Below are 71716 nucleotides of genomic sequence, written 5' to 3'. Positions count from 1 at the left end.
TGCATCTCATCTCCTACACTGAAGTCAGCAGCCTGGAGTCCTTTCTGGTGGTGATGTTGTTCTGGTCCAGTGGGATTGGGTTCTAGTGGTGCTGCATGCAGACCAACCGGGCAATGTGGCTTTGTCCTGGAGAAGTATAGTTGTCCTGTATAGTGGCTAATGATGGGTACCCCTGCCCTGGTGGCAGAGATGACTTGTGTTTGTGAATCTTTTCTTTTTTCTTTTTCTTTTTCTTTTTTTTTTTTTTTTTGGTTTTTCAAGACAGGGTTTCGCTGTAGCTTTGGAGTCTGTCCTGGAGCTAGCTCTTGTAGATCAGACTGACCCCGCACTCACAGAGATTCGCCTGCCTCTGCCTCCTGAGTGCTGGGATTAAAGGCACGCACCACTACCACCCAGCTTTGTGAATCTTTTCTCTGTTAGTGCGGAAGCCATGCTGATTATTGCTTTAGATTGCTTTATAGCCTTTTCCTCCCAATGATAAATGCACTGGAAACATGATTTTAATGGCTCTGGAATAGTCCATGGCACAGCTGCATGGCCCTTCATTCATCCAGGGCCTTTAGCTAGATGGCTGGACAGCTGGGCAGCGACAGGTTAGAAAGGTTGGAGGCCACTTCTGGTTGCTCACCTCCTAGTGTGCTCACCTTAGAGAGACACTGGACATACCCCCATTCCACAATCATGTGCCAGAGACCATGCCTCCTTCTACCCCATGGGAACACTCAGGAAACCCCTTTCTCTAAGTCATTGCATCTAGGCATGACGACACATGCCTGGAAACCCAGCACTTGGGAGTCTGAAGCAGAATTATCATGAGTTTGAGACCAACCTGGGCCATACAGTGAGTTAAAGCTAGCTTAATCTACAGGGTAGGATATTCCCATCTTAAAAAAAAATAGCCACAGAAAATTGAGGGGCAAACTCAGGGTCTTATTTGGCTTTGTATTTTCTTGCTCAAGTCTTGTGAACTTGGGGATGTACTTTGGTTTTTGGGTAAGTGCCACTGGTCACTGTAAGAGCTAGGGAGACTGTGTATGCATTGTCTCCTCCCAGGCTGCTTTGCAGAGAGAGGTGACATCCAGGGATAGGCCACTGCAATGTGACCCTGCCCTGAACTCCACCTGATGCCTTGTTCCCTGGGCTACAACAGTGTGAGGTGTCCAGAGCCAGGCCTGGCCTTCAAGAACTTTGACAATACACCCAGTTATCCTAGAGTATTGGGGAAGACCTGAGAAAAAAACAACAGTATTTTCAGTGGCATCCTGGACTCCTTCCTTGAGGGGCCCCTAGCTTCCCCTCTGCCTAACTCTGAGTTACTTTGTATGAAACAGTGACCCTCACTTTACAATAAGGGTCCTGGGGACTCAGCGAGTGAGAGTGGAACTTTTCATTTTTTCTACTTTGTAGAGCTGCACATTTGTTTAAAGAAAAGGCGGAAATGGCGGGCACACCGGGACTGGCACAAGCCAGAAGCTTTAAAATTCCTATTGCACTTCTCTAGGCCCTGAATTTCTTACTGGCTGAATTCTTCAGGGAGGTACAGTCTTGCTAGTATCTAGCTTTGTTTCCCTCCCCAAATCCCACCTTGTTAGTTCAGGACACAAGCCTTATCTAATGTAAGTCCTGGGACTCAAGAGTCCCCCCTTTTTGATCTGTGGACTCAGTCCCATAGCCGACTGCTTGTGATTTTTCTTTTCTTCCTTTCCCTTTCCTTCCCTTCTCTTCCCCTCTTTCCCTCCCTCCCTCCCTTCCTTCCCTTTTCCTCTCCCTTCCCCTTCCCTCCTCTCCCCTCCCCTTCCCTCTCCTCCTCTCCCTTTCTTTTTTGAGAGGGTCTGACTGTGTAGCCCTGGCTGTCCTGGAAATCACAATGTAGACCAGATCTATGTGATTAAAGGTGTGTGCCACCATACCCGACTGGCTGACTTTTCAACCCTAGGATGAACTGAGAATGTCTAGATAGGCAGGCTCCAGCTTCAGGCAGGGGTGGGGGGTGGGGGCCTAGTGCCTTCTGCTCATCTGTGCTTCTCTGGTGAGCTCTAAGTGCATCTCACCCTGAAAATGGGCTATAGATTCCTTCCTTACAGTCTACAGCCATGGGGCCACTTTACTGACAGCTTTGCTCTCTGCATCTCTCAGTTGGGGTGCCTGAGCAAATGGGAGGGGAGTGGGGTGTATATGATATAAATACATTGTTTATACGTATGGAATTGTCAAAGAGGAAATAAAAGATTCTGTTTAAAAAGGAAGTCTGCTTTTGTTGACTCCACATGGGAAGGAAGCCTCCTCACCCTTTCTGAGGAGTGGATGGGGGATGGGGTGGGGATAATGGTGGAGAGAGCAGGAGGAAGGGAGGAAGAGGGAACTGGAATTGGTATTTAAAATGAGAAAGATTGTTAAAAATAAATAAATACATTTTGAAAAAGAATAGTTTTAAAAAAGAAAATCTTCAAAATGTGTCTCTTATTGCTTGGGGTTTGCAGCCCATTTGGTCTAGTTCTGGGCCTAGCTGGATCCCTCCAGCATTCTTTCTGCTGTTTGGTGCAGCCATCTGGTTCCCCTGAGTAGCCAGGATGGTAAGGCCTCACACGGTAGCCCACACAGATGCTTTACAGGCTTCTTGTAAATTCAGTAACAGCCTTGGCTGATATGGATTCCCCTCTGTATGCTGTGAATATCATTGGTTAATAAAGAAGCTGTTTTGGGCCTGTGGTAGGGTAGAGCAGAGCTAGGTAGGGGAGGGGGAGAAACTAAACTGAATGCTGGGAGAAAGAGGGTGGAGTTAAGGGAAGCCATGTAGCCACCACCAGAGAAAGACACACTGGAACCTTACCGGTAAGCCACAGACACATGGCGGTACACAGAGATGAATAGAAATGTGTTAACCAAAGATATAAGAGCTAGCTAGCAATGCTTCAGTGATTGGCTAAGCAGTGATATAAATAATATAGTTTCTGTGTGATTATTTCGTGGTCTGGCACCGTGAAATGCTCCAGAGTTGTTTTTCCTTCCCCAGAGACACACTGCTTCTCCAAAGAGCTCTGGTTCCTCTTCTAGAATGACAATCTGGCTCCAACAGATGGCTAGAAACTAGAAAACATATGTACACATGTATTTGTGCACATAGCACGCACACACACACACACACACACACACACACACACTTCTATCATCTGGCCATCTATTTTTCAAGTATTTACTTCTAAATGCTTGAAATTTTGGTTTCAGAGAACTCCATTTTGCAGTTGTTGCTGACTTATGTGTATGGCTAGGACTTTACAAGTCGCCAGCCTCCCTGCCATGTGGCATCCTAGAAGCAGTGTTGAGTGATAGAAAGAGAGGAATTTTATTTGTTTTTTGACTTCTTTTGTAGTCTCTCTAGCTATGAGAGGAAGTTTCTTTTTGAAACTACCTGAATCGGTTCTGCTAAACCCCACAGAGGCCCCTCCTCACCTAAGTCTCAGCAACCCCACGACTTTCATTTTGTTTCCCAGAACCTGGGAGTAGAAGCTGCTTCCTTCTGCTCATCTTGGGCAGTCCTTTTATTCATTGGCTCCCTTTGGTGAGATTTTCTTTCATTGACTGGAAAGCACTGGGCTCAGGGTGGGGCCAAGGTACCAATGTTGGAGATGCCAGGGAACAGATGAGGAGAGAGAAACTCAGTGTGTGCATACATTTGTGTGCGGCGTGGTGACTTGTGGAATGCCAGTGAAACAGCATGGGGGGGAACCTACAGTACTAATTGTGGCGTTAGAGTAGGAGGAGAGCTGCAGCCAGTGGCCATCCACCTTAAAAATCAGGAAAGACAGACAATATCAAGTTACTCCAAAGTAGCAGAAAAGGGTAAATCCTTGTAAACTGCCAAAACAAAACAGAAAAAAAAATCTGTGAAACCCAAATCAAATCCCTTAAACAGGTTAACAAAACCGATAAGCCACTAGTCAGATGGCTAGGAGGAGGGAGAAGACAGACTTGATGATATCACTACAGACTACAGTCATGGAGAGACCCTAAAGGAATAACATGGCAATGAATTTAGCAGCTTAGATGGAATGGAAGAGTTCTGGGAACACACAATGTATCAAAGTGCGCACAATATATCAATGAACCAGAATAAAGCTAGAGTCCAAAGAAATTTAGTTGTGGTTAAAGCAAAGCAAAGCAAAGCAAAATAAGACAACCAAAACCTCTCTCACAAGGAGAACTCCTGGCTCAGATGGTGCCATTGAGAAATTCTACTTGGGGAAGACACCAAACAAAAGTCAAAAACTTGAAAAGAAAGAAACCCTTCCAGTTCTTTTTCTGAGGCCAGTATTACCCCAATTCAAGTGGCACACAAACACGTTATAAAAAGAAAAAAATGAGCCAGGTGGTGGTGTGTGCCTTTAATCCTAGCACTAGGGAGGCAGAGGCAGGCAGATCTCTGAGTTTGAGGCCAGTCTGGTCTACAGAGTGAGTTCCAGGATAGCTATGGCTATACAGAAAAACCCTGTCTCAAACAACAAGAAGAAGAGAAAGAAGAAATGGAACTGAATGAGAGATGGCTCAAAGATAGAGTGCTTTGTGCCCTTGCAGAGGACCAGAGTTCTGTTCCTAGTACCCTCATAAGGCAGCTCCCAACTGCTTGTAACTCTAGTTCCAAGGGATCTAAACCCTCTTCTGGCCTTCATGGGTGTTGCAAGCATGTAATGCACATACAGACAAAGGGGCACACACACATATAAAAGTAAATAAAATGCAAAAGAATTAAGGTGAAAAAGCTGGACCAATCTTCCCTCATGAGCACAGAGGCAAAAATTCTAAATGTTGACAAATTAAATCCAGTATTGTCAAAAATATGAAAGGGGAGGGAGAGAGCAGTCAGTATATACTGCACAGGTATAAAATGGTCTAAAATCAAGTTCAATTAATTAAATAAATTTAAAAATGTAATCAGATATAGTTTTTTCAAGAGGGTAGAATGGCTTAATGCTTGAAACCAGTGTGATTCCACAAATGTCAGGCCAGAGCTACACAACCATCTCAGTAAAGACATTCTTGAAGAAATCCAATGCATGTTCCTGGTAAAAAGAATGCATGAGCTAAAAATAGGAGAGAACTTCCTTATTTGGGGAAAGGCTATCAGCAAGGCCAGTGCTGCTGTCACATTAGAAGACTGAGTGGTTTCTCTGAAATCGGGGGCAAGGCCGGGATATCGTCTTTCCTCGCCTATCACCAGCACTGTGCAGGAAATCACAGCCAGTGCACCCACAAGTAACTGATTGGAGAGGATCCGAAGCCATCACAGTCACAGATGACATGATCATCCGTCTCGGACATCGGAAGTTTGGAAAAAGCCACTATAATGAATAGGTGACGTCACCATGGTTGTAGGAATCCTAAGATCAATACAGAAACACTGATTCTTGAAGATGGGCAAAGAACTTGAACAAACATTCCCACATTGAATTGTCTGAGAAGTGTGTGAAGATTTAACGCCCATGACCAAGAAGTGCAGGAAATAGTCCCTGTGCCATCTGCCATCAGAAGAATACAAATAAGAACCCCACCAAGGGCTGGGGAGATGAGAAGAGCGCAAGCTCGAGAATCTGCGCTTGGATCCCCAGCACCCAGGTCAAAGCCAGATGTGGTGGTGTGTGCCTGTAACCCTGGCACTGGGAGAGCAGAGAGGGGAAGATACCACCAGCTCGCTGCCCAACCAGCCTAGATGAAACGGTGAGCTCCAGTCTCAGTGAGAGAGACTGTTTCAAAAAAAATTATGTGGAGACAGTCAATGTTGACCTCTTGCTTCTGTATGTGCATGCATGTGTGCATACCTGCATACATGTACACACATGTGTATGTCAGACTCAAATTTAAAAAAAAATAATGAACCCTGTACATTGTACATTACAGTGTACATGCCCACTGTAAAAAGAAAGAAAGAAAGAAAGAAAGAAAGAAAGAAAGAAAGAAAGAAAGAAAGAAAGAAAGAAAGAAAGAAATCAGGGACTGGGGCGATGGCTCAGCCATTAAGAGCGCGCACTGGCTGATCCTACTGAGGACCCAGGTTCATTTCCCAGCACCCACATGATGGCTCATAACCACAGATGTCTCTAGTGACAGGGAATCTAGCACCCTTCTCTGGCCTCTGTCATATACACACAGAGACATACAGGCACACAGAGATAAAAACAAGCAAGCAAACCCACTGAAAATCAGCAAGCGTTGGCAAAAATGTTAATAAATGGAAACTTCCAAGCAGTGGTGGTACACACTTTAGTACTAGCCCTTGGGAAGCCGTGTCACTGTGACTGGGTTAGTAAAGAGCCGGATGGCCAATAGCTAGGCAGGGGGAGGTTAGCAGGACTTCTGGGGGCAGGGAGAACTTGGAGAGGAAGAAAGGCAAAGTCACCAGCCAGACATGGAGGAAGCAGGATGGACAGAACAGAGTAGTGGTAACAGAGCCACGTGAAAGAATGTAATTAATATTATGGGTTATGTTGCATTAAAAATTATGGGTTATGTTAAGTTATAAAAGCTAGTTAGAAACAAGCCTAAGGTAAGGCCGAGCATTCACAATTAATAATAAGTCCCCATGTCGTTATGTGTGAGTTGACAGCATAAAGGAAAGTCTGACTATAGAGTTTCTATAAATAGCCCTGAGTATTCTGGAATCACTCTGTAGACCAGGCTGGTCTCAAACACAAAGATCTGTTTGTCTCTGGCTTCTGAGTGTTGGGATTAAGGGCATGCACCACCACCTCCCAGCAAGATATTTTACTTTTATTTTTGTTTATGTGTATGTGTTTATCTGTTAGGGTGTGTACATATGTGAGTGCTCAGAGAGACCAGAAGAGAGTGTACATCCCCTAGAACTGGAATTATGGGTGGTTGTGAGTCACCTGCTGTGGGTCTGGGAACCCAACTCAGATCCTAAGCAAAAACAGAGCATGCTCTTACTACTGAGCTGTTTCTCCAGAGTAGAATTCAGTTCTTCTCAAGACAGAAGGAGTTCTCAAGGTGCATAGTGGTGACATCCCACAGCATGGTAAGGATATTCAATACCACTGAGCTGTGCATTTAAAAAGAGCTAAGATGGGAAATGCTAGGTTACATGTTTTCTGTGTCGATAAAAATTGACTGTCTCTAGAGATTATCATCAAGCAATCTGATACCGGAATAAAAAATGCGCATCACAAAATTATCAAAAATATGAAATACTGAGGGAAAAATCTGGCAAGGTGTAAGACCAGCACATTGAGAATTACAAAGTATTGCTGAGAGAACCCAAGACCTAAATAGAAACCCATGTAGAGTCACAGGCTAGAAGACTCATCTTTCTGGGTGCTGATTCTTCCAAACTGATCTATGTGTTCAGTGTAATCTCAACCAAAATCCCTTCTGACTCTGTGTGTGTGTGTGTGTGTGTGTGTGTCTGCCTATCTATCTGTCTGTCTGTCTGTCTTTCTATCTGGCTAGCTATACATCCTACTCATTCTTCTATCCATCTATTATTTATTCATTCATTCATTCAGCCATCCACCCACCAATCATCCATTTCTTCATACACCAGTCCACTCATCCACACTTTATACCCCTTGCTCCAATCCAGAAGCAAAAGCTATTGGGTACATGAAACATTAATCTAATTAATCTTTTTCTAATCTAATTAATCTTTTTCATTAAAAAATCAGTAGTCAAATACGTGATAAAAACCTGAAAGATCAGAGAATGGGAGGCAACTGCCAGTTGATTTCTACCTTGTCCATTCCTTTGTCCAAAAGGGTCAAGATCCTCTCTCAGCCCCACCTTACTGCTTCCTGTCTCCTCTCTCTGCAGTCCTCCAAACCTCTATGGTCAACTAGTGGCTAGCTCTGCCCTTCCACTCCAAGTAAGCTTTATTTGTCAGAAAACAAGTCCCCTTTTTGTCTAAATAAAAAGTGAAGGTTTGAATTAACATAATAAATCTATATACAATAAGTAAAATAACTATATACAAATATATACAGGCAAGAAGTACATTAACAGTGTCTAATCCATTTGCATCTGACAAATTCAGAGAAAATACTCCATTGTCTATTCTATCTTGATGAGTCCGAAGTGTTGTACTAATTCACTTTTCTCTCTTATTTTGAATTTTGTATACAGTGTTCTGCCTGCATGTGTGCCTACAGGCCAGAAGAGGAGTCCAGATCTCATTCTAGATGGTTGTGAGCCACCTTGTAGTTGCTGAGAATTGAACTCAGGACCTCTAGAAGAGCAGCCAGTGCTCTTAACCTCTAAACCATCTCTCCAACCATCTAATTTACTTTCTATTCTAACTTTTACTACCAACCCAAAACTATCTTTTTATGTCTCTCAACCTTATACATTTTACACCTCTTTTATGAGTTTTTTTCCCCTGAATTTGGTAACAAGAAAAACTGTAACTATCTAGTCTTCAACTTCATCAGAGACCTGAGAAGGATATAAAATGACCTGAGTAAACCGAAGTACAGAACAAACAACTCCAAAATTAACAAATTACAGAAACAGTTGACTGCCTGGACAGTCACTCAAGGTTCCTCTGTAATGTTGGGCATCCATCTTTGGCTTACAGGCCTAGAGTATGTAACAGACTTGTCTGTGAGGCAGGATTTGTGAAGAACTGCCCTGCCTTGTCTTGACAATGTTTGGCAGTCACTCTTCTTTGTGTCTCTCTTGTCCAATTTGGATAGTATACTGTCAGCAGTTGAGGTAAGGACACTTTCTTGCCCAGTGGCTTACTTTTGCCACAAAGAAAATAAACTTCATGCTGAGTTTCTTTGATGCCTATCATCTTCTCTGAAGTAGATTGTTGCTGCCATGAGCAGACATGTCTCATTGTCATAAAAAAAACGTTGTTAATAAAGCATCTTAAATGCCATATTCTGCAGATCTCTGAAGTGTTTAAAGACTACCTATCTAAAAAATATATATCTGTTTGACCTTGAAAACATACCTAACATGACTACAAATTTAATTGTAATAGGTAACTAACTACTGACTTGCATTTTTTATTATCCTAAATCATTTGTAATAATAACTTTCAAGGACTAGAAATTTATATTACATTGTTAAATGAGCTGTATAGAACAGTAGTTTGATTAAGAGTAGAAACATATATATAGTATGTTCTAACCAAAATAACCTTAAATTTGTATCAATGTACAAAAATATCTTAAACAAGAGTAGAAACACATATAAAGTATAACCAAAATAACCTCAAATTTGTATCAATATACAAAATCCATACCAATGTAAAATATTTAAGACTAGTCATTGCTCTTTTGGCTTAAAAGTAGATTAATAATCTACCCTTTTATTCTATCTTTTCTACATTCCTCCCTTTTCTTTTCAGAACAAGATCCCTGAAGCTAATCTCCTTTGTTCAGTGTTTTTACTCACCATTACCAACAACAACTTGTAACCAACCCTCCAAATGATGACAAACATCCATAACCCACTGAGTGACCAAAACCCACCCACCCCACCTCTTGGGAATGTGGGCATCATGTTCTTATGCTCTATAGGGAACCCTGAAAAGAATTGGGATAACTGTCAAGACCTGGGAGAGCTAACCATATCATTTGTTGTCTAATATCTGTATAATGGGAAAATACAGGGCTTGTCTCAAGTCCTAGCTAGAGTAATCTGTGAGGCTGAATCATCTCAGTCAGCCACCTTGAAATTGCCCTGAGCAGTTTGTAGTCCAAAGTTGATCTTCGGGTGGTGTTTGCCAGTTTAGTGGCATTAGCATAGTCCCAGTGGAATTGCCATTGTAGGGCCCCATCCTCGTTATGGAGACTTTAAAGGTCACTGTGAGGTATGGCCATGGTTCTTTGCAGAAAGCTTAAACATTTTAAATGTTATATGCAGCAGATCTTGAAGATGTTAAAGGACCATAATTTGTTATGTCCATTCAGACTATACAAACATTCAAAGCTGCTGTATGGCAGAGAGTCAAGGTGCGTTCATCATATAGAAACTGTCTTTGTGCATCAGCATAATCACCCTCTCCAAGAAACTGATGTTGGGAAATTTCAATACCTCTAGCCCTGATTCATTGTCCAATGGTCTCAGCCCGTCTTTCTACCAGGTCCTCCACTGTAATTAAGGACCAGGTTTCAATGCTGCTGAAACTAACTAAGTCTTTCCAGTCTTGGACAATTCTGTTACTAGTTTACCATGAATTTTCACATCTGCCACACAAAAGGTGAATGCATACCATATGAGACTTTCATTTCCTTAAGTCTCCTGAAATCTAACATTTCCACAGGCATTCAGTCAGCTTTAACATACCTGTCATTTGGCAGTTGGTCCTGTATGGTAACTGGGTAAATTAAAGTTTTTTTTTTTGATAAATTTGGGCTGTTCCTCTCTAAATTTATAATATAATGGTGAGGTTGGTTCTCTTTAAATTCCTCTTTGTCCCAGTATCTCTATTATCTGTTTTAGTAAGTTTTTCTAAGACTTGTAACTAACAGGAAAATGGCTTTTTTTTTTTTTTTTTAGTGACATTTCCTAATGCCTGTATCTTGGCACTCATAGCAACCAACTTTTTTAGGGATAAAACAAGAATCACCAAACTGATAGTTTATAATTGACATTATGTAAATCCCAGCTAAGTTAATTACCCCCTCATTTAATTGTTCCATTTTTAAACCATCCATTGTGGAATCATACAAAGACCTAATTCCTTCCATCATAACAGTGTTTTCCATTTTTTTTTAATGTGGGAAAAAAACTCTCTCCTTTTCTAAAAACTAATTCTCCCCTTTAAGAATTCCAAGCTGTCTCCCCAAATCTGCTGACGACGACGGTGAAGTGTGAGGCTGGCTGTCGCTGTGCAGCATGTCTGGGCGGAAAGCACAGATGGTGCACAGCTTGGCTGAGGACAGCTGCCGCTGATCGCATGTCAGCAGCCCAAGGAGGGGGTCCAGGGAAAGTCCACGGCTCATGGGGAAAAGGAGCCAAAGAGCCAGTCGGAATGTATGCAAGAAGCATGCGTGACCGGCAGGAAGTGAAAGCATAGAGCTGCCTGAAGGCAGAGCTGGCTGGTGGTGAGCTCTGGGGGCATTTGGAGCACAGGAACCTGTGGGGTTTCGGGGCTTGTGAAGATTTCTGTGGAGAGGCTGCAATAGGAAAATCCCAGGCTCGCTCAGAGGACTGGGGGTGGGGGTGGGAGGGGAGCCAGCAGCATCATGACTCCAGCAGGTGCGGCTCCTGCATGCAGCTCTGGCTGGTGCTGGTAGCTGCAAAGCCATGGGTAAGTGGCTATTTTGTGGATTTGTGCTCCAAAAGTTGGATGCCAGATGAAGTGTTAATCTAATCAATCTTTATCAATAAAAAAATCGGCAGTCAAATATGTGGTAAGAACCCGAAAGATCAGAGAACCGGAAGCAGCTGCCCTTGGCTTCCTACCTCTTCCATTCCTCCCTCTGAAGGGGCCAAGATCCTCTCTCAGTTCCACCTTGCCGCTTCCTGTCTCCTCTCTCTACAGTCCTCCAAACCTCTGCAGTCAACTGGTGGCTAGCTCTGCCCTCTGACTCCAAGAAAGTTTTATTTGTCAGAACACAAACAAAATGTTACACAAAAGGTGCGCATGTTGTGAGGGTGGCCCATGAGAGCCACACATGGATTGCCCTCCTTGAGATACTGTCAACAGAAATGGTCATGCAGTATGACCAGTGTGGTTAGGACAGAGGTCTCTACAAGTGCGAGAATTGAGCCAAGTTTTGAGGGGAGAAGAGAGGCATTGCTCCAGAATGGCTGAACCCTTGAAAGGTAATGACCTGCCTGATAGATGGGGGTTAAGCGGGGCAGTGCCCTCCAGTAACCTGTCCTGTATAAACTTGTCCAGTGGAGCCTGCTGACTTGACCAGGCCTTCTATTGCTTCCTCTCTCAGCCTTCACAGCCTGTGCTGAACTGACTTCCTTCCAGGGGACTTATGTGGCCAGGTTTGTCTGCTCCCAGTGTTCTTAAGCCTTTGCAGGTGAAGGTGGGGGACCCATTTTCTGTATTGGAACTTGCCTTTCATGTTTCAGGGGAGGCCCTGCAGAGATGCCTGTGTGACAGATGCTTGACTGTCTAGGCCTAGGCCCAGGACTTACTGCTTTGTCACTGTGTGACTGGGGCTGGGGTTTCCTTTAGGAATCCAGAAGGGCTGAGAACTATGGCTGCTCTGGGAGTACTCTCTGTCTGCTGACTTTGGTGAGATACAAGCTTCCCACTTCAGTTTATTGCTGCTGTCTGGGACTTGGTAGCTTGGTGCTGGATGATTGGCCAGGATGGCAAGGGTAGTGATCAGCATGGCTGTTAAGCCAGCCTTGTCTCCTATGTCTAGAGAGGCTCTGTTGTAGCAACTGAGACACAAAGTCCTCAGTAATTTGGGTTCTGTTTCTGGAACAGGTATTAGCAATCAAATCGACTACAGTGTATCATGGGGAATGGCCGGAGACCACTCACGTGGCTGAGACAGTAAAGGTCAGTGAGGTCACATTGAGGTCAAAATGGAGTAGAGAAAGGGAGAACTGTCTGGGATAGGGAACTCAGAAAGCTGCAGTCTGGATGGATGCATGGCTGCCTCCCACCCTGAGAGAGAAGGGTTGTGCAAGATGTATCAGTCAGGGTTCCCCAAGGAAACTGAAGCAGCAGGGGGTGTGGAAGCAAACACAGAGGGTGTGTAAGTGCGCACATATAGACAAATGTTACTTTAAGGAATTGGCTCATGAAATGGCGGGGCTGTGTCTTAGTTAGGGTTTCTATTGCTTCGCCGAAACACCATGACCGAAAAGCAAGTGGAGGAAGAAAGGGTTTATTAGGTCTACACTTCAGCATTGCTGTTCATCGCTGAAGGAAGTCAGGACAGGAACGTAAGCAGTACCGGATCCTGGAGGCAGGAGCTGATGTAGAGTTCATGGAGGGGAGATGCTTACCGGCTGGCTGGCTTGCCCTGGCTTGCTCAGCCTGCTTTCTTATAGCATCCAGAACCAACAGTCTAGGTATGGCACCACCCACCATGGGCTGGGCCTCCCAACTGAGAAAATGCCTTCCAGCTGAATTTCATGGAGACAGTTCCTCAACTGAGGATCCCTCCTCTCTAATGACTTTAGCTTGTGTCAAGTTCAACACATAAAACCAGCTAACAGGCTACAAGTTTGAAACCTGCAGACAAATGGGAGACCCAAAGCAGATCTGCAGGTAGACTCCTCTCTGTCTTGCGGACTGCAGTCTCTTTTTTTGAGAAATCTCATCACCCACTCCAGGGAGGACCTTCTACCAGCATCTGAACCTTCTTGGCAACATCAAGGCTAATGTCTGACCAAACACTGGACAGTGAGCCTCAGCCATGCTGATAGACAGCAGAAACCATCGCAGGAGATCACTGAGAAGGGGAGTGGGGGCTTGGATGGTCCCCATTTGGGGGTGGACTCCCTCTTCTCCCTTTCCCCCATCCCCCTCACCATTCTCCTCCTGCAGTCCCTCCTCCCCTCCCTTCCCCTCCAGCTTCCGGATGAGTCAGTGTGTAGACAGAGTAGAACATTCACGTTAGGAGCTGTGACGTCTTTGCTGCCTCCTCCCTGCAGTCAAGGCTGTAAATTCTGTGCAATTCCCAGGAACAGTGTCTTGTCCAGGTAAACACTGCAGGGTGTGGGGCTGGCAGAAGAAAGTCTAGGATGCCTGGGACCCTGTGCATTGTTGGTTTCAGTTCTGGTCTAACTAAAGGACTGGAAAGGCAGGCTGGCCAGCAGGACCCACCTGTGACTGGGTGGGGTGGTCATCCTCACCTCCGACACCACATCCTTGTCACAGACAATGACACTGCCCAGCAACTTCCTCTAACTTAAGGATTGGGAAGGCAGCCTGCCCAGCAGGGCCCACCTGTGACTGGGTGGGGCGGTCATTCTCACCTTGGTCACCACATCCTTGTCGTAGACAATGACACTGTCCAGCAACTTCCTCAAAGTATCGACGTCTTCTCTCCTTCATCACAGTCTTTCATGCCCTGTGGAAAAGCTACAAGGAGGTGGGGTAGGGGCCTCTGAGGCCAAGAGTGGGAAAGTGAGCTTCAAGGCCCATGGCAGCTGTCCATTAAGACCTCAGCACAGAGTAGGGGTCGGTCAGGTGTTTGTCACACTCAGTGTGGTCTGAGGATCTGTCTCGGTGTGTGTTGGCCTCTGTGTGGCCACTCAGTGCTTTCCAGTTCATGCCTGTCTTGTTGCAGAATCTTGGCCCCCTACCTAGGCCGTCCTGGTCCTCAGAGAGAGATTGGGGTTCAACCTGAAGATCCCAAAAGCAAACCAGCCAAGCCACTGGCCACCTCAATCTCAGTTTGAAATGGTGATCTTGCTTCCAGGAATCTCAGAATGAGACTGTGTCTGAGGGCTGTCTCCTCCTGTTTTATAATCCTGAGATTAATGGCATGCACCGCTAGAATTAAAGGAATGCACCACCCAGTTTCCATGGCAACTAATGTGGCTACTGGGATTAAAGGTGTGTGTTAATACTGCCTGGTCTGTAAGGCTGACCAGTGGGGCTGTTTTACTATCTGATCTTCAGGCAAGCTTTATTAAAATACAAATGAAATGCCCCTATAATCCTTACTACCAGAGTTGGTAACAGGTAATGAAGCCATTTGAACTTGACAGAAACCTCACTGCCATTTGCCCTTACATCAGTTCCCTAAACTACTAGGGTTATGGCTTGACTGCTGGGCCCAGTCATGTGCTGGGCTGTCAAAGCTCACATCAGTCACTTGAGATTCTGCATTGGACCAAGAGATCTGTTAACGTCAGGTCACTCAGCTTGGGGTCATCACCGCTGCTCCATCCAATGGGAACATGGTGTTGACCTTTCTCTACCCAGGATGATTCCAGTTTCTCCACCCAGGGAGGACCTACTTCCTCCATCCAGGGAGGACTTCTTCCATGCCGAGAGGACCCAGATTCTCAGAGTGCAGCTAGATGTCTGTGCTGGGCATCATGAGTCTGGTCACGATTCCTCTGACTCCCTCCATAGCAGAGAGAGCATGGCATGGAAAAGCACAAGTTCTAGGGGGCCTGGTCCATCCTTGGGTTTCCCCAGGGCATGGTGCCAGCTTGAGGGGCCCACAGAGGGAAGTCAAACAATGGATTCCTTGGCCCAGCTGGCTCTAGTTCCATAATCCCTATGTTTTGGGCTTAGGCTATACTCAGGTTCTCCCACGTGCCTGAGCTATAGTGGGGAGGACAGAACAGAGCTAGAGCGATGGGCGCAGCAAGATGGGAAGAGTGGCTTCACCCGTGACTTCCACCAGACCAGTGCTCTGGCTGGTGGTCGTTATCTTTGATGTCTTTGTAGAGGGACCCTTTCCGGACTCCAGCTGGGATGGCGTGGAGGTCCCAGAGGCCTAAGTGGGTGGCGTTGTGGACCAGGTGCTATTACTAGCAGTTTCTCTAGCCCGGGGTGTGGCTTTTGTGCAGTAGCCTAGGAAAGGAGATGCCATTGTCATTTAGGGAATCTGTGACCACTGATACCTATTTTTCCTCACTCACCTCTGGAACTTGGGGACTGAACTGGAGCCGGGGGTAACTTGTGACCAGATTCACTGTGTGTACTCTAGCCAAAGTCAGGGCCTAGCCTTGTTTTCAGGAAGAGGAAAATATGGAGGGGAGGGGCTTCACTAGGTCTCAGTTTGTGCTCCAGCTACAGCATGGGAGGCTACCTGTGCCTCTTCAGCTTGGTGTGGACCTTGGGAACCGGTGTCTCCCATAGGCTCGTGTTGGCTGCATCCTGATTTCCAGAGGCATCGCTAGACATTGGCGAGACAGCTGCAGCTTTGGGTTAAACTCAGGGGACTGAGGATCACCAGGGTCACTGCTACTTTGGAGGCAGGATCACATTCTTGGAGTAACAGCTGTGGCTAGGAAACAAGACTGGGCTTCCTGGGCTTCCCCAGCCCCCATGTCCTTAGGAGAAGTATTAGCCTCAGGAGACTCTGCAAGGACAGGACCTGCTGGGGTGGGGGCTGCTAACCTCTCTGCTCAGACCCCATTCTCACAAAGTGGCCACTTCAGGCTACTTCCTCTTGCACCAGGGGACATGATTCCAATAAGAGTTGTTGCCTGGGCTGAGGGCTGCCCAAGTTCTAATTACATTTAATTCCAGAGACTGGCAGAGCCTGGGAAAACAAGGGGATTAGAGAGCCGACTTAGCTAGACTCTGGAGAGTGCAGTAGGTTCCATGGAGACAGGCCCCTCCACCCCCGGGCCCCCCACTGCTCCTTGCCTTCTGGGGTTGGATCACGAACTGGAGTCAGACACCCCCCTCCGGAGTCTCGATTCCTGCCACACTTGTCTCCCCCAGGGGACACGAACTGAGGAGCCTCAGCAGTCCTGGTTGTCTCAGCCCATAGGACTCCTGGAGAAATAGAATGGAGACGTTGGCAGACACCTGGAAGCTCCTTATTCTACCTGGGCTGTGTTGGAGGTTGCTGGGCCAGCACTGGGGGCACTTAAAGGGGTATGGCAGAGCTCATGGGATGTAATTCCAGCAGGGACCTCCTGCCTCTTCAAACCTGAGATTGGTCTGGCTTGTAACTTAAAGGGATGGAGTTCACCTGGGGTGTGTGCTGGCATTGGGATAATTGAGGCTGCGACATCCTGAGGAAGGCCAAGTTTACCCAGGGAGTCATATAAAGATAAACTCAGATAACCTGAATCAATATTTCCTCACTGGGACCCATGGAGCCCCCACAGCTGTTTTCCTGATAACTCGGCAAATGCCCCACCCACCCTTTGCACCTCCCTTGTCCTCCCGCCCTCAGATGCCTGCTAGGCATATAAGTCCTGGACCCCTGCCCTGGGATGCTCTCCTGTGCCACCCTCCTGAGCCTCCATGGGGCTGCCACTAGCTCGCCTGGTGGCTGTGTGCCTAGTCCTGGCCTTAGCCAGGGGCTTGGAGCTCCAGAAAGGTAAGGGGCTGCATGATCTGGGCAAGGGAATGGGCAGGGCACCCTGAGGGTGGGGAGGCTGGGAAGCCCAAAGCAGTTAGTAAGGGGTGCCTGGAATAAGAGGGGGTCCCCAGTCGGAGCCATTCCAGTTGGCCTGGGGTCTTAGGTCTCTCCAAGGCTGAGGGTCCTACACCAGGAGGATGAGAAGCTGAATTCCCCGAGTGACCATCATCCGTGGGAGTGGGGAAGCTTTGGATGTCTAGGAGAAGCCAAGTTTAGGACAGTTTCAGATAAAAGGGACTTTCGGCAAGACAGTGCCTCTGGGGAATGGACTGAGTGTCCACATGGAAAGCTTCCGTCCCATCAGGGCAAAGCTGTGGGTGGGGGATGTCCCAGTGGGGACTCCTGAAGACTGAGGGACCCAGTCCAACCTCCTGCTGGGTGAGGAGTAGATGGAGCAGGGCTAAATAGAGCATCAGTGGAGGGGACTGGGCAGTAGGTGTGCAGAGTGACCAGATTGCCCAAAGGCTCCTTTGTGTTTATTCCCTGCTTGTGCCCCACACGCTTGTGCCCCACACTCTTGCGCCCCACATGCTTGCGCCCCACACGTTTGCGCCCCACACACTTGCGCTCCTCACTAGGTAGGACCTTGTCTTAGAGTCCTGCAGAAGGGTGACCAATAGTTAGCAGAGACTGCTTATGTAGGGGTACCATCTTATCCAGAAACTCTGATCTGGAGCCCCAGATGGGTACCCCTGGGGGGACCTCTGGGGTTAACTTGGAGAATGGGCTCAGGGAAGTCCTCCTCAGACCTGGGTGTCTCACCTTGTGTCCTCACGGTTCTCCCAGAAGCCATATCCCGAAACCATGTCTGCAGCACCTGGGGCAACTTCCACTACAAAACCTTTGACGGCGATGTCTTCCGATTCCCTGGCCTCTGTGATTACAACTTTGCCTCTGACTGCCGAGACTCCTACAAGGAATTTGCTGTGCACCTGAAGTGGGGCTTGGGCCAGGCTGGGGGTCACCCCCAGATAGAGTTCATCATCATTACCATTAAGGACGACACCATCTACCTCACCCACAAGCTGGCTGTGGTGAACGGGGCCATGTGAGTGGGATTAGTCTCCTCTGTCCTATGTCCTCAGAGCAAGCTCGTCCCTGAACTTTGTATAAACTAGCCAGTCTCCAGGACACCCTCTTCTGCTCTGGCACATGGCTAATAGGGATGCTTTGAGGTTTGAGCTAGGCTGTGGATTCACTCACCAAACACTGATGAGTCCCCTCTGTAGACTGGGGGTCTTAGGTAATCTGTGAGTCCCTTTCAGACTTCCCCTGGGGGCCATGCGGAAGGGAGCCTGTCCCCCAGGCTAAAGTTGCAGAAGCCCAGAAGGGAGAGGCTGCTCTACCAGCCCTATTGTTCCCTGGCTTTGTCTCAGTAACAATGAGGTCCTCTTAAATGCATTCCTGTCTTGCAGGTCCACCTCCCTGGGGATTTTCTCTTTTCCCACTCCAAGCCTTTCTGTGTCTTGCATGGACGCTCTGCCAGTGTTCCCTTTACTTTGCCTTGTCTGCTGGACCATGTTGTCATATGTGGGTTGTATGGCAGAGGTTCCTAGGGATAGAGGCTCAGGGGTTGGGGCGTGGCAGTTCCAGGCCAGCTCAGAAGGGGAATGGGGTCCTGGAATAAGAACAACTCTGGGTAAAGGTCTGGGCAGGGGTTGAGAGTTCCACCCTGCCAGATTTGGTGAGAAAAATACCTCTGAACCAAGGGTCTGAGAGAGTTGGGGGCTCAGTCCCCAACATATCCCAGACCCACTGCCTTTGGGGCTTCTGAGAAGGGCCTCTGTCCTGGACTCTGAGAGGGTATGGAAAGGAAAATAGGCAAAAGTGCCTGACCATGCCCCAAGGAAATCACCTAGGACAAGGGCTCTCTTGGCCATTGCTGAGACCTCTGCCCGGCTCTGGCCTCCTCCTGGAACTTGGCTAGGTCTGTTTGTGCTCCAGATGAGAACATACTGACCAAGTAAGGAGGCAGGCTGGGCTGTCTTCATCCCAGATAATGTCCTCAGCGCCATGTGGTCAGCAGAACCCTCGGGAGGATCAGTGGGTGGGTTCTGGGATGGTGGGATGGTGAGTAACCCCACAGTGGTCCCCACAGGGTCAGCACCCCACACTACAGCTCTGGGCTCCTCATTGAGAAGAATGATGCCTACACCAAGGTCTACTCCCGTGCTGGTCTCTCCCTCATGTGGAACCGTGAAGATGCACTCATGGTGGGCACCAGCATCCTGGGCTCTGAGGTGGCAGGGCTCCTCTTTCTGGCCAGAGGCCTAGTGGCTCCATAGAAGGGCAGGATTGGGGGACCCATGCCTCACAATTGGAGTAGGATCCTATGTGGTGGAGCAGGCTGCTGGAGACAGTGGTTGGTACTAGAGTCTCCATTGGTCTGGCCTGGGAGGGGCCCTCTGTGCTATAGGTGCAGTGACTGGTCTCTGTCTCTCAGAGACTGCATTTTGGTACCCCAACCTGAAGGACCCTTCCTGGTGGCTGATCCCTGCCCTCCTCCTGACCTGCCCTGTTGGAGAAGCTGCTTAGACCTAGGGACTCTGGAAGCTGTGCTGGGCCCTGAGGTCTGCTCACCTGCCCTGCCTTCCATTTCAACAGCTAGAACTAGACAGCCGGTTCCAGAACCACACCTGTGGTCTCTGCGGGGACTTCAATGGCATGCAGACCTATTATGAGTTCCTCAAAGAAGGTGAGTGCTAAACTGGGCTTGTTGAGAGGAAGACAGGGGTGAGGCTGCAGGCTCCCGGCTCCCAAGGAGCTAACCACCTGCATCCGTAGGCATACACTACAGTGCCATTGAATTTGGGAACATGCAGAAGATCAACAAGCCTGAGGATGAATGCGAGGACCCCGAGGTGGTGCAAGAGCCAGAGTCTTGCTCTGAGCATGTGAGTCGCTGTTGGGAATCCCCAGGCTCTTAGGAAGCCTATACCTGCTGGCCTATGTTGGGGCTCCCTATGCTCTAAGGGGAGGGGAGGAGGGGTATGAAGCTGTCCACGTTCGTGTCCTTCTCTTCAGCGAGCCGAGTGTGAGAGGCTGCTGACCTCCACAGCCTTCGAGGACTGCCAGGCCCGGGTGCCCGTGGAGTTGTATGTGCGCGCCTGCATGCAGGACCGTTGCGCGTGTCCTCAGGATGGTGCCTGCGAGTGCAACACCCTTGCTGAGTTCTCCCGCCAGTGCTCCCACGCAGGGGGCCGACCTGAGAACTGGAGGACTGCCTCACTCTGCCGTAAGTAGCTGGTGACCCATGGGGTGCTTGGGGGGCCTCTCACGTGGTGCTCTCCCTGGGTTTAAGGAGCCCCCGGTGGGAGCCATGTCTGTGCCAAGCACCCAGACCCTGCCTGCCAGTGGCCTTGGCACTGTGTTAGTGCCTTATTTGTGGATTGATGGAGCTGACTTTACTTCTAGCCAAGAAATGCCCTGATAACATGGTATACCTGGAGAGCAGCTCGCCCTGCATGGACACCTGCTCACATCTGGAGGTCAGCAGTTTGTGTGAGGAACACTACATGGATGGCTGCTTCTGCCCAGAAGGTACATGCTCTGGAAGACCCTTGTCCCAGAGACTGGGTCAGGGAGCAGGCAGGGAGAGGTGGGACCCTCCACAGAACCCTAAGGGCCGGGAGGTGAGCATCTGCATTGACAGAGCAGGGTCCTGATGCCTGTGGGTGGAGATCTGGCTGACAGCCTCTCCTTTTGGGGAAACTGGCACTTCCTGAGGCTTCCAGGGTAAGTTTACATCTCTGGCTACCACAGGCACTGTGTATGATGACATCACGGGCAAGGGCTGCGTCCCTGTGAGCCAGTGCCACTGCAAGCTGCATGGGTACCTCTATCTGCCAGGCCAGGAGATTACCAATAACTGTGAGAAGTGGTAAGTATCAGAGCATAGGGCCTGGGGGTCAGGCAGGCTGGGGTGTCACTGAGTCTTGACCCTGTGCTCTGCTTCTGGGCAGTGTCTGCAATGCTGGTCGCTGGTTGTGTGAAGAACTGGAATGCCCTCAGACCTGTGCCCTAGAAGGTGGCTCCCACATCACCACCTTTGATGGAAAAAAGTTTACCTTTCACGGGGACTGCTACTATGTCTTGACCAAGGTAGGCAGGCCAGGCTACCTGGACAGAGCTGGGGGCCCTCTGTCCTCTGGGGAGGGAGGAGAGACTGATTCTGGAGAAGGCTGTCCCTGGGGTGGTGGGTGGTGCTGCTCTCAGACACAGGATGAAAAGTGGGGGGGTCTAGGGTACAGGAGGTGCGCGGATCCTCAGTAACCACAGCATCCTTCCTCATACAGGGCCAGCACAATGACTCCTATGCCCTCCTGGGTGAGCTGGCCCCCTGCGGCTCTACAGACAAGCAGACCTGCCTGAAGACTGTCCTGCTGCTGACTGACAACAAGAAGAACGTAAGTACTCCTCCTCTCTCCCTTCCTAGCATGCCTGGGTCCTGCATGCAGGCACTCTCGGCTCTATGCAACCGTGGCATTTCTTGCAGGTGGTGGCCTTCAAATCAGGTGGCAGTGTGTTACTCAATGACCTGGAGGTGACTCTGCCCCATGTGGCAGGTGAGTGGGTCAGGGAGGGGTCCTGAGCTGCTGCCAGTCAAAAGAGCCAGCTGGGATTGGGATAGCCTAAGAGGCTGGGTCTCCGGCAGGCTCTATCTTTGGGTCCCTGCTGGTGGTGGGGGAATGGGATGGTGGGCATGCCACCCAACAGTCACGTGGAACCCAGGAGCCCTGCTATCTTTCAACGTGTTCTTTTTTTTTTTTTCAAAATATTTCTTTTAGTGTCCAGTGAGTCTTCACGGAACTCCACATAATAGGTCCTATCTTTAACAAGAAAACATTATACTATGCATTCCAGAGCAACATCAAAATGACTGCAAATGTCACATCCAGCAGAAAAACAGTGACATAAAGCATAATAAGAAGCCCAAGTGGGTCCTGCCAGTCAGCACAATTAAGCCTGTCTGATATAAATTTTATGTGCATAGTTATCTCAATTTTTTCGGCTATAAGCAAAATATCAAACAGCTCAGAGAGACAAAAATAAAAACCATTTTACAATGCTCTTGACAGTTCACACTACACAGACTTGAAATATCAATTTATACACTCAGAGAGAAGTGCACATCCTGACATAATATGACTCTCCAGTCTTTAAACAATTTCAACGTGTTCTTGTTTTGCAGCAAGCTTCTCCATCTTTCAACCGTCTTCCTACCACATTGTTGTGAACACGAGATTCGGACTGCGGCTACAGATTCAACTGGTCCCAGTCATGCAGCTTTTTGTGACTCTGGACCAGTCTGCCCAGGGACAGGTGCAGGGTGAGTGGTCCCTTTTGTATTGTCCCTGAAAAAGCCCCATGAGGGTCCTGTACTGCTCCTGTCCACATCTAATTCTTCCTAATTCTGTCCTGCATCTTTAGGGCTCTGTGGAAACTTCAACGGCCTGGAAAGTGATGACTTCATGACGTCTGGTGGGCTGGTGGAGGCCACGGGTGCTGGCTTCGCCAATACCTGGAAGGCCCAGTCAAGCTGCCATGACAAGTTAGACTGGCTAGATGACCCCTGTTCCCTCAACATTGAGAGCGGTAAGGCTCAGGGGAAGTTAGTCACTGTCCACTGGCTTGTCTAGGACACAGAGTCCTGGCCAGTACCGCCTCAGAGCAGATGGGGACCTAGTATGTGGGCGGAAGGGTGGGTAGAGGTTGCATAGTCCATGTTGCTGGTGACCGGCACATCTACCTGCTGTTTGGCTAGTTTATAGTGGCCCCATGGTGGCAGCTTTCCAAGCGACAAAGTAGATGGGCTGGTCAGGCTAACTGCTGGTGGCGGCTCTCATCCAGGCCTGGCTTAATGCTAGGACAATATGCCCTCCTACCCACTTCTCGATCATATCTGAAGATTTCTAGCCCCCGGGGTTGAGAAAGGGAGGACGTGGGTGTTATACAAAACGGTTTCATCTTGCTCACAGCTGCCTGGAGTTATGATGGGAGGGAGGGAGGGATCTGACTTTGGTCACACAGGATACCGTGTCACCTCCATCCTGGGTGATCAGACTTTTTAGGCTCAGGGTATGTGAGGGGAGCCTGGTTATGCTGAGGTTCTGATCTACTCCCCAGCCAATTATGCTGAGCACTGGTGTTCCCTTCTGAAGAAGTCAGAGACCCCTTTTGCCAGGTGCCACCTGGCTGTGGATCCCACTGACTACTACAAGGTGAGCTCATCCCCCACCCCTACATACTCAATGCTGCCGGCAGTGTCCCCACAGCCAACAAAGTGTGCTCGGGCCACCTGGCTGAGCCTGGGAGTGGCTGTGTGTGTGTGTGTGTGTGTGTGTGTGTGTGTGTGTGCCTGAGTGCTGGCATGTATGCACATGTGTATTCACTGGAGTGCTCAGGATGCCAGGGCCATGCGCCTGGCCTCCTCACATCACTGTTACTTTGTCTCCCAGAGGTGCAAATACGACACGTGCAACTGTCAGAACAATGAGGACTGCATGTGCGCAGCTCTGTCTTCCTATGCCCAGGCCTGTGCTGCCAAGGGGGTCATGCTGTGGGGCTGGCGGGAACGCGTCTGCAGTGAGTGCTTCCCCACTGGCTGCTCCCTAGGGCTGGGGGCCGGGAACCCTAAGCAGTCAGTCCAGGGAAAGGGGCAGCTCCTTGTAGCTGTCGCCCAGCTTCTGCCCGACCTTTAGGCTCTGCGTGCAGCGTGGGAGCAGAATTTTGCAGAGATGGATTTTGGGATGGTCACAGCTGTGGCAGCTGAGTTCAGGAATGTGGGAAAGGTTCCCAGGGTGGCTGGCCTCTATCTGCAGGTGGAGGGAGGAGAAGCTCAGGGACAGTTTATAGGGACAGTAGTTGGAGTTCAGTGCCATTGGCCCTCACTCCCGTGAATTCCCCTGCAGACAAAGATGTGGACGCTTGCCCCAGCTCACAGATCTTCCTGTACAACCTGACCACTTGCCAGCAGACCTGCCGCTCCCTCTCAGAGGGTGACGCTCACTGCCTCAAGGGATTTGCACCTGTGGAAGGCTGTGGCTGCCCTGACCATACCTTCATGGATGAGAAAGGCCGCTGTGTGCCCTTGGCTAAGTGCTCCTGCTACCACTACGGTCTTTATCTGGAGGCAGGGGAAGTGATCCTGAGGCAAGGGGAGCGCTGGTGAGTGTCCTGGACTCTGCAAGGGGCCTATAGAGTCAGGGAGTGGATGCTCTTGAATCTCTGCCCCAAGTGGAAAAATGGGGGCGGGGGAGGTTCTACGTGTGGGGCCTGAGGCTCTCAAACGGTGCAGAGGTGGCCTGGCTGGCCTATGTCCTGCACAGGGACAGACTTGAGTCCCATGAACCCTGTCCCACTTCTCTTTCATAGCATTTGCCGGAATGGGAGGCTGCAATGCACCCAGGTCAAACTGCTTGGCCACAGTAAGTTTTACAGATGCTGCTCATGTATGGCTACCAGTCTGAGTCTTGTTTCCCTTCCCTGCTTACCTGGTTCCCTGAATTCATCCGAGCTGAGACAGATTTCTTAACCCCACAGCCTGTAAGTCCCCCAAAATCCTTGTGGATTGCAACAACTTGACTGCTCTGGCCACCCGGAAACCCCGCCCCACAAGCTGCCAGACACTGGTGGCTGGCTATGTGAGTGCCAGGGAGGGCTGGTTGGGGGTCATTCTGGATGCCTGAGGCCATTGTGTGGACTGAGCAGACTCCCACACTGCCAGTTCACTGGGCTGGGGCCTGAGTCTCACAAACTCCTGGGTCTATTGGTATTCCCTGTGACCCTGGAAGAGAAGTGGCAGCCTAAGGCAGTGAAGAGGTCAGCCTAGCGGCCTTGAACAGCAACCCTACCTGGTCTCCCTGACCAGGATAAGGGAGGGGTTTTAGGAGAGAGGAGGAGAAGTTGGGGGTCCAGGACACTGTTAGATATTCTCGTGTGGGCACTTGACCCCTCAAGGAAGGCTTGGCCCTCATCTGAGCCCTTCTTCTTATTCCAGTACCATACAGAATGTGTCAGCGGCTGTGTGTGTCCCGATGGGAAGCTGGATGATGGCAATGGTACATGTGTGGTGGAGGAGGAGTGTCCTTGCATCCACAACAAAGACCTATACAAACCTGGGTCCGAGATCAAACTGGACTGTAACAACACCTGGTGAGCTGGCCCAGTCAGTCTGCATTGGAGGCATTAGGCTGGCTTTTTGGGGGGATACTTGCTCTGTTGACAGAGTAAGTCTTATGTCTACCCCTCACCCTAGAGGTCACTCTTAGGCCGGTATAGGTGCTTGCAGGTTTCCTATAATGGACGGCCTCAGGAGCTGGTGCCATGGTGCCCAGGGCCTTACCTAAGCTGCTCTCCAAGGGCATGTGGGAGTCTTGGCCTCAGGCTCCTTCAGGCTCCTCTACCTTTCTCCGCAGTACTTGCCAGAAAGGACGCTGGGAGTGCACCCGCTATGCATGCCACAGCACCTGCTCCATCTATGGGAGTGGCCACTACATCACCTTCGATGGGAAGCACTATGACTTTGATGGACATTGCTCCTATGTGGCTGTTCAGGTGCGATTGTGAACCTCTCCAGGAAGGGGCCTGCCCTGAGATATGAAAGAAGGTCCTTGGGGTGGGAAGGGCTAGCCCTTCCTCACCCTGGAACCCTTGCTGCCAGGATTTGGGCTCCCAGCAATGAATAGAGAGGGTGTGGTAAACCTCTCTCCTTCATGAGATGGGCATGTATGGGGATGAGGGGTGTTGAAAAAGCCTACCCTCTTCTCCCTCTTCTCTCTCTCTCTCTCTCTCTCTCTCTCTCTCTCTCTCTCTCTCTCTCTCTCTCTGTATGTGTGTGTGTGTGTGTGTGTGTGTGTGTGTGACAGGTCCAGCTATTATTTCTTCTACCCTTTGTATGGCATCACCATCCCCAGACAACAGAAGACCTGGCTGGATGGGGTTTGAGTTAGGGCCTTGAATCCCAGATGGGGAAAGGCAGAGCATTTTCTATCCAGAGGGGTGGCTTTAGCAGCTGGGGTAGGCACCTGTGTCCTGGTTTCCTTGGCTAACACTGTCTTGTCGGGACCCAGGACTACTGTGGCCAGAACTCTACTGGCTCCTTCAGCATTATCACTGAGAATGTCCCCTGCGGCACCACAGGTGTTACCTGCTCCAAGGCCATAAAGATATTTATAGGGGTGAGTGCTGCTGGTTCCTGGGACCGGGGATCCCGTGGGAACCCTTGGACACAGTCAGTGACCATCCTTTTCTCTGGGTAGGGAACAGAGCTGAAGCTGATGGATAAACACCGTGTGGTGAGGCATTTGGAAAAGAGGCACCATGTGCCCTACATCGCACGGGAAGTGGGCCTGTACCTGGTGGTGGAGGCCAGCCCTGGCATTATCGTTATCTGGGACAAGAGGACCACCATCTTCATTAAGCTGGCTCCTTCTTACAAGGTGGGCCACCAAGATGCCAGCCGTGTCCTGGGCTGTCGCCAGCATAGATGCTGTGGATGCTGTTCTCACCTACTTCAAGAACTTCTCAAGCTGGAGACTCTTGTCTTTCCACCTACAGGGCACTGTATGCGGTCTGTGTGGGAACTTTGATGACCAGACCAAGAATGACTTCACCACTCGGGACCATATGGTGGTGACCAGTGAGCTGGACTTTGGAAATAGCTGGAAGGAAGCTTCCACGTGCCCAGATGTGAACCACACCCCAGACCCCTGCACCCTAAACCCACACCGTCGCTCCTGGGCAGAGAAGCAATGCAGCATTATCAAGAGTGTTGTATTCAAAGGGTGCCACAGCAAGGTAGGCAGAGCTGAAGGCATGGGCAGGGCCACAGCAAGGTAGGCATGGCTGCAGGCATGGGAGGGCCACGAGTGTGGGCAGGGGCACAAGTGTGGGTGGTTTGTAGTCATGGGCAAAGGGCTCTGTAGGCACAGTCCCACTATAGGCGTATTGTGGTTGTGATCAGGGCCATGGTTGGGGCCACTAAAAGAGATTAATGAGCTTGACTGTGTCCACGAGAAGGGTGTGGCCCATTAGTCTTGCTATGTTTGTCTTTTGGGCTCCTGGCCTCTCCAAGTAGTCTAAGGATACTTGGAGACATATTGCTGCACCACCATGGGGTATTTGGTCTTCAATTCTGTACACTTGGTTCTTTGAGTCAGTAATTAGATGATCAACCTTTCTCTCTGAGATCCCTGGGCAGACTCCACCCTCCTCTGCCCTGACTGCAAGCTCATCAGGGAGGGAGAGAAATGACTTATTTTGTTTGAGCCTAGAAGATAGCAGGGGGAGAGACAGTTTTAGGATTATCATCTTGAGGCACTCAAGGGATGGGTGACAGATCTGTCGATCAGGATGGCCTGAATGTGGGTGTGCCCCTGTCTGTCAGCTACTCTGGGGCTGTGGGCCAGCTTCAGTGTCCTGCGGTCCAGGCTCTCTCAGGGTAGTGCGGGCCTAGGGCTCATGGACGTCTCCCTGCTAGGTGGACCCCACCGTCTTCTACGAGGCCTGTGTGCACGACTCCTGCTCCTGCGACACGGGCGGTGACTGCGAGTGTTTCTGCTCCGCTGTGGCCTCCTATGCTCAAGAATGCACCAAGGCAGGGGCCTGCGTGTTCTGGAGGAGGCCAGATCTATGCCGTGAGTATCCATGGCAGACACCATCTTCCTTCCCCATTCAGGTGATGACTAAATGTCACCGATCTCATCCTTGTCCCCAGACATCCTTTCTGGGGGGGGGGGCATAGTGAGACTTGTGTTGGTAGGAGCTGACTGGACCTGCTCTGGCACTCACATCCCCTGATGCAGGCTCACTTGGGTACCCACTTGTGTGCTCCCAAGCCGGACCATGTTCCGTCCTCTCTCCCTCTAGCTGTATTCTGTGATTACTACAACCTCCCAAATGAGTGCACATGGCACTATGAACCATGTGGGAACAACAGCTTTGAGACCTGCAGGACCATCAACGGCATCCACTCCAACATCTCTGTGTTCTACCTGGAGGGTGAGCAGACAGGGCCCTTCAGTGAGGTGGCCGCCAACGGGTAGGCCTCTGTCAGGCTGGGGGCTTCCGTTAGCTGGAGACAGGGTTGTTTGAAAGGTGCCCCCAGGCTAAGAGGCTTGACTCAGGTACTGAGGTTCATTTCACTACAGTCTGTTCACTGAACTGGAGCCATGGAAGCCAGCTAAGGCCTTGACTTCTGAAGAGGTGGCAGAGGAGCACACTAACTCGGGTGTGTGTGTGGAGCAGAGCATTCTAGTGTCAGGGGAGACACAAACCCTGTCTTCTGACTCTTGGTCTTCATAGATGAACATCTCCAAGCAAAACACCAGATGGAGTGGGGTTGATGAGGAAGGTATGACGGACCAGGGGCATCATCCATGGTGATCTAAGCCCCATTTCCTATACCCACTAGGTTGCTACCCTCGGTGCCCTGAGGACAAGCCCATATATGATGAAAACAAAAAGAGATGTGTCACTAAGGACCAGTGTGGCTGCTATATTGATGGCATTCACTACCCACCCAATTCGTCTATTCCCACTGAGGATATCTGCAAGTCTTGGTACTGAGCCTACATTTCATAGGGCCTGGGAAAGGTTGGCACACACGTACACACCACACACACACACACACACACACACACACACACACAACATGTTCAGACACATGAAATATGGTCACCGGTCAGGTGTATGCAAGCACACATACATGGCTCATAGCCACACTCACACTCATTCATGGGCCATTCAATGTGCATACATACATGGACACAACCACATACAGTTGCACACCCAGTCACACTTGTACACATATGGTCATAGGAGCTAGGGTACAGAGGTGCTAGTTCCTGTCCTTAGGAGTATGCAGGTCTTCTGATCTCACCCCATTCTCTTGGGCCAGCTTTTTCTTAGCTTGCTTCACCTCATCTGACTGGTTACATTTAGAGCCCTATGGGTGGGGTTCCTTTGTGGCTTGTGGTTGGGGCAATACTCTGGGGCTTTGGGCCAGCACACAGGGAGATGGGCATGTGGTGTCTGTGGGAAGGAGAGTATGGAGAGGACCTGTAGTGTCTATACTTGCTTTGCAGTATGTGCAACACCACTTCAGAAATCGACTGCCATCCAGAAGAAGGTAAGCTGCCCTCTGCTGGGATCCTGGAGGTAGAGGGTTAGTGGTCCCAACCCAGGAAGCCTGTGGACTGTGTTGTTCTTGTACCCGTGGGACCTGGGCTTGGGTAGGGATTGGTTTCCTCCTGGGCTCTCTTTCTTGGTTGCCCATGTTCTTTCCAGCTTCAACGTGCTGAGCTGTGCAGCAAGCCGGAGGCTCCCCCTTCACATCTTTGTTTCCTTTCTCTAATGGGAGTGATACCCTATGGTAGTGGTACCCTATGGTAGTGGTACCCTATGGTAGTGGTACCCTATGGTAGTGGTACCCTATGGGAGTGATATCCTATGGTAGTGGTACCCTATGAGAGTGGTACCCTATGGTAGTGGTACCCTATGGGAAATTTCTAGTGCACCTCTCATCTGGGTGCTGGGCTCATTGCCTCTGCATTCCAGTGAGGCTCCTTCTTCAAAGTAAGAGGTTCTGGGGATGCAGTCCTGATGGAATGGAGGTTGCAGTCCTCTATCACATGGGATAAATTGGGGAAGCCTTAAAAGGCTATCTTTCTTGTTGAATTGATGACCCCATACCCTCTGTACAGGAAAGATTGTTAACCAGACCCAGGATGGTTCCTTCTGCTACATGGAGATCTGCGACTCCAATGGGACAATAAAACAACACTTGAATATTTGTGTCTCCTCCACGGAATCCCCAACCACCTTGACAAGCTTCACCACAATCTCTACCCCTATTCCCACCTCCACCACCACCACCACCACAACCACTGCCACTGCCCCCACCATTACCGCGACCGCCACTGCCCCCACCCCAGGCACGACGACTAGCACTGAAGGTGAGGCTTATTCTGGGGGCTTTTGATCTCTTGAGAATCCGGGGCCCAGAGCCAGGTCTGTGTATGCAGCCTTCATTCAGCAAATCAACTGTAAATTTAGGTGGCGTCGACATTTTTCTGAACTCAGGGGATGCTAGAGGATGTCCTTACAGTCCTCTGCATTTGTTCCAGTTCAGACCATATCTATGATGGGTAAGCTGTCAGGGGTATGGCAGACACAGGGAAGAACACCTGTAAATTTGAGGGCCTTGACTGGGCTTGGGCTCAGTTGGCAAAGCACTTGCTTTCCAAGCACGAGGACATGAGTTTGATTCCTGGAGAGCATGTAAAAATGCCAGGCAAGTGGGTGCACATTTGTAATCCCACTCTTGGGGTCACGGAGGCAACAGAATTCTTAGGGCTCACTGGCAAGCCGAGACAACTATATTGTCAAGTTCCGGGCCAATGGGCAACCTTGTCTGAAAAGAAGGAAATTACATACTTGAGGATGACACTAGAGATTGTCCTCTGGGCTCTATACTCACATACACATGTTCATGCACATTTGTAAACACACACACACACACACACGCACAAACATGCACACACACAAATGTACACACACATACAATGCAGGCTGAGCATGGTGATGCACACACTTACAATCAGCACTTGGGAGGCAGAAGCAGGATGATTGCCATAAGTTTGAGGCCTGTGGTGTATGTTGAGAGTTTCAGACTTAAACTATGCAGTGATATCCTCCCCTTTTTCTTGATTGAAGTTCCATCAGCAACTCCTGGTAAGTAGGACCAAGAAGGGAAAAATCTTTCCAAATTGGTGTGGGAGAATTGTCTGTATTCTGTCAATCATGTTTTAAATAAACGGTGATTGGCCAGGCAGGAGGTATAGGCGGAAAAAACAGACAGGAAGTGGAAATGATGCAAGGAGAGCAGGAGAATTCTGGGGAGGAGAAAGTTGATTCCTCCCACTCCTGCCCAGATCACCGAAGCCGCAGGATGTGAGCTTCTGTACTCAGAAGGTACTGAAAAAGGTACTGAGCCACATGGCTAAAATAGATGAGAAAAATGGGTTAATCAAGATGTGAGAGTTAGCCAGTAAGAAGCCTGACCTAATGGGCCAATCAGCATTATAACTTACAGAGATCCGTGTGTGATTTTTCTCTGGGACTAAACAGCTGGGGGGCAGGGCGGGAAAGAAACCCCCAAACAAGCAGGCTCTCCTCATGTTACACCAAATTCCTTCCAGGCTTCCTTCAGAAGTAGAAGCAAGGGCAGGCTGCACTTACCTGCTGTGGATTATGGGTGTATTTACTCACCGTTTGCCAAATCCCTAGACACAGAGGTGGGACCTGCCTGTGTGGGTGACCACGTTCTTGGTCAGGAATAGACAAAGTCCCTTTCACATTCTTCCTTAGGGATGGCTCTCTTGTTAGTCTTTTTCTCTCACATGGCATTGTCAAGGAAGGGGTACTGAGTTGGGGCTCTAAGACCAGGATGTGTCCTACCTAGACATGGCCTTGGGTCTCTGGGTCACAGTCTTTCAGCTGCACGAAGGTAGAAATATGTCTGTTGTGAAAAATGACCCTATAAACCTGGTCCCTTGGTAATGATGGGTGGGCAAGGGTATCTGTGGGCCAGCTGCAGAGGTCACCAGGGACTCAATGCCATAGCCTCTCTCAGGCATGAATAACCTATATGTAATTTTGCTTTTCTAGTACCATGCTGCTGGACTGATTGGATCAACAACAACCATCCTAATGAAGGCAGTGAGGGTGGTGAGCGAGAGACCTTCGACAGTGTCTGTAGCGATCCTGTGGACATTGAGTGCAGGTCAGCCACAGATCCCACACTCAGCTGGCAGGAACTGGACCAGAAGGTACAGTGTAATGTCTCATTTGGGCTCATTTGCAAAAACGAAGACCAGTATGGAAACGGAGTATTTGAACTTTGTTATGACTATGAGATACGAGTCAAGTGTTGCTCTCCAGATGTGACCTGTTCTACTTCAACCCCCACAACTTCACCAACAACCTCACCCACAACTTCACCAACCATTTCATCTAGTGCTACACCAGTGACTTCATTTACCACTTCACAGACATCTTCACCAACCACCTCTGTTACAACTTCACCAACTCCTTCACTAGGCACCTCAACTGCCACATCACCAACCTCATCTACCATTTTTTCAACCTTGTCTACCCTGTCCTCCTCCTCCTCCTCCTCCTCCTCCTCCACCACCACCACCACCACCACCACCACCACAACCACCACCACAACCACTCCATGCGAGTGCACCACTCCATGTAAGTGCGAGTGGACTGGCTGGAGGGATTCTGGCAAACCCACCTATGATAAAAACAGTGGAGATTTTGAACTGATTGGAGATGCCTGTAAACCAGGCTGGGAGGCAGCTAACATCTCCTGCAGAGCTGTGATGTATAACAACAAACCACTTGATCAGCTAGGACAGAAAGTCACTTGTGACACAAAAGTTGGGCTAGTGTGCAGAAATTCAGAACAGGAAATAGGAGGGTTAATCCCAATGCGCATGTGTCTCAACTATGAGATCAATGTTCAGTGCTGTAATTGCTGTGATCCAAAATGCTCCACTACACCAACTACAACCACTACTACAATGACTACTATCCCAACATCTACCAAAACAGTGACTCCATCCACACCATCTACTACCACAGAGACCCCAACCCCAACCTCTACTACCACACAGACCACAACACCAACATCAACTGTAGAAACTTCCACACCCAGATATACTACAACAGAGACAAGCCCAAAACAAACTACGACAGTGACTCCAATCCAAACATCTACCACAATAGAGACATCAACAATAGAGAGATCTACTCCAACATCTACCACTACTCAGACATCAAGCGCCACACACACTACAACAGTGACCTCAACCCTGTCACCTACCACCAAAGTAACCGCAACTCCAATATCGATTGCAACATATACCACAACACCCAGGCCTAATCCAACATTTACCACCAAACCAACATCTGCCACCTCAGAGACATCAACCCCAACACCAATGACCACAGTGATTTCAACTCCAACACCTAACACTTCAGAAACATCAACTACAATATCTACTACCACACAGACCACAACACCCACACCTGGTCCAAGTACCTCTACTCCAACATCTACCACCACAGAGACACCAAACCCAACACCGACCACCACAGTGACTCCAACTCCAAGATCTAGCACCCCAGAAACCCCAACTCCAATATCTGCTACCACACAGACAACAACACCAACACCTAGTCCAAGTACCTCCACTCCAACAACTACCATCACAGAGATACCAACCACAACCCTAACGAAAACCACCACAGTGACACCAACCCCAACACCTAACACCCCAGAAACATCAACACCAATATCTACTACCACACAGACGACAACACCTACACCTAGTCAAGGTTCTTACACTCAAACATCTACCACCACAGAGAAACCAACTGCAAGCACTATAGTGACCCAAACCCCAACAGCGACCACCCCAGAAACCTCAACTCCAACACCTATTACTACACAGACCACAACACCAATACGTATTCCAGGTCCCTCCAGTCCAACAACTACACCAACAGAGAAACCAACCCCAACTCTGACTACCACAGTGACTCCAGCCCCAACACCTACCATCATAGAAACCTCAACACCAACATCTCCGTCTACACAAACCACAACAACCACCACTAGTGTAGGTTCCTCCACTCTAACATCTACCACAACAGAGACACCAACCCCGACCCTGACCAGCACAGGTCCTACAACCCCAACACCTACTACCACGGAATCCTCAACTTCAATATCTACTACCACACAGACCACAACACCAACGCCTAGTCAAGGTCCCTCCAGCCCAACATCTACCCACACAGAGACAGCAACCCCAACTTTGACTACTACAGTGACTCCAGCCCCAACACCTACCATCGTAGAAACCTCAACACCAACATCTCCGTCTACACAAACCACAACAACCACCACTAGTGTAGGTTCTTCCACTCTAACATCTACCACAATAGAGACACCAACCCCAACCCTGACCAGCACAGGTCCTACAACCCCAACACCTACTACCACAGAATCCTCAACTCCGGTATCTACTACTACACAGACCACAACACCAGTACCTAGTCCAAGTACCACTACACCAACATTTACCACCACAGAGACACCAACCCAAACACCGACAATCTCTGTTCCTACAACCCCAACACCTAGAACCACAGAAACCTCAACTCCAATATCTACTACCACACAGACCACAACACCGGTACCTAGTCCAAGTACCTCTACTGCAATATCTACCACCACAGAGATACCAACCCAAACACTGACAATCACACTTCCTACAACACCAACACCTAGTACCATAGAAACCTCAACTACAGTATATACTACCACACAGACCACAACACCAGGACCTAGTCCAAGTACCACTACTCCAACGCCTACCACCAGAGAGACACCAACCCAAACACTGACAATCACAGTTCCTACAACCCCAACACCTAGTACCACAGAAACCTTAACTCCAGTATCTACTACAACACAGACCACAACACCAACACATAGTCAAGGTCCCTCCAGTCCAACATCTACGCACACAGAGACAGCAACCCCAACATTGACTACCACATTGACTCCAGCCCCAATACCTACCATCGTAGAAACCTCAACTCCAACATCTCCTTCTACGCAAACCACAACAACCACCACTAGTGTAGGTTCTTCCACTCTAACATCTACCACAATAGAGACACCAACCCCAACCCTGACCAGCACAGGTCCTACAACCCCAACACCTACTACCACAGAATCCTCAACTCCAGTATCTACTACCACACAGACCACAACACCAGTACCTAGTCCAAGTACCACTATACCAACATTTACCACCACAGAGACACCAACCCAAACATCAACAATCTCAGTTCCTACAACCCCAACACCTAGTACCACAGAAACCTCAACTTTAATATCTACTACCACACAGACCACAACACCAGGACCTAGTCCAAGTACCTCTACTCCAACATCTACCACCACAGAGACACCAACCCAAACACCAACAATCACACTTCCTACAACACCAACACCTAGTACCACAGAAACCTCAACTCCAGTATCTACTACGACACAGACCACAACACCAACACCTAGTCAAGGACCCTCCAGTCCAAAATCTACCCCCACAGGGACAGCAACTCCAACATTGACTACCACAGTGACTCCAGCCCCAACCACTACCATCGTAGAAACCTCAACTCCAACATCTCCTTCTACGCAAACCACAACAACCACCACTAGTGTAGGTTCTTCCACTCTAACATCTACCACAATAGAGACACCAACCCCAACCCTGACCAGCACAGGTCCTACAACCCCAACACCTACTACCACAGAATCCTCAACTCTAGTATCTACTACCACACAGACCACAACACCAACACCTAGTCCAAGTACCACTACACCAACATTTACCACCACAGAGACACCAACCCAAACACCAACAATCTCAGTTCCTACAACCCCAACACCTAGAACCACAGAAACCTCAACTCCAATATCTACTACCACACAGACCACAACACCAGGACCTAGTCCAAGTACCTCTACTGCAACATCTACCACCACAGAGACACCAACCCAAACACTGACAATCACAGTTCCTACAACCCAAACACCTAGAACCACAGAAACCTCAACTCCAATATCTACTACCACACAGACCACAACACCAGCACCTAGTCCAAGTACATCTACTCCAACATCTACCACCACAGAGACACCAACCCAAACACCGACAATCTCAGTTCCTACAACACCAACACCTACTACTACAGTGACCTCAACTCCAATATCTACTATCACACAGACCACAACACCAACACCTAGTCAAGGTCCCTCCACTCCAACAATGACAACCACAGAGACACCAACACCAACCCCCACCAGCGTAGTGACTCAAACCCCAATAGCTACCACCCCAGAAACCTCAACTCCAGTATCTACTACCACACAGAACACAACACCGACATTTAGTCATGGTCCCTCGAGTTCAACATCTACCCCCACAGAGACAAAAACCCCAACTTTGACTACCACAGTTACTCCAGCCCCAACACCTACCATTGTAGAAACCTCAACTCCAACATCTTCTTCTACACAAACCACAACAACCACAACTAGTGTAGTTTCCTCCACTCTAACAACTACTACAACTGAGACACCAACCCCAAACTTGACCAGCACAGTTCCTACAACCCCAACACCTACTACCACAGAAACCTCAACTTCAATATCTACTACCACACAGACCACAACACCAACAACTAGTCCAAGTACCTCTACTCCAACATCTACCACCACAGAGATGCCAAACCAAACACTGACAATCACAGTTCCTACAACCCCAACACCTACTACCACAGAAACTTCAACTTCAATATCTACTACCACACAGACCACAACACCTACACCTAGTCAAGGTCCTTCCAGTTCAACATCTACCACCACAGAGACACCAACCCAAACACCAACAATCACACTTCCTACAACACCAACACCTAGTACCACAGAAACCTCAACTCCAGTATCTACTACAACACAGACCACAATACCAACACCTAGTCAAGGACCCTCCAGTCCAAAATCTACCCCCACAGGGACAGCTACCCCAACTTTGACTACCACAGTGACTCCAGCCCCAACACCTACCATCGCAGAAACCTCAACTCCAACATCTCCTTCTACGCAAACCACAACAACCACAATTAGTGTAGTTTCCTCCACTCTAACAACTACTACGACAGAGATACCAACCCCAAACTTGACCAGCACAGTTCCTACAACCCCAACACCTACTACTACAGAAATCTCAACTTCAATATCTACTACCACACAGACCACAACACCAACAACTAGTCCAAGTACCTCTACTCCAACATCTACCACCACAGAGACACCAACCCAAACACTGACAATAACAGTTTCTACAACCCCAACACCTAGTACCATTGAAAACTCAACTCCAGTATCTACTATGACACAGACCACCACACCAACACCTAGTCAAGGTCCCTCCAGTTCAACATCTACCACCACAGAGACACCAACCCAAACAATGACAATCACAGTTCCTACAACACCAACACATAGTACCACAGAAACCACAACTCTAATATCTACTACCACACAGACCACAACACCTGGACCAAGTCCAAGTACCTCTACTCTAACATCTACCACAACAGAGACACCAACCCAAACACCGACAATCTCAGTTCCTACAACCCCAACACCTAGTACCACAGAAACCTCAACTCTAATATCTACTACCACACAGACCACAACACCAACACCTAGTCAAGGTCCTTCTGTTCCTACATCTACTACCACAGTGTCACCAACACCAACTCCAACCAGTGTAGTGACTCAAACCCCAACAGCCACCACCACAGAAACCTCAACTCCAGTATCTACTACGACACAGACCACCACACCAACACCTAGTCAAGGTCCCTCCAGTTCAACATCTACCACCACAGAGACACCAACCCAAACAATGACAATCACAGTTCCTACAACACCAACACATAGTACCACAGAAACCTCAACTCCAATATCTACTACCACACAGACCACAACACCAACACCTAGTCCAAGTACCTCTACTCTAACATCTACCACCACAGAGACACCAACCCAAACAATGACAATCACAGTTCCTACAACACCAACACATAGTACCACAGAAACCACAACTCTAATATCTACTACCACACAGACCACAACACCAACACCTAGTCCAAGTACCTCTACTCTAACATCTACCACAACAGAGACACCAACCCAAACACCGACAATCTCAGTTCCTACAACCCCAACACCTAGTACTACAGAAACTTCAACTCTAATATCTACTACCACACAGACCACAACACCAACACCTAGTCAAGGTCCCTCCACTTCATCATCTACCACCACAGAGATACCAACCCAAACACCGACAATCACAGTTCCTACAACCCCAACACCTACTACCACAGAAACCTCAACTACAGTATCTACTATCACAAAGACCACAACACCAACGCCTAGTCAAGGTCCCTCTGTTCCTACATCTACTACCACAGAGTCACCAACACCAACTCCAACCAGCGTAGTGACTCAAACCCCAACAGCCACCACCACAGAAACCTCAACTCCAGTATCTACTACGACACAGACCACAACACCAACACCTAGTCAAGGTCCCTCCACTTCATCATCTACCACCACAGAGATACCAACCCAAACACCGACAATCACAGTTCCTACAACCCCAACACCTAGTACCACAGAAACCTCAACTACAGTATCTACTATCACAAAGACCACAACACCAACGCCTAGTCAAGGTCCCTCTGTTCCTACATCTACTACCACAGAGTCACCAACACCAACTCCAACCAGCGTAGTGACTCAAACCCCAACAGCCACCACCACAGAAACCTCAACTCCAGTATCTACTACGACACAGACCACAACACCAACGCCTAGTCAAGGTCCCTCCAGTCCAATATCTACCCCCACAGAGACAGCAACCCCAACTTTGACTACCACAGTGACTCCAGCCCCAACCACTACCATCGTAGAAACCTCAACTCCAACATCTCTTTCTACACAAACCACAACCACCACCACTATTGTAGGTTCTTCCACTCTAATATCTACCACAACAGAGACACCTACCTCAACCCTTACCAGCACAGTTCCTACAACCCCAACACCTACTACCACAGAATCCTCAACTCTAGTATCTACTACCACACAGACCACAACACCAGCACCTAGTCCAAGTACCTCTATTCCAACATCTACTACCATGGAGACACCAACCAAAACACCGACAATCTCAGTTCCTACAACCCCAACACCTAGAACCACAGAAACCTCAACTCCAATATCTACTACCACACAGACCACAACACCAACACCTAGTCCAAGTACCTCTAGTCCAACATCTACCACCACAGAGACACCAACCCAAACAATGACAATCACAGTTCCTACAACACCAACACATAGTACCACAGAAACCACAACTCTAATATCTACTACCACACAGACCACAACACCAACACCTAGTCCAAGTACCTCTACTCTAACATCTACCACAACAGAGACACCAACCCAAACACCGACAATCTCAGTTCCTACAACCCCAACACCTAGTACTACAGAAACCTCAACTCTAATATCTACTACCACACAGACCACAACACCAACACCTAGTCAAGGTCCCTCCACTTCATCATCTACCACCACAGAGACACCAACCCAAACACCGACAATCACAGTTCCTACAACCCCAACACCTAGTACCACAGAAACCTCAACTACAGTATCTACTATCACAAAGACCACAACACCAACGCCTAGTCAAGGTCCCTCTGTTCCTACATCTACTACCACAGAGTCACCAACACCAACTCCAACCAGCGTAGTGACTCAAACCCCAACAGCCACCACCACAGAAACCTCAACTCCAGTATCTACTACGACACAGACCACAACACCAACGCCTAGTCAAGGTCCCTCCAGTCCAATATCTACCCCCACAGAGACAGCAACCCCAACTTTGACTACCACAGTGACTCCAGCCCCAACCACTACCATCGTAGAAACCTCAACTCCAACATCTCTTTCTACACAAACCACAACCACCACCACTATTGTAGGTTCTTCCACTCTAACATCTACCACAACAGAGACACCTACCTCAACCCTGACCAGCACAGTTCCTACAACCCCAAAACCTACTACCACAGAATCCTCAACTCTAGTATCTACTACCACACAGACCACAACACCAGCACCTAGTCCAAGTACCTCTATTCCAACATCTACTACCATGGAGACACCAACCAAAACACCGACAATCTCAGTTCCTACAACACCAACACCTAGAACCACAGAAACCTCAACTCCAATATCTACTACCACACAGACCACAACTCCAGCACCTAGTCCAAGTACCTCTACTCCAACATCTACCACCACAGAGACGCCAACCCAAACACCGACAGTCACAGTTCTTACAACCCCAACACCTAGTACCACAGAAACCTCAACTCCAATATCTACTACCACACAGACAACAACACCAACACCTAGTCCAAGTACCTCTAGTCCAACATCTACCACCACAGAGACACCAACCCAAACAATGACAATCACAGTTCCTACAACACCAACACATAGTACCACAGAAACCACAACTCTAATATCTACTACCACACAGACCACAACACCAACACCTAGTCAAGGTCCCTCCACTTCATCATCTACCACCACAGAGACACCAACCCAAACACCAACAATCACAGTTCCTACAACCCCAACACCTAGTACCACAGAAACCTCAACTACAGTATCTACTATCACAAAGACCACAACACCAACGCCTAGTCAAGGTCCCTCTGTTCCTACATCTACTACCACAGAGTCACCAACACCAACTCCAACCAGCGTAGTGACTCAAACCCCAACAGCCACCACCACAGAAACCTCAACTCCAGTATCTACTACGACACAGACCACAACACCAACGCCTAGTCAAGGTCCCTCCAGTCCAATATCTACCACCACAGAGACAGCAACCCCAACTTTGACTACCACAGTGACTCCAGCCCCAACACCTACCATCGTAGAAACCTCAACTCCAACATCTCCTTCTACACAAACCACAACCACCACCACTAGTGTAGGTTCTTCCACTCTAACATCTACCACAGTAGAGACACCAACCCCAACCCTGACCAGCACAGGTCCTACAACCCCAACACCTACTACCACAGAATCCTCAACTCTAGTATCTACTACCACACAGACCACAACACCAACACCTAGTCCAAGTACTTCTACTCCAACATATTCCACCACAGAGACACCAACCCAAACACTGACCATCACAGTTCCTACAACACCAACACCTACTACCACAGAGATTTCAACTACAATATCTACTACGACACAGACCACAACACCAATGCCTAGTCAAGGTCCCTCCAGTCCAACATCTACCACCACAGAGACAGCAACCCCAACTTTGACTAGCACTGTGACTCCATCTCCTACACCTACCATCGTAGAAACCTCAACTCCAATATCTACTACCACACTGACCACAACACCATCTCCTAGTCCAAGTACCTCTCCTTCAACATCTACAACCACAGAGACACCAACCCAAACACTGACAATCACAGTTCCTACAACCCCAACACCTACTGCCACAGAAAGCTCAACTACAATATCTACTACAACACAGACCACAACACCAACGCCTAGTCAAGGTCCCTCTATTCCTACATCTACCACCACAGAGACACCAACACCAACACCAACCAGCGTAGTGACTCAAACCCCAACAGCTACCCCCACAGAAACGTCAACTCCAGTATCTACTACGTCACAGACTACAACACCAACGCCTATTCAAGGTCCCTCCAGTCCAACATCTACCACCACAGAGACAGCAACCCCAACTTTGACTACCACAGTGACTCCAACCCCAACACCTACCATCGTAGAAACCTCAACTCCAATATCTACTACCATACAAACCACAACACCAACTCCTAGTCCAAGTACCTCTACTCCAACATCTACAACCACCGAGACACCAACCCAAACACTGACAATCACAGTTCCTACAACACCAACACCTCGTACCATAGAAACCTCAACTCCAATATCTGCTTCCACACAGACCACAACACCAGCACCTAGTCCAAGTACCTCTAGTCCATCATCTACCACCACAGAGACACCAACCCAAACACCAACAATCACAGTTCCTACAACACCAACACCTAGTACCACAGAAATCTCAACTACAGTATCTACTATCACACAGACCACAACACCATCGCCTAGTCAAGGTCCCTCTATTCCTACATCCACCACCACAGAGACACCAACACCAACCCCAACCAGTGTAGTGACTCTAACCCCAACAGCCACCACCGCAGAAACCTCAACTCCAGTATCTACTACGACACAGACCACAACACCAACGCCTAGTCAAGGTCCCTCCAGTCCAACATCTACCCCCACAGAGACAGCAACCCCAACTTTGACTACCACAGTGACTCCAACCCCAACACCTACCATTGTAGAAACCTCAACTCCAAAATCTCCTTCTACACAAACCACAACAACCACCACTAGTGTAGGTTCTTCCACTCTAACATCTACCACAATAGAGACACCAACCCCAACCCTGACCAGCACAGGTCCTACAACCCCAACACCTACTACCACAGAATCCTCAACTCCAGTGTCTACTACTACTACACAGACCACAACACCAACGCGTAGTCAAGGTCCCTCCAGTCCAACATCTACCCCCACAGAGACAGCAACCCCAACTCTGACTACCTCAGTGACTCCAGCCCCAACACCTACTTTCATAGAAACCTCAACTCCAATATCTAGTACCGCACAGACCACAACACCAACGCCTAGTCTAAGTACTTCTAATCCACCATCTTCTACCGCAGAGATACCAAGTCCAACTTCGACTACCACAGTGACTTTATCCCCAACACCTACCGCTACAGAGACTTTAACACCTACAACACAAAACACAGTTGCAACACCAGTCAAAGACATTTTCACTACGAGATCTACCAGTATCCAGACACCAAGCCCAGTTCCCACTACCACGTTCCCTCCTACTCCAACATCTTCCAGCACAGAGTCATCAACCTCAGCTTCTTCGACCACACCAATTCCACCCTCATCCTCTCCTATTACTGCTACCACCATCACACCTTCTCCAGGCCCAACATCCACTTCCATCATCACAGAGACTCCAACCCCTTCTGCCACCACTTTAGAGACACCGATCCCAACCTCCACCTCCACTGAAAACACAACTCCAACATCTTCTAATAGCCAAACTCCTTCCAAACCTCCAACAAAACCATCAACACCTGTGACCACTGTGTTCCCCTCTTCCCCACCCACGGAGTCCATCATCATTCTTAGCACCCCTACAACCACCATAGTAACCTCCAGCACGGCATCAACACCTGGAACAATATCACCATCCATCACTTCGTCAGCGGGCAGCACACCCTCTTCACCTCCAGGACCAACACCGGGACCCTCCACCACTTCTTCTGGTAAGTACACATGTGAAGTCACCCCATTCCTCCTCTCATAAGAGCTTCATTTTTGCCAGGGAAGCTTTTCAGCCTCACGACTCGAGCCTGGAGTCAGTACTTTGTGCTTCATGACCCTGATCTTGTGCAGGGAGGCAAGTCTCCTGGAAGGTTTGGACCTTCCCTGCCTATTGAGTCAGACCCCTTGAAGTGTTGAATTGGCTGGAAACAGAGGTCACTACCTTCCTGTAGATAGACTTTCCCCAGGCAGAGCTACTTCAGCACAGTCTGTGTAGCCCAGTACTGAAAGATCTCCATGGGGAAAGTTCACCCAAGGAGATCTTGGGCTGCATTAGGTCAGGGTTGGTGTAAGACATAGGGGCCACTCCTCTGTCTGGGCATGGCACAAAAGGCCTTGGAGGGTAGCTAGTCTGGCATTGTCAGATGTCCAGTGTGACAGTCACAGAGTGTGCATGGTGACGTCAAATCCTGGTGAATAGATATGAGGCTTTGAGACCTCACCATGGCTTCTTGTGCCAGCCAACTGTTCTCTCTCTGTGATGGGGCCTGCAGGTTGAGCCCTGCGGCATCTGAGATGAACAGTGCCATTGACCCACAATGTTCTTACAGGCACACCTACTTCCCCAAGGACCACAACAGGACCAACTTCACCCACCACAAGACCACCCTCCACATCCACTCCTACATCCTTCACTGTGCCAGTATCCACCACGGAAACCACACCAACTACTTTGGAGACCACCAGGACCTCTTCTTGGGGCACAGTCTCCTCTGCTTCCCCAATCACCTCTCCCATCACTGACTGGACCAGTGTTGACACCTTGGTTACCTGCTGTGTTTTGAATGACACGTACTACGGCCCAGGTATCCATGGTGTTTATGTCTAATGTTTACAAAGCTCAGGCTGTTCCCTGCTCTTTCTAGTGAGTAGAACCAGGGTCAGACCCCAACTTGAAGCTTGCTCAGGAGACTTGATGCTGGTCATGAGTGGATGTTTTTGTGATCAACTTCACCTTACTTGGAACATGAACCAGAGGTCAGGGCTCTTCCCAGGCCAGGAGAACAAGTAGGGTGGGTCTTAGTCTGTTTTCTGTTATATCAAAATACTTGAGATCAAATGATTTATAAATAATAGGAAGTCATCCAGCTCACAGTTTCAGAGGCTAGGAAGTAACATGGCACGGGCACCTGGTCATCCAGCTGACGGTTCCAGAGGCTAGGAAGTAACATGGCACAGGCACCTGATGGTTCCCTCATTCTGCATCAGGCCATGACAGATGTGCCGGCTCTGATCTTTTGTCTTCTTCTTGCAATGCCACTAATGTGACACTAGGGGGCTTTCCCTCATACCTCATCTAACTTTAGTCTTCTCCCCTAAGTACCCTCCTCTAGGACAGTGAGTCCCTCTCCACAGCCTCCATGGAGTCGATCAGTGTGTTTTCGTGGCTAGCTCTGCCTCTGGATGGTGTAAAGACTGAGTTCTTCTCTTCCCTTTTAGGTGAACTGGTCTACAACAATACCTATGGAAACACTTGTTTTTATGTGAATTGCTCTGTGGAGTGCAAACTCCAAATCTTCAATTGGCCCTGTCCATCTACTCCCTCAACTTCTACACCATCAACACCAACGTCCTCCCTGACGACCACACCCTCCACACCATCTACCACATCTTCAAAGTCTACACCCTCCACACCCACCACACCAAAATCCACATCATCCAAGTCAACAACCAGTACACCAACCACAACCTCCACCCCTGGGTGGTGCCTCGACTTTGATCCTCCTAGACAGGTCAGTGGGTAATATATGGTGTTGTTACCCTGACACTGAACAGGTCCATGTCTGGGCATCTACCATCTGAATGATACCCTTCCTGGTTGTTCAAGATGCCCATGTTCCCACACCCTGCATCTTCTCCAGTAGGGCTGATATTTCCCCAAACATCATGGGCTTAGGGTCCACTGGCCTTCTCTCTTTTCCCCATATCCTGACTTTCTTCTCCTCATATTAACCTCCTTAAGCTCCATCCCTGAATGGGTCCTATCCTCTTGTGTAGACTGGGGAAGCTAAGAGGGGCTGCCTGCTGACTGGTCCGTGCCCTCTGTCCCGTAGGAGAATGAGACTTGGTGGCTATGTAACTGTACCATGGCCATTTGCAAACATGACAACGTAGTGGAGCTTGTGGAGCGGAAGTGCGACCCCCCACCCATGCCCACCTGTTCCAATGGCCTGAAGCCTGTGCGTGTCATTGACCCTGATGGCTGCTGCTGGCACTGGGAGTGTGACTGTAAGGCCTTACTATCTGAGGATATGCCTGCCAGGCTCCTTTCTTCTTTGGTACCAGTAGCAGCAGGGCTAGCCTCTTGGGAACAGACTTTGATTGCTAAGCACCTGCTGTAGGCTGTGCAGGCTTAGGGACTTCTCAATACCCTTTATGTCTCCCTGGGTAGGAGGGAGTAGATAGAAGTCTTGGCTGGTGGGGGGCAGAGGCACCTTTCTGAGCAAGGATGCTTCTGAGGTTAAGAGTGACCTTCTGACTCTAAAGCAAGGCCTTAGCTTGCAGAAGAGGGGGTGTGTCTCTAGACCAACTGGGAAGATGCTTTTAGAAGATCTGCTCCAGCTTGGATATCCCTAGTGGCTCAATGTAGGGGCCAGGATTTTCAGACTCCTTTAGTGACTGCTGGCTTTTCCAGCCTGTCGCTTGAATCCTGGATGGCATCAACTTACAGAGCTTCTTCCACAGGCTACTGCACCGGCTGGGGGGACCCTCACTTTGTCACCTTCGATGGGCTCTACTACAGTTACCAGGGTAACTGCTCCTATGTGCTGATGGAGGAGATTACCCCCACGGTGGACAACTTTGGGGTCTACATTGACAACTACCATTGTGATGACAGTGACGTGGTATCCTGCCCCCGCACACTAATTGTGCGTCATGAGACCCAGGAAGTGCAGATCAGGACTTTGCAATTGATGCCCATTGTGGTGCAGGTATGTGGCTGGGACTGGTTGGGCAGCCAAATGTGTCTCTCATGGCCTCATCATACTGTGGGCCCTAGGCGACAGAGGATTAGGCTGCGGATTCACCGGACCAGGCTGGACCCATGGCACATTAGAGCCTCCTTAGGGTCATGTCAGCTCTTCTCATAGGCTCTCTAAGTGAGCACAGAAACCTCCTCTCTAAGGATAAGTGAACAGGAAGTGGCTGTGTCTAGCTGAGTCTTCTCTAGCCTTGCGTCATTGGTGATATGGGTGGAGACATCTGAGGAGCCCTGAACCTTTCGAGGAGCCTCAAAGTCTCTGGGAAGAGCCTTCTTTGGTATCTCCTAGGATGAGCTGGGACAAACATTTGTCCTGGTGTGGTGGAAAGGAAGCAAGAAGGGAAGGGAAAGCGGTAAGGGGCAGGAAAAGCTCCCCTTTCAGATAGGGGTGAAGATAACCTAGGTGCTATCCCCAGGTGCAACTCGGCCTGCTTGATGAGCTATCTGACTTCCAGAGAGGACAGTGGTGGGACAGAGTAGGGCAAGCCTCGAGCATGTGGCAGCCTCTTGCTCCAGTCTCAGGGGCCCTCCCTGACTCAGACATGTTGACTACAGGTACAGGTGAACAAGCAGGTAGTGGCTCTGCCCTACCAGAAGTTTGGGCTGCAGGTATATGAATCTGGCATCAACTATGTGGTGGACATCCCCAGGCTGGAAGCTCAGATCACCTACAATGGCCTGTCTTTCTCCATCCGGCTGCCCTACCACCTGTTTGGCAACAACACAAAGGGCCAGTGTGGTGAGTTCCCTCAGCCTCTTTCCTTGGAGGGCAAGGCTGGGTGTGAGCATCTGTCGCCTAGCTGTGGGTTCTCCACTCCTCTGTGGACAGGCACTGTGGCATTCTCTTGTGTTTGGTCCCTGTGAGAAGCCATCAGATGTTAGCTTGACTTTGAATTTTCCCTCTTGCCTGGCCAGTGGGGCACAGGGAGCCTGAGCTGGAGAAGGAAAGGTGCCAGGACCCGACCTGGGTCTGATAGTGTGTCTTGGTGCTGGCTTGATGGGTGGCTTCTCTGTGCACAGGCACCTGCACCAACGATACCGCAGATGACTGCATCCTACCCAGCGGGGAGATCATCTCCGACTGTGAGGTTGCTGCTGACGAGTGGTTGGTGAACGACCCCTCCAAGCCACACTGTCCCCACAGCAGCTTCACCACCAAGCGCCCAGCCATCACGACAGCAGGGTTCTCGCCACCCGAGAACTGCACTGTGTCTCCTATCTGCGAGCTCATCAAGGGCAGGTGAACTGTGGGAAGTGGAGAAGTGGAGGCAAGAGGATCAGGACAAGCCTAGACGGTTGAGATCCTATCTCAGAAAATACAGGGTCTCATGAGGTCTCATCTCTCTGTTGTCCCTACTGTCTACCAAGTGGGCAGAGCAACCTGTGTGAGGGCCTGAGAGAGCTGGGGTTGTCACTGTGGATGGGTGTCAGATCCCAGGGTACCTCAGGACCTGGCTTCTGTTTTCCCAGACCCTAGCTGTCCTCTCTGACATCCCCTACCCCAGCACTTTTCTTTGCTCTCAGATGCCCCGCATCTTCTGGCCAGGTGCCGGCTCAGGTGAGCTGGAGACCCTGAGTAGATCAACTGATCAGAGAGCATTAGCAGATCAGCAAGACAGGTTTGAGCTTGGACGCAGGTCAGGAACTCCTAAATCTGGTAGCCACAGGAGGACATTCCCTGTCCCTGTACGTGTTTGAGGTCAAAGCTAGGTAACCCTCTGGCAGGATTGTTGGAAGGGGACATCCTGGCAACCAGCGACCGTTCAGGTGTGCAGAGTACATCTCTGCACGCCAGACAACACAGGCACATGTCCTTCTTTTTCTAGGTGCCAGCACTTTCTGTCTTCTGCGACTGGTAGCATAGGGCCTCTTTGGCAGGGGCCTCTGAGCAGGCTCCAGCAGGACAAGGGGAGGCCAGGGAAGCATGTGGCGAGGCCGGGGTGCTGACCAGAGTGTGATCTATCTCTCCCTGCATAGCCTGTTCTCTGAGTGCCACCCCTTCGTGCCTCCCAAGCACTACTATGAAGCCTGCCTGTTTGATAGCTGCTTTGTGCCTAACTCTAATTTGGAGTGTGCCAGTGTACAGGCCTATGCAGCCCTCTGTGCCAAGGAAGGTACCTGCGTTAACTGGCGGAACCATACTCAGGGGGCCTGCTGTAAGTACTGCTCGTCTCTCCCCGTGTACTGCCCGTGCTGGGGATCTGGGGGTCAGGCAAGGGTACTGGGCAGCTCCCCATCCTCGGCTTGCATGGGGTGAAGTCCTAGGAAGGAAGGGCTGGGTAGCTTTGTCACTCCAGGGAGGGGCAGTCTTATCTCTCTGGGTATGACCTTCCTGATTCTTGCGCCCGTCCTGCAGCTGTGGAGTGTCCAGCCCACAAGGAGTACCAGCCCTGTGGCCCTGCAGAAGAATCCACCTGCCAGTCCAGGTACGCTGCCTGAAGACTCCCGCTGGTTTCCTAGTCCTGTTCATGCAGTCCAGTCAGCTTTAGCCCCCTGCCAGAGCTGTGCCCCAGCCTACATTGCTCCTTCCTTCTGAACGCTGTGTCTTACCATTCCAGCTCCTTCCAGAATTCCACAATCTTGGTGGAAGGCTGCTTCTGTTCTGAAGGCACCACAAAGTTTTCCCCTGCCATTGATGTCTGTGTGAAGACTTGTGGTATGTCTCCTACTTCTGCCCCCTTCCTGTTCCTCTGTGTCTACAGGGGCAGGGTCAGACAGCACATCTCAGTTCCTTATAATATCATGACAGTGTTAACAGAGTTTGTTTCCCCTCTCTTCCTAGGCTGTGTGGGACCTGACAATGTGCCCAGAGAGGTAGGTTTCCCCTTGTGCTGGAAGAATTCTCCCTAAAATCCTGAGCCATGTAAGTCCTGGGTGAGATCCACCCACTCATCCATCTGCCCATTGGTGCATCTATCCATCAGTCCATTACCTTGAGCTGTCCGTCTTCCATTTAACCGTCTATTATTATCCATTTATCCATCTATTCACCCATCCACTCACCTATCCATTATCCATTCAACCACCATCAATCTATCCAATACCCACCCATAATCCATTCATCTATTCAAACTATTCATCTGTATATCCATTTATTAGTTATCCATGTAATCACCTATTCATCATTCATCTATCTTTCATCCCATCCATTATCCATTTGTTATCTATCCATCCATTCATCCAGCCAGCCATCATCCACCTATTCATATTCATTAATCTATCCTCCATTCATCCATCCATCCTCCATTCATTCACTAATTCATTATCCATTCACCTATTCCACACCCACAAATATATCCAACCACCCAACCATCTGAACTCTTCATCCTCCATCCACCCATCTGCTATCTATCCTTCCAATCACTATCTACCATCCATCTATTTTCATTCATTTATCCATTTACCCACCTTCTAATCCATCCATGACCTACCCATTCATCCATCTATTCATTATCCACCAATCCAAAAACCTATCCATTACCCATCCATCCTTTACCCAAGCATATACCCATCTATCGTCCATCCATCCATTGATCCACCCAACTACCCATACACTATCCATCTATGCAACAACCATCAATCCATCATCCATTCATCTTTCTATCTTCCCAATCATCTACTCATCCATCAAACCATCCATTCATCTATCCACCCATCCGCTCACCAGTCATATACTCTGACTAAACGTGGGATGGCACATTGCCTTCTTCGGTGCTGTTTCCTGTGTGTGCTCACAGTCATTGGTTGACTCTTTAGCTCAATTAAAAAATCAGTAGACAATGTGTGGTGTGTCCGATGCATACCAGGAGGATGTTGGTGGACCCTGGTGAGCAAGTCACATCTGTGTGATATCAGTGGCCTTGAATGAACAGGTGCTGGGCTGTCCCTGAACCTTCCCTATGAGTTCAGTGGTGATGAGGGATAAGGCTTTCTCACTTGATCCCTCACCTGGCTACCTGGTCCAGCTCGTTTCTCCCTGGCTGGCCATGGAAGTGTCATAGTAGGGCTAATGTGGTGTTAATCTGATCTTTTCTCTTTGCAGTTTGGAGAGCACTTTGAGTTTGACTGCAAGGAGTGTGTTTGCCTAGAGGGTGGAAGTGGCATTGTCTGCTCTCCAAAGAAATGTGCTGGGGAGAACCTGACCACATGCGAGGAGGATGGCACCTACCTTGTGGAAGAGATCGACCCAGCAGACACGTGCTGCAACATCACCTCATGTAGTAAGAACACCCCTGGGGCATGGAAGCCATTCTCAGACCACTATGGCTCCTAGTGTAACTGAGCTTGCCTGCTGTAGGTGAGGTTTCCTGTCCCCATGCCCCCCCCCCCACAATGGTTAACTCAGGTTATACTCACTTGAGAGGGGAGTGGGATGCAGGCCAGGAGCCCCAACTCCAAGTCCTGGTCTTGGTGGGCTCCAAAGGGGCCTGGATTCATGCTCTGCAGTAGGAGGTGGTGCTCTGCCTGTGTGATCTGTCCTGGTCACCACACTCTTGCTCTGCCTTCAGAGTGTGACACCAAACTCTGCAAAGAAGAACCCCCGTCTTGCTCGCTGGGATTCGAAGTCAAGAGCGAGAGTGTTTCTGGAAAATGCTGTCCAGATTACTCCTGTGGTAAGTGATGCCAGCCGGGCAAGGGAAGGTCACAGGTGGGACAGGCTGTGAACAACAGGCGGGGCAGGCTGTGAACAACAGGCGGGGCAGGCTGTGAACAACAGGCGGGGCAGGCTGTGAACAACAGGCAGGGCAGGCTGTGAACAAGGGGTCAGCGGAGGGAGCATGCGTTCTCCTTGTGTGTCTTTATCACGGCTATGGCTGTGCATCCACCCAGCCCTGAGCCTGCTTAGATTGTGTGCCAGGCCGAGGCTGGATGGCTTCTGATAGCTTTTCCCACTCTTTTTTCCCCCCAAGTACCCAAGGGTGTGTGTGTGCACGAGAATGCTGAATACCAGGTGAGTTCTGAACTGGGAGGGGACAGGGAGGATGGGTGGCTTTGTCTGTCTCCTGAAGATGGAGTACGCATGGGTGATGGTGTGTGCGGCCCCTTTACTACTCTGCCTGTTCCTAAAGCCTGGATCTCCAGTGTACTCCACCAAGTGCCAGGACTGTGTGTGCACCAACTCCACGGACAACGTCACCCAGGTCAACTACATCTCCTGTACGCATGTGCCCTGCAGCAGCTCCTGCAGCCCTGTAAGTGTGGTTCCTCCCTTCCTCCCCTTTTCCTGCCTCAGTTGACCTTCTTCCCATCTTCAAAGAGGCACATGGTTCCATGTTCATTTTCATGATTTGCCTTCAATCAAAAAAAAAAAATCTTCCTTGCTGAACTGTGCCTCCCACCATGACGCTTGTTCCCTGTGCGTGCAAGCCTGCCCCCAAGTGGGGTGTTTCAGCGATCCCAGGACCTGGCTGATTGCAGGGACAAGTCTTTGACCTCAGCCTTGTCCTCTCCTGTGTCCACAGGGCTTTGAGCCTGTGGAAGTCCCTGGGGAGTGCTGCAAGAAATGCCAGCAGACTCACTGCATCATTGAGAGGCCAGGCCAGCAGTATGTCATCCTGAAGGTGTGTGTTCATGGGCAGGGGGCGGTGCTCTAGGCTCCACCCATGAGCTTGTCAGTTCCTGGGCTTGAGACATCCCAGGTCCCATACAGCTTGATATGACTGACCATATTTGGGTGGCTGCTCCACTTTTGGAGCTCTGAAGTCCGGGTTCAAGGCTGGCAGAAGCTGTGAGGAGTCTTCCTGCCTCCTCTTCTTCAGACTCCAGGTGTCTGGTTGTGTTTGTATCATCTCTGACTTGGTCTCCATGTAGCAGCCTCCCTTCCATCTGAGTCCATGTCTCCTCTGTGTCCTTGCAAGGATGCTCATCCTTGATGTAGGATGACCTCATCTACAGATTCTTTCCTTGAGATTTTCAAAGACCCTTTTCCTGTTCAGAGTCACTTCCTAGTTCATAGGTTAGACCTAGGTTAGAGATTTTTATGCGGTGTAACCACAAGCAGGTAAGTTCCTGTCTCCAAGACTGTCTTGTGGATGTCACTTGCCCAGTGACTATTGCCTGTCAAGCGGTACCTCCCAGGTCTTCTGGGGCTGGCCTCTGGTACTTGCTCATCCTCATTCTAACTGTGTTGTGTCCACAGCCCGGGGACATACAGAAAAACCCCAGCGACGACTGTACCTTCTTCAGCTGCTTGAAAATCCACAACCAGCTCATCTCCTCTGTCTCCAACATCACTTGCCCCGACTTCAACCCCGATGACTGTGTTCCGGTGAGTGGGATCCCTCTGGCACTGTGCTCTGCCTGATGCACCAGCTGCCTGGCTTCCGGGAGGCTTTTCTATACCCTCCTATAGGACAGCTCTTATGCACCCCATGAAGGGGCACTCACCTTTTGAGGGTGCTCTGGGCTTCCCTCACTCTCTTCTTTCTCTTCAGGACTCCATCACGTACATGCCAAATGGCTGCTGTAAGACCTGTGAGTACAGCTGGCGGAACAGGGTGGTGGGCGGGCTTTACCAGACCCTGGGCAGGAAGACACCAGGGCAGGGCACCTCGGGACTCTTGTTCCTACTGTGTCTCCTGTACTTTAATTCCCTTTCCAGGAAGGGGCTCATTTCCTTAAAGAACAGTGAGACTGGGAGTTAAGGGATAGCCATGCTGGGAGAGAGGTGAAAAACAAGCACAGTAGAGGAAGAGGGAGAGGGAGAGAGAAAAAGAGATCATGAGCCAGTCTTAGACCACCCCTGCATTTTCATCTCCTCCACAGGTATCCCTAAAAACCACACAGCAGCCCCTTGCTCTCTCATCCGTGTCAAGAAAGAGATTTCCTACAATGGCTGCACCAAGAATGTCTCCATGAACTACTGTTCGGGCTCCTGTGGGACTTTCGCCATGTGAGTCTCAGGCTGCAAGTGCGAGATGGAGGGGTGGAGGAGCTCAAGGACAGGGCCCGGTGAGGGAGGGAGGCTGCTGCTGCTGCTCCCAGGGAGGCTGGCACTCATTCTGCCCTTCCTGTCCCCAGGTACTCTGCCCAGGTCCAGGATCTGGATCACAGGTGCTCTTGCTGCAAGGAGGAGAGGACCAGTGAGCGCCAGGTGACCCTGGAATGTCCAGATGGCAGCGAGCTGAGCCATACCTACACGCACATTGAGAGCTGTCTGTGCCAGGACACCGTCTGTGCGCTCCCCCAGGCCCAGCAAGTCCGCGTCAGGCGTTCCAGTCCCCGACTTCTGGGAAGGAAGTGAAGGGGTTCTACCGTGTTCCTCCCTTCCCGTCTCGCACCACGCTGCTGACCCTCTGAGCTCCCTCCTCTTCTAGCTTGGCTTCTTCTCTGCAGATATTTATTTTCAGAGTTTCTGTTCCATCCCTTGCTTTATGATAATAAACTCAGGCATAGCCACTCTGGTCGTGTGGTTTAAGTTGGTTCTGCAAGGATCTGAACTGTTCACTTCTGGGAACTGGGTGGGTGGGGCTAGATAGTTTGGAGAGGGTTCCTTGGGACCCTTGGGGTCCAGTTACTGCTTTTTGCACTCCAGACACAATGCAACTCTACCACCTGTATTACTTACCGCTAGGCTCTGGGCTCTGTTTGTTCAGAGCACTGGGTGAACAAAGGCCCCTTCCCACCATGAATGAAAAAGCCCTCAAGTTCCTTTCCAGGGTTTTCCACTATGGGTGAGACTTTTGTCCACATGCTGTGGGGACAGTGTGTGTTGAGGTGTGAGTACACAAGTGTGCATGCACACAAGTGTGTTTCCATCTGTCTGTGCCTGTGGGTTGTGTGTGTGTCACTGAGGAGGCCTCAGGCCACAGACTAGGGGCAGGGCATGGGCTTCTGCCACCAACTGAAAGAAAAGCAGTGGTAACTTTGTGGACTGTGTTGTTTACATCCGTGTCACTGATAAATATACCCAACTAGAAACAATGTAAAGGACAGGCGGTTTATTTGGCTCAGGGTTTTGAGGGATCAGTCCATGGTTGCTTGACCCCGTGCATTTGAATAGAAACCAAAGCTGCAGGAACTTGTGGCAGAGACAAGTTGTTCACAGCATGGTTTGCCAGGAAGCTGACTGAGCATGACTGGCAAAGGCCAGGGATAGCATCCTGCAAGGACTCAGTTCTTTTAGCCTTTAGCCAGGCCTCACCCCACACCGAGAGTCTCCATGGTTAACACCCTTACCTTTCAATCTGTGAGCTATTTTGGTGGGGGTAGGGGATATATACTCCATAAACAAATTATAACATGGCTCCTCAAAGACTGCTTGGCAAAGCTGTCAAACCACATGAACCTACCAGCACGGGCTTCTGTATGCTGTGTATGAAGCCCCTTTCCTACCCAGAGTCCAAGTAATGATGAATAGGGTTTAATTTCAAAATCCGAGGATTAGTATTTAAAAGAAAACTTTTTAACATGCGTTAGTCAGGATGGACTCTGTTATGCAGCAATGACAAAAACTGCCAAGGCCTGTCTTCCTCATGCCTCCTGCCTGCTGCTTGGCTGGCACTCTACTGCACACCTCTGCTGCCCAGAACCTGGGGTGACAGGGCTGCTCTCATATCCAAGGTCTTTTCAGTGGCTAAAACCAGCTCAGAAGTCTTCTCAGAATCCATCCTTCAGGTCCAGCTCAGCACAGACTGTGGATGCTGGGATTGTAATACTACCATTGAGCAGCTGGGGGAGCCAGAGACTCTTGGTGGCTGTGCAGTGATGGCTCTTGGATGGATGAGAGCAAAAAAACGCAAATGGTCTCCCTTTGGGAAGAGAAGTGTGTGTGTGTGTGTGTGTGTGTGTGTGTGTGTGTGTGTGTACTTACACAGATACCAGAAGAGAGTATTAAATCTCCCGGAGCTAGAGTTACAGGCAGTTATATGCATGTGCATGCACACATATGTGGGTGCATGTGGAGGGCGGTGATCAACCTTGGGTACCATTCTTTAGGTGCTGTCAACCTTGTTTTTGAGACAGAGTCTCTTTGTTGAAATTGGGCATACTGCTTAGGTTAGGCTCTCTGTATGGGATCTCCTGTCTCTCCCTCCCCAGCTTTTTGCACATATTTCCTAGGGGTTAAATATAATCCTTATAATCCCTAGGTTATATTTACTGCTTGATATGTCTTCATGTCTTCATGCTTGATCTACAAGTACTTTTACTGACTGAGCCATCTCTTCAAGGTTGGTGGTGTCTGTTAGTTTCTACAAATGTAAGACAATACCATATTACTTAAATAGTTGCAAATGCAATAAACATAAAACATTTGAGGTACAGTAAGATCATTTGGGGTTAAAGACAACTGCCACTAAACCTGGAAACCTGAATTAAATTCCTGAGACCCTCATGGGGAAGGAGAGGACTGACTTCCAGGAGCTGGCCTCTGACCTCAACACATGTTCTGTGGCACACATGCATCCTCCCATGCCAAATAAACAAAACAAATGAATGGATGTTATAAACACTTGGGAAGCACTAGATTCAGGATCATGGCTGTCTATGGCAGAACTGAAAGGGGCAGCTCTGACTGTATTGTCCAATTCCCTCGAGGAAGAACATTTGAAAGTAAAACTGGCTACATGCTAATCTGAGGGGTGGTGGGGTCCATATTGCTGTCCTATGCCCTTACTGTTTAAAGTCACTAATCATAAAAACAGCTAGGGCATCAGAGCGTGTGTACTGGGCCATGAGCAAGGGGAGCTAGAGAGCGTGTACTGGGCTACCAGCAGGGGGAGCTAGAGGATATGTACTGAGCTACCAGCAGGGGGAGCTAGAGAGTGTATACTGGACCATCAGCAGGAGATCCTGAGGCCACATGTTCTTGAGCCACTTGCTTTTTCTTCTCTGCTTGACTAGGTCTTGTCATTCTGGTCATTCTGCCACCCCACCCCACCCCAACTCCTCCATGGCCTGTGCTACACAGATTGAGTCTGACATCAATGGCCAGAAACCAGAGCTGAGTAGGACCTGTGTGGAGGGAATGGGCTCTGAAAACTTCACAGGGTTGGCAGACCACAGAGAGAGCCCCAGAATGTGCAGAAGGAATGGTGTCCAGTGAGCCACCGATCTTCTGCAAGAACTAGTACTCTTAACCATTGAGCCATTTATCCATCCTCTGAAGACATGGTCTTTAAAAAGGATTAAATCACACTGAGGTCATCACGATGGGGCCTAATGTAATTGGCTATGGATCAAGAGGAGTTCAGGACATAGGCACACAGTATGACCATACGAGGACACTGTAAGCCAGGGAGAGGAGCCTTATGAAGAGCCAGCCTCGTGACTCTGCACCCTGGTTGGTGCTTTGTCACAGTGTCCTTAGCTGTTTGGAGCAGGGAACCCAGGTGCATGGGGCATGGCCCAGAAGAAGTCACGGAGATGTCTAGCTGATACTTCCAGCATTCCTATAGAGAGATTGCACCTTTGAGGAACCAGAAAGGACAACAGAAGTGGTCTTTAGTATGGGGACTCTTTCCAGATCTTATGCTGAGGGTACAATACTCAAAATCTTTACTGCCTTTTCAGTGACATTGTCTAGGGGGTTGTCATAGATGCAAGACTGGGTGAATCAGCAACCCATTGGCAATGAGCTAGAAGATGGCAGGGGCAGCCTGGCCACTCTGGCTCCTGGGCCCCTATTGTTACCCCAAAGGCATCAAGGTCCTTGAAGCCATGGATGTGTTGTGAAAGCCTATTGTGTTCATAGCTTTAGCTTGATCCCTGGTCTTTGGGACATCCAGCCAGCTCAGGATGTTTTTCCCACCCACACCTTGCAAATGGAGTTGTGATCAGAACCATGCCCACCTCATGAATCTAGTGGGAATGTCATTTCTCTGTCTCAATCCCAAAGCCAAGCCTGACCCAGACATGTCTTGACAGGCAGGCCCTTTCCACACAGCCTCTTTCTCTCCACAGGCTTTGCTAACATGGCCCAACCAGATGGCTTCTATTGCCCATTGTTGAAAGGTGTTCTTTTGGTGGCATGCCTGGTGGCATCCTCTCATCTCAGGGGCTGTGACCAAGACACAAAATGCTGCTTATTGGTACTTGGCAGTTTCCTGGGTCAGTGAGCCACCTAATTGTCTTCACACTTCCTGTGTGGATGAGGGTGTTTCCTACTAGCCCAGCGACACAGAGAGCGGCTTAGCTGTCATTCTGTACTTGTGATCTTTGCTCTTCGACTTTAGGGGTCTCCAGAGAGCTACAGGGTTCCAAGGTCATCTGACCTTATCCTGGGCTCTGTGCCTTGTTCCCAGGCAAAGGCAGTTGTAATGACAGCCCTTTCTTTCACCGTTGGCTCTGTTGATCTAGCTTCAGCCTCTGGATGGAGGGGTAGGGATAAAGTGGTCAGTTTTGGTCAGCACAGTGCTTCCAACAGCTTTTCCTTCATAGGAGCTGAAGCAGGCTCTGCACGTGGACACTGGGAACTGTGGTCACAGGACAAGTGTGTGGCCAGTCCTGCAGGAGGGAACCTGAGACCAGTTAGGTCAGGTTAACAGGTGGGAGATAGAGCCTTCCTTCTGGCCTCTCTAGATGGCCGTGGTGACCTTCTTGCCTTGCACTGAGCACTGTTAGATACACTGACCCTACACAGGCCACTCTGCTTGTGTGTCATGGCTTCAGCTCAGAGGGACTGTCATTTCAGAGGAAGTCCTAGGGACATTTGGATCACGGCCTAGTCAGCAACCCTATGCTGTCCAGACTGTCCCCACTCTGTGAGGACGGAGGGCCCCAGTGCGAACTGAACTTGAGTCTGCTTGCTGGGACTACACTGTGGTTCTCTTTCATGATGTGCCTTTGAGATCCCTCCCTGATGAGACCAGGTCATGGGTGGCAGGCAGAGGAATATCCTGTACTGGACAGCAACCTCCTGCTGTCCTTGAGGCCAGAGCCCAAGTACAACTCAGATCTAAAACAACAGAACTCAACCAAACTACAGGCCCTCAGAGCTCTGGCCAGGTGCACATGTGTGTGTGTGTGTGTGTGTGTGTGTGTGTGTGTGTGTGTGTGTGTATAGGGGTAGTGGGCCACGCTCCAGGCCACAGAAGTTTACCTAAGAACGGAGAGGGCTTCCTGTTCCCACTGCTGTGGCAGTGCCACTGTGAAGACTAGTGATAAGCCAGGTCAGAGTCCAGGGTGCCTGGTTCACTTTTGGATCCCACGAGTCCCTCTCCTGGGGCCAGTCGTGTTCTTTTGACCTGATAGAGGTGAGGCCACCGCTACCATATGACCAAGCCAGGGAAGTGCTAACTCCACAGAGGACCGTGTGGCTGTGTTATCCCAGTGGTACCCTTGCCTGTAGAGGGGGTAGAGAGTCACACGGCCAGATGTGGGTCCCAGGAGCAGCAGCCAAAGAAGTCTGGGAACAGCACATTTCTTTCTTCCCTTGAAAGAAGTGTTCCAAGCTCTTTGACCCACTCTTACTGTCTCTGAGAAGCTGATGCATCGTGAGCTCTGGTTTTGGCTCCCCCAGGCCTCCCTTTTGTGAGGGAATGGCAGCAGGTTGTGGAGACATCTTCTCTGTTCTGCCTGCTCCACATCTGCAAGGTGTCAGAGCATGTTCCTGTGCTGAGCCCCTCTCGACATGGCTCTCTAACCCTCTGTCAAATCCTCCCCAGACTCAGAGATAAGAGACAGTTTTATGTCTTGTGGTGAACACAGCTGGGCTGACGCGTGTTGAGTGTGAAATGTCCCCGACAGACTCGTGAGTTTGGCCCTTAGTTTGTGGTACTATGTTAGGAGGTTATGGAGCATTTGGGACGGACCAGAAATGACTCACTGAGGGTGGGCGTTAAAGGTGAATCCTCTTCTGGATCCTGAGTGCTCTACTTCCCCAAGATGTGAACAAGCTGAGCTGTAAACTACTGCTAGAGTGGATGGAGCTATCCCAGCTACCATGCCTTCCCTGCCATGGTAAGATGTGTCCTTGAAACCACAATTAATAAACCCCTCCCCTTAAGTTGCCTCTGTCAGGTATTTTGTCATAGCAATGAGAAAAAAAAAACAAACAATTCACCTGACTTTAGAATGCTAGTATCAATTTCTTTTCTTTCAGTACTTCAAAAACATTGCCTCTTGTCTCCTGCAGCCATAGAGACGCTGAGTTGATTGTGCTGATAGGTGTCTGTGGTGCTTGGCTTCAACTGTCAACTAAACAACGTAGAATCACCTGAGAAAAAGGTTTTCGTGAGGGATTGTCTAAATGCGGTTGTCCTGTGGGCATGTCTGTGGGTGGTTGTCTTAATTGATGTGGGAAGATCCAGCCCACCATGGGCAGCACCATTCCCTAGAAAGGGGATGGTGCAGTGTATGAGTGGGGAAATGGAGCTGAGCACAAGCCAGCGAGTGAGCACACACACACACACACACACACACACACACATTCGTGCCTCTTGACTGTGGATGTGACATGACCAGCTGTTTGAAGTTCCTGCCTTGGTTTTCTCAATCATGGACTGTAATTTGAGATGATAAGGGGAAATGGACCATTTTATTCCTTACGTTGTTTTTTGTCAGTTTTTTTTTTTTATCACAGCAGCAGAAGTGAGGCTAGAGCAGTCTCTCTGAGCTGAATTGAGCCTGATAATCACAAGCATCTGCGGTACATGGCCTGATGAGTGTCTACACTCACACATGACTGGCTCCAGGCGAGACCCAGAACATCCCCGGCACCTTGACTCCTGCTGAAGTCACCCTGGTTTATCTCCTTTTGTATATTTCCTGTATTCTGCCTCTTAAGTTCAGGTAGCAGCTTTGGTAGCAGCTTTGCCTGGGATCCATGCACATGTTGACCTCTGGAAGTCGCCCCCCCCCCCGCTGTTTATGCAACACATTGTTTGTTTGTACCATGTTTATCCTTTAAGCTGTTGATATTTTTCTTATTCCCTCCGCGACACTCAAACTGTGTCCTTTCCCCACTTTCCTATGTTGCTGTGGGGATCCTCAGGACCTCAGAATGTGACTGGATTTGGAGACAGATCTTTATGGAGGTCAGCATACTAAAATAAGGCCAGGAGGTAGATCCTAATCCAATTTTTCAGTGTGTTGACCCATTTTTTTTTTGTTGTTGTTGTTAACTTGACACAAATTACAGTCATTTGAAATGAGCTGAGAAAATGCCCCCATAAGATCAGCTTGTATGCAAGTCTGTGGAGAGTTCTCTTAATTAGTGATTGATATGGTAGGGCCCAGCCCACAATGGGTGGTGCTACCCCTAGGTAGGTGGTCCTGGGGCGCATAAGAAAGCAGGCTGAGCAAGCCATGAGCAAGCCAGTAAGCATTCTTCCAGGTCTCTGCATCAGCTCCTGCTCCAGGTTCCTGCCTTGAGTTCCTTCCCTCACTTCCCTGGACTGTAAGCTGTAAACTGAAATAAACCCCTTTCTCCCTAAGTTGTTTTTGGTCACGGTGTTTTATCCCAGCAATAAGCACCCTAAGACAGACTGAATCTTTATAAAAAGGGGAAATGACAGTCACGCTCAAGGAGAGTGCTCTGGGAAGAGGAAGCCAGAGCACAGCCATGTTTCTATGACAAGGATGGGTAGCAGCCACAAGAGCTGGGATAGGCCCAACATACTCCCTCACAGCCTGGGAAGAACCAGCCCCACCCTATCTGGAGTTCAGGCTCCTGCCTGCCACCTAAGAGCTCCTATTTCTGTGGTTGATGGCATGGGTCTGAGATACCATGGCCCATGACCCTGGCAGATAGGCATGTACAGTTCCTGGTTGTTATGATCATGGTGGCTATAACATCCATATATGTGGTTTGGATGGATTGAACGGCTTCCTGAAGGAAACTGGGAGTGAGGGGAAGGGTTCTATGTAGGCCAAATGCTTTTATGAGCAGCTGTGTCCACACATTTGTGCACACAGAACACAGTCTGGGCCACTGTAGGAGCCCCTCTCTTGGCTCTGAGAGTCTCAGTGTCAAGCCCTTCCAACCCCACCATGGTTGGGACAGAGTCTCATTAGGTCTAACCTCAGGCTCCCGGATCCAGCTTTCTTGAGGAACCCTCATTGTGTGAGACAGCCCGATTACTGAGTTGTGGGGGTCCATGCCTGTCCTCCTTGTATGATCCTGAGCCCCAGACCATTCTGGAGTCCTAGAGCAGGCTGTAGGCTGAAAGCTGCAGGCTGTGGTCTCCCTCAACACCTCTGGCTCCCATGGTGCCAGAGGCCTCCAGCACAGCCTTGGGTCTCAAGACCTGTCTCCCCTGGGGTTTAGTCTTGCTTCTTTGTCCTCCTAGGGCTAACAGAGCACATGGAAGGGCCAAGGAGCCAGGCTTCTTAACTTAGGGGCGTGGGAGCCTATTCAGGATTGTCATTCATCAGCCTCCTGCAGGATCCTGTGAGCAAGTCAGAGGCAGAGAGCCTCTCCACTAACCACACAGGGCCTGGAGTGCTTGGATTTCTGGGGTGAGGCACACCATAGGCTCCGCTAACTGCTCTGGCCTATCTCGGAAGCAGGGGTTGCCAGGGTGGGAATCAGTTGCCCGCTAGCTCACACGAATATCTACACGGAGCCATGGAAAGGACGAACGGTCTGAGTCACATTCAAAGGAGTCACCAGGGTGACACCTGCCTGGCCAGCACAGGATTCCATCTTTGGGCTGTCCTATTGCTAAGTCCTCTTCTAATTGGTGGGTAAAACTGTAGGAATGGGCAGGTTGCCACAGGGTCCCCCTTCAGTGCCAGTGCGCATAGTGGGAGACTGACCTTTAGGTCCAGCTGACTCTCCCTCTTGCCTTGTGAGCGAACAACTTAGACACAAGATCTGGGTTTATGGTTTTAGGGCACAGATCAGTGTCATCAGCCTAGTCCCAGTCCCTTACAGACACTTCGTGAGTAACTCCCCTCCCAGGCTAACCCCAGATCAGCCCAACCAACTTAGCCACTCACTCCTGACCTGTGGCTCTGGCTGCAAGATAAGGATGTGTGGTGGCTTAGGGCAGGGGTTCCAGTCTGCAGCCATCACTAATCTTGATCGGAGTCCTCTTGCCTCCCTAGGTGGGCAGGCCTGGTGATGCAGGGTCCTGAAGGATCAGGGAGGGTTTCCTGAACAACCCTCAGGTATGGGGCCTGGGGCAGACCTTGCCAGGAGAGCATAGGGTTGGGATTGGAGGAAGAGGAGGGTGGTGAAAAGGCTTATGGGAGGAGGAAGGTGGCTGTCAGGGTGAGAGCCACTGGCTGTCCAGCCAGGCTAGGCCAGATGAAGGGCCAATTAGTGAAGCAGAAGAGTGGGCATATGAAGTATAGTGAAGCAGAGGCTAAGAGAAACTGGATGGGAGTTTAGAGAGTGTGTGTATTGGCAGGAGGATAGGGCTAGGGATAGATACCTGGAACTTTTGGAAGGCCCTTCTGAGTAGCACTTAGGGGGCCTGGCAGTAGGTGAGATACTGTGAGTCCAGCCTTGGTTTTCGAGGGCTTGCTGGACACTCGGAGTTTCCAGGGAATGAGGGTCACCCCACCACCACCACCATGCAGAGAATCTAGCGGTGATGGTACCATTACATATGACTTAATTAAAAATGACAAATCCATAGCCAGAACCTGGAAACAACCTAAATGCCCCTTGACTGAAGAATGGATAAGGAAAATGCGATGCTTTTACACAATGGAGTACTACACAGTGGGAAAAAAAATAATGACATCTTGAATTTTGCAGGAAAATGGATGGATCTAGAAATCATCATATTGAGTGAGGTATCCCAGACCCAGAAAGACAATTATCACATGTACTCACTCAGAAGTGATTTTTAGACATAAAGCAAAGAAAACCAGCCTACAAATTACAATCCCAGAGAACCTAGACAACAATGAGGACCCTAAGAGAGACATACATGGATCTAATCTATATGGGAAGTAGAAAAAGACAAGATCTTCTGAGTAAATTGGAAGCATGGGGACCATGGGAGAGGATTGAAGGGGAGGGGAGAGAAAGGGAAGGGAGCAGAGAAAAATGTGAAACTCAATAAAATCAATAAAAAACAAAAACAAAAACAAAAACAAAACCCTGACAAATCTTTTTGTTTGTTTGTTTGTTTGTTTTTGTTTTTCAAGACAGGGTTTCTCTGTAGCCCTGGAGGCTGTACTGGAACTAGTTGTATAGACCAGGCTGGCCTCAAACTCACAGAGGTCCACCTGCCTCTGCCTCCCAAGAGCTGGGTTTAAAGGCATGCGTCACTATTGCCTCGCAAAACCTAACAAATCTTACAGCTAAGTAAGGCAGCTGCTCTAGCCCTGAGTACAAAGATGGTTCCTCTGTGTAACTGTCCCCATTGCAGGGACACAGGATCTCCCCTCCTTCCTCGACTGTCTCAGTCCCTAGGATTCTGCACTTTCCCGTCAAGCCATGAACTGACACTATCTGGTTCTGAGAGTTCTTTCAGGACAGAAGAGTGACTGTGTCCCTCAGAGCTATCTCAGAAGAGAGATCCGTGTCACCAAACATGTTAACTTATCGAAGAGAATGAAAGGCAGCCATGGTGGGGGGACGACTGGTTTCAGGGCTTAAGGAGCCCCAAAGTGGATGTGAGTTTGGGGGTTCCACAGCAGGGTCACATACTCCAGACCTTCACTGTGATTTCAGGTCCTCGACTGGGGCCTGACCATGGCTGTCAGGAGTCCTGCCTTCAGGTTGTGACTCTGCTCCTGTTTGGTTGTGAATGCAGCGTGCACCTCGGTAGCTTGAATTAATGGTGTGGCAGCCACACAGAGTGACAAACAGCAAGGTGTGAGTGGACAAACAACCTGGGGAGATGAACTTAAGGCATCCGCACTGAATTCCAAGCCAGGTGTATGGCCTAAGAGTCTGTGGGAGGACCATGGGAGGACCGGGGGAGGACCGGGGGAGCTGCAGAAGCATTTCGGGGACTGTGGGATCACTGTGGGCCAATTATAAACCCTCAGCTCTTGCAGCCTTTGACATGGCCCCAGCCAGAGCCCCAGAGGTAAAGTGGTTAGGCTCTGCCCCCAGGGAGGATCTTGTCTATGGCCCCTGCTCTGATGTCTCAGCTCCCCCATATTTCCTGCTCCCCACACTTGGCCTCCTTCTCTTACACTATGGTGGACACAGCTGTGCCCCCCACCTCCCAGGGCTGGAGAGATCCCCTCCATCCTCCAATTCATTCTCACACTCCTCACCCTGTGTGATCACTAGATTTGCTGGCCGCCCCCTCCTGTGAACTGAGATCTGGTTCACCTATCATACCTGCACCCCTTCCCCGCCCCCCAACTCCAGGCACTGTCCTAGCATTGCAGCATGTCTAGGGTCAGGCAGATGTTAATGGTACCAGGATGTTCCCAGGCAGTCAAGCAGAGCCACCCAGTCTCCAGTCCAGGAGACAGCTGAGGATGACCCTGTGTCTGGTCCACGCTCTCTAGCCCGAGGGTGGTGCCCAGTGTCCTCCCAGGCTTTGGCTGGCATTACTGAGAGACCGTGAGTACTTTCTCTCTTTCCTGAGTTCAGAAGAGAGCTAAGCTTCCCAGGAAGTACTGGGTAAGGAGCTGGAGTGGTGTCCCATTTCTCCTGGAGTTCCCTTCAAAAAGGTATTGGATTGAGGAGGCCTCACAGCTGGTCCTGGCGTCATTTCCGAGAGTGTCCATTAGTGTGGGTCTTCTGCTGCCCTCTGCTATCCCCTTACCTTCCCTCTTGGCCTGAAGTGGGGTCAGGGGCTGAGCATGGCTGCAAAGTCCTCTGGTCCACTCTGTTGTTCTTGTTCTGTCCGAATCCTTGGTCTGAGCCAGTCTGTCTCCACCCAATGCTGGTTCCCATGCCCCAAGGAAAGATAAACCCAAAGTTTGTTTTCTGAAGGAGGAGGGTGTCAGAAGAAGATATTCTCCTTTTCTATGAATAAGCGTGTCTTTTGCTAGTGTGCATGCCAAGGTACACGGCTCATAGGCCCTGAAACCTGGCTGGGCTGTAGCCCATGACTCAGGGTTCCCTAGGAACCTGGAACCACCCATCTCAGCCGGAAGAAATCCTAGGCTAACTCCAACAATAGGCATACACCTTTATCCTCCACAGGGTGTCTTTTAAGTAGCTGCTACCCCGCCAACAACGGCCAGAGCTGGCTTGGAAGCTGGGGCTAGTCTTCCTCCGGGTACCCAAGTTAAACTATTCAGACAGGCCTGAACAAACCTTAGACTGGTCACAAGGGTCTTCTCACATTGAATGAACTTTGCAGGGGTCCAGTGGCCAGTGGCCCAAGGTCATGGCTTGGTCAATATTTACTGAGCCAGAGGAGGAATGAATAACTCAAAACTCTTCCAGCTGCATGTGGGCCCACCACACACCCACAGAAAGGCCCCAGGCTACTTATTCATGTGGCCTCAGGTTGAGCCCTTCTGTGGTAAAGAGTCTCAGGGACCCTGTGTCTTCCTTCCCTCTCCTCCTGCTTCTATTAGTTCTTTACTGGTCCCTCGTTGTTAAGAGCATCTGACACAATGTCAGGCAGGGGAAAGATATTTCTGTCTGTCTTCTCACTCGATCCCTCGATTCATACCTTACAGTGGACATTTTTATCCTGTGCTGACTGTGAGTAGCCAGCACCACCATAGCTCAAATCCAGCCTCAGTGTCCAGTTTGGGCACACAAGGGAACTTTGTGGGTGAGTGTAGTACAGTAGTTCACATACTCTGTGAACTTCACCAAATTACAGAGCAGGATATTAGACACAAAAGGACCTGGGAAAGCAGCGTCCCATTGAATTCAGGTCTAAGTGCATGCGCCAGTGGTATAAATCCACTCACAATGTTGTGCAACTGTCACCGTCATTCACTTCTAGAATTTTCCTTTTTTTTTTTTAAAGTTGGAATCCTGATTTTGTCAGGTATTGATACCCCAGCCCCCAATACCCTATCTTTTTTTCTGTTTCTATGAATCTGACAACTACAAGGATCTCAAGGAATCCTGCTAGATTCAGTGCAGCATCCTTGATGGTCATCTGAGATGAATGTCCTTTAAAAGTTGAGTAATGTCCTCCCATGGGGACGACCACACAGGAGACAAGAGAATTACTTAGCCTGTCCGGTTATCTGTTGGATACTTGGTTATCTGCCCCTTGGATCTTGGAAGTAAAGTCTTGTGAACCTGGTTGTGCAAAAAGCTGGTTCATTGTTAGAATCAAGCGTGTGTGTGTGTGTGTGTGTGTGTGTGTGTGTGTGCGCGCGCGTGTGTGTTGCCCACCAGGAAAGTAGGCTGACAAAGGCAGGATTCTCTAGATACCTGTGTCCAAGTCATCTGGAACCAACCAAAGCTCCGGTAGAGGAACTAAGTTGTTCTGACTCCACCCATCCTAGCCCTGGTCAGAAGTACAAGGGTGCAAATTGTCATTCCATGTGGCTAGTGCCCTGGCCCTCCTGGGTGGCATGCTATGTATCGGGACCAGTGGTCACTGCTCCAAGTGTCCAGCCCACTTCTGTCTCCTTAGCAGGTGTCTCTTGGAAGAAGGCATAAAAAGATAGGGATATATAATTGGGCATATATAGCTGAGTATATAACTGGTTCCCCACTTCTGAGGCCAGGCTGCCGAGGCCATCAGCATCGAAGGTCTGCATGATCCGGGGATGAGGCATCTCCATGGAGATAGCTAATACGGATGCCAACCTGACAGGAGACAAACCTCTGAGCTTGTCTGTGAGGGAATTTCTAGATTAGGTCAACTGAGGTGGGACAACCCACCCTGAGTGTGTGCAGCACCACTCGGTGGGCTGGGGTCCTAAGACGGATAGAGGAGAAAGTGAGCTGAGCGCCACCTCCATCTCTCTCTGTTTCCTAGCTGCAGATGCAGTGAGCGCCTGCCTCCTGCTCCCGCCGCTGGGTCTTCTCCACCACGATGGACTGGACTCTTAAATGTCAGCCCGAACGAATCTTTCCTTAGGTTGCTTTGTCGAGTATTTCGTCAGAGAAGAGGGAAAAGCAACATGTCCGGGAACCCCTCTGCAATCCTCATGGACGCTCTGTCCTTTCCCTGCCCTCTGCACGGTGAGCATGGCAGTGAGGACCCTTGTCCAGCCAGGCCCCCATGCCACCCAGCCGTCTTCTGTCCTGCGTCCCAGCCCTTCGAATCTTGTTGCATGTGCCCCATTCACACAGTGCACCTCCTCACAGCTTGGCTACCTCTTACAGCCCCTTGTCTGGCCAGAACGGAAGTGAGGGTTCAATGAATTCTCAGCCCAGGAGCTCCTCAAGCCTTCCACATGAAGGGAGAAAGGGGTGTCGAAGGGGCAAGCCAGAACAACGTGCAAAGATAATTGTCAAGCAGGGCCCAAATCAAGTCAACGAGATGTGTAATTAGCCAAGTGCCCTGAGGAGGTCAGGGAGGCAGGGAGGTGTGAGGTCAGGGTAGGGGCATGAACATGACATGGTGACAGGTCCCTGAGTATGGGGGAGTCTGGGATACCTGGTTCTCCCACCCCATCCTCTCACTATAGACCTTAGAGGAGTGAACCTGCACCTTCTGCTCCATGGTCCACTTCCTAAGTCAAGGCCATTATCCACCATGCCCTCCTTCAGGCAAAGGCTTCTTACACGGTCTGCCTGTGCCTGTCCGTGCACCAAGGACACCAGGGTGGGGCTCAGACCAGAGGGGGTCTCATGCATCACACATTCTCCTTAGAGCAGCGTAATATCCCACTCTCCATAGTACCCGAGGCGCAGGACTATGAAGTGTGTAGGCAGGGGTTCATGGGACACTTTTAGAACCAGGTATAAGACAAGCAATGGCGTTCCAGAGAGTCCAGTACTGGTCTCGTGCCTTCCTTCAAGCAGGTGCTGAAGACAGAATATGACCTTGAACCAGGCAGTTCCCAAGGAGAGTCAGTCCTGTCCCTGGTAGCAACAGGCCTTGATCCTGGTGGAGACTGAGGAGTGTCCGCCATGGGCTGTTGGTAGCCATAGAAGCCCACCTTTACCAACTCTCTCTTTCCCTTCCCTAAGACTGGTGCCTCAAGCTCACGACAGCTTGGATGTGTGGGGGGCGGGGGTGATGGTGGTGGTGGTGGCAATCCATGGCCCCGAGGGGACATCAGAGGTCTTTATGGTGCTACCCCAACATTGTCATTGTGTCTGGGGAAACCAAGGCCTAGAGATACCTAGCAAACCCCGGCAGAGCTGGACTCACACCCACCTCTTCAGTGCCCTGCTCAGAGCCTTCTGCTTGCTGTGCCTGGCCGGGAAGCAGAGTCAGAGGAAAGTCTAAGCAGACAACCAAGACATCTGGTGATTCCCTCCAGCAGATGGATGCCCCTCGGCTCAGTCACTGCCACACATGGTGAGCCATCCCCCAGGGCAGCTGTCCTGCATCCGGACACAGCTCCAAAATGATCCCTTGCAGGTATGGGGTGTAAGGAAAAGAGGGGTTGAAACCTGAGGCTTCCCCCCCAAGGTGGCAGAGGGGCCTGCCAGGCTCTGGCACTGTTCTTGATGGATATCTGGGAACACCACCCACCAACTTGTCCCCCTATCTACGCTTTGTGTGGCTCCTCTTGGGTGCGGTTGCGTTGTGGTAGATAAGCCTCTTAGCTTGGCGTGCGCCCTTAGGCTTTATCAAGGCCAGGATGTTGTCTCAGGTGGAGTTGGGCAGGCCCAGGGGAGAGGTGTTCCCAGGCTGCAGAGAGGCAGCACTGCCCAGCTCCCACCAAGAAGGGGGAGTGCTGTGGAGGCCAGGCTGGGGGCCGGCTGCTCCAGGGGCTAGGTGGATGGGAGCCAAGGCTGGCAGGTTCTTACTTAGTCTTCAGAGACAGCGTTTCTCACCATGTGTGTGCCCCCGTGTGTGGAGTACAAGGGCTAATGAGGAGGGGAAGCAGCCTTAATAAACACTGGAGTTTGTAGCTGGGTCTGGACACCTAGGGACCAAATGCACCCCTGTGTTGCCTCTGATCAGTTCCTGAGACTGCACCCACAGGAAGGGAAACTGGCGACTATCGCTGCCTCTTTTGCAGTCAGATCTCATCCCAAGATGGGCCTGAGCGTCTTACAGTGAGCCATGACCAAAATCAAAATAAAGTTAGCACAAAAAAAGAAACACAGATGTGGGAATCCGGTGGCTCTGGGGTGAGTGGCGAGCCGGATGCTTGGCTCATGGGTGGCAGGGGTGGGATGGTGAGGGACGGGCCAGGTGAAGTGAGAGCCTAGACAGGCTAGAGGGCTGGAGTATGACTGGTCCAAGAAAGGGGGTCTGGGGACACTGAGGGAGGCAAAGGGTGTTGGGAGCTGGGTCGGGTGGATGCACCAGGTGCCCTCCTCTGTCCTGCCCCAAGAGCTCACTTATATCCAGCCTTGCGCCAGCCAGTCTGACTTTAGCCCATCTATGCCCAGTCAGTCTGGCTTCCCACGTGAGACCTCGTTGCATGGCCACGTTCCACCTCAACACATCCTGCCTGTCTCTTCTGAGTCTGTGCCAGAGATATACCCCCATCCAGTATAATGCCTCCACAAACCCCACGTCCACTATCTAAATGCTCTATGCCCAAGACCCCTTCCCAAAGCCCCCATCCTCTCAGCAGGAAATGCAGCCTCTAGAGTCTGTCCCTACCCACCCTTTACTCTCAAGCTGATGAGGACCAGCAACCTCTAGCTGGTGGGCCTGGGGCCTCAAGGGTGCCTCCCAGCCCAAGTATTGTTGCAGATCTGGGGGAAAGGCAAACAGCTCTTTGTGTGGGGCCTCCTCTTCTATTCCAAGCACTCCGGGGACAAAAGCTGGAGAGCGAGGAGCCCCACAGTCTAGACAACCTGGCCCCACCCAGCGGGCACCTGGGTGAAGCGGAGGCCGTGTGAGAAAGAGCTCGGGTGTTCCTGAGACTACTGGGTTCCTGGTCCAAAGCGAGGAGGGCGAGATTCTAGCAGGAAGGCCGTTCTATACAGTCTGAATCTCTCTGGACCCCAACAACCCTGGGAACTGCCAAAAGGCCAGAGGATGACCAGCAGAGGCGAAGCTCAGTTCTGTTGCTCCTCTTCCTGAAGTGAAACCCCCTGGGCCCTGCATGGGCATTCTGGTCAGGACAGGAGTGGCCTGGGTTCTGGACAAGGCTCTTCTCTTCTTCCCTGCCTCCTTGTCTCCCCTCTTGGTCCCTGCCACTAACACCACGAAGTCACTGTATGTAACCCTGATTCTGAGGTCTTAGGTGGTCCATTGCAAAAACCTCAGCCATGGTTCTCCAGCCTTAGGACTCTGCCATCGTCCCCCATGACATTTCATACACACGCTTCTTTGTTTATTCAGACGTACGATCCCTGCCGGGGAATAGAAAGCAATGGGAAATCAGCCCTCCTTACAGTGCTCTTGGGAAGATTCCCAGCTGGCATTGGTTCTGCACTCTGCTATGGTGTGCAGAGATCCTCTCGATCCTCCATTAGCAGGGGAGGTGTCCAGTGAGCCCACAGTGTACACACTGGGACTACTCTTTTGCTTTTTAAACCACAGGCTTTTAAGCCAAATGATGACTTATGGAGCCAGGTGATCTATAGGTGTACGGAGAACTACAGAGACCAGGAAGGCCGTATCCATGCGTGCGCGCACATATGCGCGAGAACACACACACACACACACACACACACACACACACACACACACACAGAGCTGTGATGGGGCCCATTAAAAACATTCAGGAGTGAAAAACAGGTTATTAAGTAAAGTAAGGCATGAAAGATTCCCTGTGAACAGGGAGGAAGAGTGTGGAGAGATAGTGGGGGGTCCCTTCAGTGCTGAGAAGTGGCTTACAAGAGACGGACACATTTATCACTCATAGTTACGGATTTGGAGAGCATAGAAGGGACCCTATATTTAAGACTGGAGAGTAGAGAGAGGAGGACAGTATCAGAGGGATCCAAACCAGTACAAGGAAGTAGATGAAGTGTGAACTTTCAGCCAGTACGGTAGCCACTTTCTTCATTGCTATGATAAAGTAACCGTATCTGACAAACAACCTGAAGGAGGAAGGGCTGGTTTGGCTCACATTTTCAGAGGGTCCATTTGGCCTGTGGTCACTTGGACACATCATGATAGCAGAAGTGTGCAGCAGAGAAAATTCTTGCTCTCACGGTAGACAGGAAGCAGAGAGGGAAGGTACCATTTTCAAAGGCACGTAGCAGTGACCTACTTTCACCAGCTAGGCTCCTTCTAATGTTTCCAGAACTTTCCAAGGTGAGGAGCCTGTGTTCAGCACATGAGCTGGGGGAGTGGGGACATTTCATATTCAAACTATGGCAGCTGGCTCCCCGGGAGGAGTCTCTCCAGTTTCCCGGGAGAGGAGGCGAGCTCAAGCTAAATGCCTAAAATGGTGGTGCCGGCTGGATCCGTGCATTTGACGTGTGAGTCTGCAGCAGGAGCGGGTGGTTTCTCATTCAGACTGTGGTGCCTCTATCCACAGTCTGCAGGCTCCCAACAGGGAGAGCTCAAGGTGGAGTCAGAAGCTTGCTAGACAGAACAGACAGGTCCAGCATGATGCTGCCGGATCTTGAGTTAGGAATCTGGGGCCGGGGGGGGGGGGCACCACAGAGAGGCGCTGAGGATCAAACTC

The 71716-nt window shown here is 49.9% G+C and overlaps 1 protein-coding gene across 6 annotated transcripts; it reads left to right on the top strand.

Annotated features, from left to right (window-relative positions):
* The first annotated feature begins 16801 nt into the window (after positions 1-16801).
* On the top strand, positions 16802-53612 carry Muc2 (mucin 2, oligomeric mucus/gel-forming). Of its 6 annotated transcripts, none has more exons than XM_087908276.1 (49): positions 16802-16952; positions 17781-18042; positions 19093-19207; positions 19599-19689; positions 19779-19888; positions 20019-20229; positions 20409-20534; positions 20757-20874; positions 20957-21095; positions 21290-21400; positions 21490-21559; positions 22186-22323; positions 22425-22589; positions 23121-23215; positions 23453-23579; positions 23906-24161; positions 24369-24421; positions 24537-24637; positions 24994-25148; positions 25412-25550; positions 26066-26173; positions 26255-26434; positions 26553-26792; positions 27475-27631; positions 27864-27995; positions 28408-28555; positions 29081-29124; positions 29699-29950; positions 31665-34521; positions 35551-43172; positions 43782-44036; positions 44671-44963; positions 45285-45459; positions 45916-46163; positions 46769-46952; positions 47234-47453; positions 48191-48369; positions 48570-48639; positions 48772-48869; positions 48996-49027; positions 50256-50433; positions 50722-50826; positions 51124-51164; positions 51283-51405; positions 51676-51774; positions 52353-52481; positions 52648-52687; positions 52979-53105; positions 53234-53612. In XM_087908276.1, exons 1-49 carry the CDS (start codon positions 16877-16879, stop codon positions 53454-53456), a joined length of 17217 nt encoding a protein of 5738 aa, XP_087764402.1. In that variant the 5' UTR covers positions 16802-16876; the 3' UTR covers positions 53457-53612. The 6 variants fall into 6 exon arrangements, with proteins under 6 accessions (XP_087764402.1, XP_087764398.1, XP_087764400.1 ...); XM_087908272.1 differs by having other exon boundaries at positions 31665-36416; positions 36564-43172; XM_087908274.1 differs by having other exon boundaries at positions 31665-37608; positions 38197-43172.
* Positions 53613-71716: the final 18104 nt, after the last annotated feature.

This window comes from Myodes glareolus, chromosome 7, assembly GCF_982192425.1.
Source record: "Myodes glareolus chromosome 7, mMyoGla1.1, whole genome shotgun sequence".
NCBI classification, from domain to species: domain Eukaryota; kingdom Metazoa; phylum Chordata; class Mammalia; order Rodentia; family Cricetidae; genus Myodes; species Myodes glareolus.
The sequence above is the reverse complement of the archived record's forward strand: the minus strand, read 5'-3'. Positions and strand labels throughout refer to the sequence as shown.

Excerpts from the sequence above, each read along its gene's own strand:
- Muc2 (XM_087908271.1), top strand. The coding sequence starts at position 16,877 with ATGGGGCTGCCACTAGCTCGCCTGGTGGCTGTGTGCCTAGTCCTGGCC. Across the intron at positions 24,422-24,536 it reads GGTCAAACTGCTTGGCCACA|CCTGTAAGTCCCCCAAAATC; the intron begins GTAAGTTTTACA and ends TTAACCCCACAG. Across the intron at positions 52,688-52,978 it reads AAATGGCTGCTGTAAGACCT|GTATCCCTAAAAACCACACA; the intron begins GTGAGTACAGCT and ends TCTCCTCCACAG.